This window comes from Eurosta solidaginis, chromosome 3, assembly GCF_040869045.1.
Source record: "Eurosta solidaginis isolate ZX-2024a chromosome 3, ASM4086904v1, whole genome shotgun sequence".
Classification (NCBI taxonomy): Eukaryota; Metazoa; Arthropoda; class Insecta; order Diptera; family Tephritidae; genus Eurosta; species Eurosta solidaginis.
In genome coordinates, this window is record NC_090321.1 from 191,863,970 (window position 1) to 191,936,058 (window position 72,089).

The following is a 72,089-nucleotide window of genomic DNA, read 5'->3' on the forward strand; positions in this document are numbered from 1 at the left end:
GTCAGCTTGCTGTTCTTCCATCTCGCTTAATGAATCGTACTGCGACTTGTCACTGAATGACTCCTGGCTTTTTGTAATTTTCCTTTTTGTAATCTCGTAAACATTTAAATTTTAATACGCGATATAGAGAACAAATTTCTTTAAACAAATGTAGACAAAATGCCCACAAAGAAAACTAACCAAATAAAAAGTTATTGATCAATTTATTCAATTTGATGTTCTCTTCTATGAAATTTTTCCACGAATGGACATTTCGTTTCATAGAATGTTCGTTTCAATTGATACATATGTATAATTTGAATTTCATTTATGTGTTGGTACATGTATTGTAAGTATATAAAGATTAATTGCAAGTATTCGAAGTTAACATATAAATTGAGAGGATTTGAATATACATTTTATTATTTGATCAAAGAGAAAATTCGAATAAGAATACTCAAATTTGTGCAGGGTTGTATTTCATTTTTACATTTGGGGATTAATAGTATTGCGAAAACACATGTATTCTTATGCTGGCTGGCAACGGACAAAAAATTATCCTGGTAACATAGCAATTGGTGGTTACCATAGCAATCGGCGCGATCGGCAGTAGTCGTGCTCACACGTACTTGTTGTCGGCTTTGCGTTGATGAAAATCAAAATTTTTAGATTTTTTCGCTTGACAGCTGGGGGTCAATTCCCTAACTGTGAAAAACTGAAAAATGTACACTCATTGAAAACTCATTTGCACACACAATTTACACTTTAAATTTTCATGCGATTCTGGAAATTATTGTGCACATGTTTTGCTGAATGAGCGCTGAATGTAAAAGCCTTATGTCAGTGAGAAAATATTCATCAAACGCCATGAAAACAAAAGTCATTCTGCAACGATGCGTATGAGTTTTGAATGTCACAATAGTGTACACTGGCTGCCAAAACAACTCACGAAGTTTTTATCAGTGAGTTTTTTGTTCACAGTTTTGCTTGACAGAATCAGAATTTCAAAGTTTACGCAATTTCTTGTGTACACTTGAAAACTCACTGTTAGCGAATAGAGCCCCTGTAGCGCTATTCACTAACTTTTTTAACTACATTTGGAGATGTTAAATTAGCTTAACATAAATTTTAACACTTTTTCAATTCACTAACTTTTTGTCAACTCCAAATCCGATAATTTAACGTAGTCGATTTGGCATGTGCTAGTTTAATGCAGATTTTGTGTAAGCTGTTAAAACATTGTTCACTTTCGTTTGGTTTGTGCAAAATTACATTTTATTTAAAAAAATATTTAATAACATTTTATTTAATAAAAAAGCTTCGGCACACACTTCCAACCCTTTTCCCATTATTTCAATTGCTTTGGCCATTGCAAACGTTGCCTCCGTCTGCTTTTCTTGATATTCAGCCAACTTTATTTGGTTTTCGGCCAGCATCTAGAGGATGAGAAAATTTATATTTTAAATTTGTAAGGACACTGTTGGCATTTTTAATTTAACTAAGGATTTTATATATTGTAAAATATATTGAACTTTCAATTATTTCTTACCCTCATAGTATCTGCCTGTTTCTCAGCAATCGCCAAAAACCTGTTTTGGCGCTCGGCCTCCCCGTCGTTGAATTTTGTTCTCGAGGACCTGCGAGGAGTTTGTGCAAAAGTTATTTGGGTGGTTGTGGGAGTTATAGGGCGAATTGCAGGAGTTGTAGGGGTGGTTGCAGCACATCTTTTCGTTACTGCAATGGCAGCAGAAGATGTGGTTGGCTGCTCTTCACCCTCGCCTTGGGATTGCACCTCGCTACTGGCATCTGGCTCCTGGCATCTCCTTTATCCTCCTCCATCACCAAATGCATTTCCTAAAAATTTAAAATAGAATGAATCAATAAGTTAATAATGATAATAGGTATAGCTGTATAACTATATACTGACCTCATCCATAGGCACACTGTCCCTACATATGCCTGCGCCTTCAACATATCGGTCCCCAATTAGCTCCACAATGCGCTTCTCTGTATCGGTCAAAGGCGCCACCGAGATCGGTCTATTTCCCGTTTGGGCCCGCTGGTTATTTATGTCCTTCACTCGATTGCTCATGCGATTTTTTAGATCGCGCCAGACCTGTAAAAAAGTACGAACTATTAGGGTGAACCTTATTTTTTTTTTATTTGAACTCTGGGCATCACATTCACTAAAACATATAGTATATCCCACAGGAAATATATATTATAGGAAAACTAATTTTCTAGATGTCTCGGTTCCTGCATCACCTAACTCAATTTTGTTTTCTACAAGTTGTAGTATAACTACGCCCCAAACTATGTGGTGATTTTGGAGTCCCTAGGTCACCGGGAAGTTTTAAAAACGGATTTTCAGATCCCTAAAATTTACCCCCTTTTTTCCTCAGTACTTACCGTAAGCCATTGCTCTGCACTCTTTGAGCTCCCTTTGCTAAAATAGCTGCATACAATTATTGGCGCGTACAAAAAATTGATTGTTTTTTTCGATTCCTCTTTGAACTTTTCGTAAATTTTGACATTTCACTACCAGCACTGCCACATCGAAATGATAGTTAACAAGTGTTGTTAAAACTAAGTTAGTGAATCGCATGTGTGATATAAAAAACGAATGTGTTTATGTTAAAAATCTCGTATGTAGATACGTTAAAAGTTAGTGAATAGCGCTACTGTGGTCTATTTGATCGTGGCCAACGTGATTGACAAGCATTAGTGTGTTAGTTTTACGAGAACGAGAAATGAGCAAGTTCGCGGAAAAAAAGTTTTACGTTGCAGTTTATTGAAACCTACGAATGCAAAGGTCGGATGGAAAAAAATTGCCAAAAATCAGCCAATTTTCTTAGTGGCTTAAGATTAGCATCTTATTATATTAAAATTTAATAAGCTACAAAACTGCATACTCGAAAAATTTCTAAAAATTCTTAGAAAAAAGATCAAAAATTTTTATGAAATTTCGCAAAATTTACAACCCTGCAAAAATTGTTGGATTACGTGTTCCATTTTCTTCATGTTGGAGTACTCTAACAATACTCCTTTGCATTGCGTTTGCGGACCACCATCAGCGGATCATTGCTCGTTTTTTAACGACCGTGATCATGACACGATGACGATAGAACAGAATTGCCAAAAGTAAAATATTGCATACAAATAACTGATAATAAAATTTTACTATGGCAACTCTGATAAAATGCAACCGCGCACTGGTTTTATGTATACATACTATAGTATAGAGAAATATTAGTTTCTTTATTCACGCAAATGCTAAATAACATAAAAATATTCGTAGTAAAAAATATAAAAGTTGTATTGTCCCTCTTCATTTACCTTCATTTTAAATTAAATTCACTCCGATAATTCTTTCCGACACAATTCCTCTTTAGTACTTTGGCATATGATCCTCTGTGGGTGCTCCATCGAGTACTACAGTGAAAGTACTTTGGAAAGTACTCTCACGTATGTACTCTATGGAATACTCACAAACAAAGCGAGAGTGGGATCACCTACTCCTCTCCTAGGACATCGCAATGTTAATTGGAGCACATTTTTTGTATGAATACAGATTAGTTTTGGAATACTCCTATACACCCAAAGGAGTATTCCTTACATTATTTATGGAGTACTCGCGTTTTTTGAAGGGAAGCAATAAAAAATCGCCATCTGATGACACGTTTACGTCTGCACGCTACGAATTTTCAATACAAATGGCGCTTGATGCTTTCTGCTTGTGTGGTGGCCGGGCAAGTGACAATCACCCGATACGCACACAACCACCCGTTGCTATGGTTACCAGCAGCATTTTTTGTGCCGTTGCCATCTAAAAAAGTGAAGCGCAGTGTATCGCGGCTCAGTGTGGCGTTGGCTTCACTTGGAATGGAAAGGTGAATATAATTAAGTGTTCTTGTCATTTTAAGGGCTTACAAGTAAGATATGTGTCAATTGTTCGTTCACAGCTGTGATCACCTGACCATAATTATCTCAAATTTTGTGGAGGCTATTCGGCAGCGTTCTACTACTCTGGTACAAAATAGTGTAGAAACTGTAGTGTAGTAGCTGCCAGTGTACCTATACAAGTGTGTTCACTAAGCGATAAACGTCAAAACTACAAACAGCCTCGCTCACCTGATGGAAATCTCAGGTCTAGAGTCGCATTTTTGGTCTCAACGACAACATTTTTGACTACCAATCGTATCGACTTTTTCAATCATTCGGCGCATTCGGTAATGGTATCCATTTTGAATTCGCTGTCATTCCGAATCCAGCGAGTGCCTATCAGTATGCTTGACAGATAAGTCAACACACTTGTACTTGTACACTATGGTAGCTGCAGTACTGTTTTCGCGGATAACTGTTGCAAGGGTCGAAAGACTTGACTTCCGTGTTTTGACTCTTAATGTTGATATAACTACACGTCTTTGGATACCCTATGCCACGACTTCTGTAAAATTTTCGATAGTTCTCATATAATGCACTATATATTTCATACTAAATGTGTCTGACAAAATTCACCATCACAGCAACCCATATCTGATATTTTGCGCTTTTTTCGCTAATTATTGCATCCTTGGCAGACCTATGCAAGGTGGCAGCACTGTGAGAGCTAATTTGTACTTTTTTAATAGGATTTGATACATCAACTTCCGGCGCGGTACCATGTTGACATTAGTCCACCGATTTACAAAAACAAAGTACATGGAAGGTATGTCGCCATGCTGCCACCTTGTATGGTTCCGCCATGATTGCATCCCTGCGTCGATACAGGTACCAGCAACCCCGGCAGTTTTGACACTTCCACACTGCATTGACACTTCAGAACTCATACAAGTGAAAAATTTTTATATTTTTCCATTCCCATACCTGTCAAGCAGCATTGTGGATAAGCACAAGTGTTTTGACTTCTTTCTGACAGGCACTCGCTGAAGTTAGTATAACGGTAAAATCTGGGTTGCAATTGTTGTTTCGGTTGAAAACTGTCAATCAGGGTTCTGCGCAGGACGTAAACGATTGAAACAGGGTTTATGTAATCACAAAAGTGTTGCTCTAGTTCCACAGCATTTTATTTTCATATCATGGCGAAAATTGTTCGGTTCAAGGGCGAATTAATGGTGACTTATAACCACAAAGCCATAACCAGATAAAACCTACCTTATGAAATCAATGTAATCGATTAATGGTGCCACACCATAACGCTAACCCGATTACATTGATTTCCATTAGGTGTGATCAGCTGTTTTATCTGGTTATGGCTTTATGGTTATAAGTCACCATTAAGGGCCCTTAATAAATCAGCTGATCGAACCTACCTTATGGAAAGGAAAGTAATCGATTAATGGTGCCATACCATAACGCTAACGCCATAGCTAATCAATTGGTTTTTGGTTTCTCGCCATATCCATAACCTAAAAATATTTGAGTTGGTGAATTTAATAACTTTTTTTAAATTTTTTTCATTGTTTTGGATATGTTATGACTAAGATACTTATTTTTTGTGGAATATGTTTGTAATTTTTTGCGTTTTCATCATTTTTATGAAATTTTCACGATTTTTAGGTTAAGACACCATTAATCGATCACATTGAGATGGTTATGGATATGGGTATGGTTACGACTATGGCTTTAGGGTTAAGGAATTTTAATTTGGCTTTTAATTCGGCCTTCACAGTTATACTATGTTCAAACAGAAAAATAAATTGAGGAAATTTTGATTTAAATTAAGTGGTGTTTTTAGACAATAGTAATTTGACAGCTGGTGGTGTTTTAAATTTAAAATTTATTTGTGCAAAAAAAAAAAATTTTTTAAATATGGAAAATTTTAAGGTGTGTTGTTATTTAAAGCCATATAATCAAGTTTGATTTCACCGTTGGCTTTTAAAATTTCAAATTTACTTACCATTTACGTTAGAGTTGGCAAATATCCGTGTACCTGTGATTTTGTCACAGCTACTGAAATATCACAGTACACTTCAGCGACAGCTTACAAGGAATATTCGTGACTGATTGCCTGTGACAGCATTTATTTCCCGTTACCAATCACATACTCAAACCACAAATCACTCACACAAGATTGCGCATTGCGCATGTAAACAAAAGATAAGCTGTTTTTTATGCGCAATTTTTACGTTATTTTCCTTTAACGCGCAATCTTCTGTGTGTGATTTGTGGACTCAAACATAGCTCTCATTACAGGAACAAATCGCTTCTATGCTGTGAAACATTAGAATGTGCAAGTTACTTAAGCTGCGACTGAATAACAGTAGATGTCCCAAAAATTACGCAGAGTTTGTTATTCGCAACACAATCCGCAGGGGAAAATATAAAACTGAGGTAATTCTATATGATAGCATGACACTGCTTATACGCGTCCAAAAATATCGAGAGAGGTGTGAAAAGACGCGTATTGACCTCAACAACAATAATTCGAAGGCGGAAGATGAAAATTTTAGCTCGTTCAAAAAATATTAAAGAAAACCCGGAAAATGACGATGGAGTGCTAGAAATCGGTTTGATCACCAAAAATATATCCGCTCAAAACACTTATGTTCGCGATTTTTTTGTGGGTATCACAAAATCTTCAAAATTACAACAACCTAGGGTTGCCAGACGTCCCCCATTGGGGGGACATCCCCCATTTTGACTTTTGCCCCCCTTGCTACGGAAGGTAGCATAGGTCCCCCATTTTCGCCCGCAAACGTTCACTTCTTGCTGACATTTATATACTACGGGTGGATGAAAAAATCGAGTTTTACGATGTGTTGTCATCACTAATAGGATGAACTGACACAAATCACCTACCCAGAAAATGAATGTATGTACATTTTTTGGGGAATTGAAATAGTATTTTGATATGAAAATAGTTTTGACCCATATTAAAGGCTGAATATAAACATATGTATTTTTACGCTTCCCAAGGCAGTCGGTTCTATGTACCGGAGCGACTCGGGATTTTTCCCGACCAAGGACTGTCATTTCAGTGTGACCCCATTTAATTTGTTTCGTCCCTCCCACAAATTGTCATCCTCCCAGCAGCTCCTTGCAGCAGGACTGCTACATATTCTCTTACTCCGGGAAGGTATCGAACCCAATCCGGGTCCGTCTCCTCACCCCGGTCCTGAGAAATGGTTTTGCTGCATTTGCCAGAAAAGAATCTTTTTAGGACGGTCATACTCTGTTCAGTGTGTCTCGTGCAAGGGATGGTTGCATCGGACAGGTTGTTCTGGGCTTGATCCCAAAACCCGACGTCCACGTAACTTTTATAAATCTTTTGTGGCTCCTTGCTGCTCACGCCCAAGGGCGTCCCGTAGTCTACGCCTAAGCGTATCCCCACTACCTTCCAGCAGCTTCGCTGCTCAGCAAGCCACAACAAGTACCCGCTGCTGCTCGCGCCCCACGGCGCCAACAACTCAAACAGCTGATACCACTCATAACTACTACCTTCGTAGTAGAGCTGGTAGCAATGCTGAGCATCAGCCCCTGCCCCCGTCTTCTTCTCCTCCCCTCTTTTCTGGCAGCAATCGTGCAGGTCAGGGAAACAGACTCTTAGTCCCTGCCTCCGTTTGCACCGTCTGCCAGCACAGAATATATAGGTTTGCGACATCCGCTCAATGCAGCTCCTGCCTTGGGTGGTGCCACTTTCCTAGATGTTCTGGTCTCCGCGACGGCAACCCCTCGACGGGTTTCATCGCGCCATGCTGCCAGGTCGCAAACCCAAATCATCCGGGTACCCCAATGCTTGCCCAAGGGCGCCCAGTCCCAAGGCCACAACAGCAATTGCGTCCTGGCCTTCCACAACCTAGGCGTAGTCACCCCTCACTTACCCCTAGAGTGGCGGCGTCACCCCTCATGCACTTCAGAATTCTGCAGTTCAACTGTAATGGACTAACTGGGAAGATTACGGAGATAGTCGATTTCATGAAGCGGCACAACATCCGCATTGCTGCGATTCAAGAGACTAAACTCACAGCAAGATCTGCATTGCAGACCTGCTCTGGTTATAATGTCCACAGGAAAGACCGCGAGAGCGGAAATGGAGGCGGCCTCGCGTTTATTATACACCACTCTGTGCAATATCATATATTTGATCCTGGCATCGACCGCAGTGACAATGTCTTAGAACGTCAAGGCCTATCTGTCCGGTCAGGCGATGCAAATCTAGAAATCATCAACATCTACATCCCTCCTGTCACCTGCTGCCCCAGTGGATACCGCCCTAATATCGAGGCCTTACTCACTGGCAACAATCGCATTATCTTAGGCGATTTCAATGCCCATCACGACCTATGGCATTCAAACTTGCGGGCGGACAGTAGGGGTGAGATGTTGGCGGATCAAATAGACGAAACGACGTTCTGCACAATTAACGGAGACGCCCCCACACGTATGGTAGGAAGCTGTCATAGCTCGCCAGATATCTCAATCGTGAGCGCAGAACTCGTAAACTGCGTCAACTGGCAGCCTATGGTAACATTGGCATCCGACCACCTGCCCATACTTATTTCGTTCGAGCGTACAGCCGACTTCATCGTCACCGAAAAACGCACTTTCATAAACTTCAAAAAAGGAAAGTGGGAAGAATATAAATCTGCAACAGACAGCAGCTTTGCTGCCCTCCCTATCCCGACTGATGCCCGCCAAGGGGAGCGTGCCTTCCGTAAGGTCATTGAATCCGCCTCGCCACATTTCATACCCGCCGGGAGAATTCCCGAAATCCGGCCCCACTTCCCGGCGGAGGCCGCGAGCTTAGCGAGGGAACGCGACCTTATAAGACAGCTTGATCCAGGCGACCCCCAAATAAGGGATATAAACCAACGCATCAGATTGCTTGTGGACGAACACAAGCGGGCGAAATGGGAAGAGCACCTAAGAGGTTGTAACCTCTCTACCGGTGTAGGTAAACTTTGGTCCACCGTAAAGTCCCTATCGAATCCGACTAAGCACAAAGACAAAGTTTCCATCGCCTTTGGCGATAAGGTGCTGTCGGATGCGAAAAAATGCGCGAGCGCTTTCTGCCGACAATATATAATGCATCCTACGGTCGACAAAGATAGACGGAGAGCCAATAGACGTGCACATAAACACAAACTCAGCGCGTCACCAATTACCATCACCGCTAGAGAGGTTGAGGACGCCATTGGTCGCGCTAAACCATCCAAAGCAGTGGGCCCAGACGGCATAGCCATGCCGATGCTTAAAAACCTAGGGAAAGAGGGTTTCAAATATTTAGCGCATGTCTTCAACCTGTCTCTTTCCACCTTTGTCATACCCGAGAAATGGAAAATGGCCAAGGTGGTCCCGCTACTAAAGCCTGGGAAACCAGCTAACGTAGGTGAGTCATATCGTCCGATATCTCTCCTATCGCCAGTGGCAAAGACGCTTGAAGCCATTTTGCTCCCTCATTTCCAAGCACATTTGCAGCTAGCCCCTCATCAGCATGGCTTCAGAAAACTCCATAGGATGACTGCACAATAATGGCCACAGGCCCAGGCCCAAAGATCGATGAGCTATGCAATAAAATAAACGGCTATCTCCCTGATCTCTCCAGTTTTTTCGCCTCGCGAAACCTGTCATTGTCACCGACTAAATCTTCCGCGACCTTATTTACAACATGGACGTCCCAAATGTCGACCATTTTGAACATCCACGTCGATGGCACTACGCTACCGACTGTCCTACACCCCAAAATCTTAGGTGTGACGTTTGATCAGGATCTACATTTTGGTGCGCACGCAACCGCAATTGTTCCAAGAATTCAGAGCCGTAATAAAATCCTCAAATCCCTTGCTGGCAGTACCTGGGGAAAAGACAAAGAAACGCTCTTGACCACATACAAAGCAATTAGCCAGCCGATTACGTGCTACGCGTCACCCATATGGTCGCCAAGCCTAAAAACCACCCACTGGAAGAAACTACAGGCCTGCCAAAATACTGCTCTCAGAATCGCCACGGGCTGTCTTCTTATGTCCCCAGAACACCATCTGCATAATGAGGCGAGAATACTCCCCATCAGGGAGAGAAATGAGATGCTGACCAAACAGTTTCGGTTGAATACCCAGAAACCTGGGCATCCCAACAGACATATGATTGACGAACCAGCACCGCCTAGGGGCCTAAGGAGTCATCTCCGTAAGCATTTTGAGGAAATACGGCACCTGAGAACCCAGCCGTATGAAGCGGAAAAACACAAGCAGGTCCTTGGTGAACTCCATAGACAGGCGTCGGACCTTTATGTCGGGAATTGCCCGGTGAACCCAGTACTTGAAGAAAAATATCCAGAACTCGCAGAAGAGGAACGCTTACTCCCCAGGGAAACGCGTGTCACTCTTGCTCAACTTCATTCTGGATACTGTAACAGGTTAAACTCTTACCTATCCAGAATCAACCCCGACATACAAAATGTATGCCCTGCTTGCAATGTGTCCCCACATGACACCAACCATCTCTTTAATTGTAATGTGGAACCAACGCCTCTAACACCACTTTCCTTATGGTCCACCCCTGTTGAAACGGCAAGTTTCCTTGGACTCCCGTTAGAGGATATTGATGACAATTTGTGATCGGTCGCGGCTATTAGGTGGGGCGAGCATTGCTACAACAACAACAACATATGTATTTTTATGTATAAAGAGTGTAACTTTGTTTGATCTCATGGAATTTTATTTATGAATTGTTTTTGTGTTTGTTGTATGAGTGAATAAATTAATGATTTTGTTCAATATAATAGTTTTATTAGTCCTCCGAAAAATACCCCTTATTATACCTTTCATGAAAATGAAATGGTATATTAATTTCGTCACGAAACCGAAAATTGTAAGTCCTTAAAGGAAAATAGATAGACCCACCATTAAGTATACCGAAATAATCAGGTTGAAGAGCTGAGTTGATTTAGCTATGTCCGTCTGTCTGTTTGTATGCAAACTAGTCCCTCAATTTTTGAGACATCTTGATAAAATTTGGTGAGCGGGTGTATTTGGGTGTCCGATTAGACATTTGTCGGAACCGACCGGATCGGACCACTATAGCATTTATCCTCCATACCACCGATTTTTCAGAAAAAGAGGATTTTTGTAATATCTTACCCAATTTAACAGATTGAAGCTTCAAACTTCACCATATACTTTCGTATATTGCACGTATTGTTGCCTGAAAAAATTGATGAGATCGGTCGTATATATAGTATATAACCCCCACAACCGATTGTTCAGATAAGGAACTTTTCGTAATTACTGCCCTATTTTAAGAGCTAGAGGCTTCAAATTTCAACGAATGCTTACGTATATAGCATATATTGTTGTCTGAAAAAATCATAAAGATCGGTGGTATATATAGTATATATCTCATACAACCGATTGTTCAGATAAGAAACTTTTCGCAATTTCTACCCCATTTTAACAGCTATAAGCTTCGAATTTCACCGATTGCTTACGTATATAGCATATATTGTTGGCTGAAAAAATCATAGAGATCGGTTGTATATATAGTATATATCTCATACAACCGATTGTTCAGATAAGAAACTTTTCGCAATTTCTACCCCATTTTAACAGCTATAAGCTTCAAATTTCACCAAATGCTTACGTGTATAGCATATATTGATGTCTGAAAAAATCATTGAGATCGGTGGTATACATAGTATATATCTCATACAACCGATTGTTCAGATAAGAAACTTTGCGCAATTTCTGCCCCGTTTTAACAGCTAGAAGCTTCAAATTTCACAAAATGCTTACGTATATAGCATATATTGTTGTCTGAAAAAATCATAGAGATCGGTGGTATATATATTATATACTTCATATAAACTGTCATTTTTGCCCCTTTTTTATGGCTAGAAGCTTCAAAATTCATCAAATTTCATCAAATAGTTACGTTTACGTCATATATTTTTGAAAGACGTGATTCGTAGTCATAGTTTTTACATGCAGACCACAAAAAACGTGAAGCTTTGCATCCTCACACAGATTACCTACCTATTTTTATACTCAGTTTAGCAGAGCTCACAGAGTATATTAAGTTTGATTGGATAACGGTTGGTTGTACATATATAAAGGAATCGAGATAGATATAGACTTCCATATATCAAAATAATCAGGATCGAAAAAAAATTTGATTGAGCCATGTCCGTCCGTCCGTCCGTCCGTCCGTCCGTCCGTCCGTTAACACGATAACTTGAGTAAATTTTGAGGTATCATGATGAAATTTGGTACGTAGGTTCCTGAGCACTCATCTCAGATCGCTATTTAAAATGAACGATATCGGACTATAACCACGCCCACTTTTTCGATATGGAAAATTTCGAAAAACCGAAAAAGTGCGATAATTCATTACAAAAGACCGATAAAGCGACGAAACTTGGTAGATGAGTTGAACTTATGACGCAAAATAGAAAATTAGTAAAATTTTGGACAATGGGCGTGGCACCGCCCACTTTTAAAAGAAGGTAATTTAAAACTTTTGCAAGCTGTAATTTGGCAGTCGTTGAAGATATCATGATGAAATTTGGCAGGAACGTTACTCTTATTACCATATATACGCTTAATAAAAATTAGCAAAATCGGAGAAGGACCACGCCCACTTTAAAACAAAAAATTTTTTAAAGTAAAATTTTAACAAAAAATTTAATATCTTTACAGTATATAAGTAAATTATGTCAAGATTCAACTCCAGTAATGATATGGTGCAACAAAATACAAAAATAAAAGAAAATTTAAAAATGGGCGTGGCTCCGCCCTTTTTCATTTAATTTGTCTAGGATACTTTTAATGCCATAAGTCGAACAAAAATTAGCCAATCCTTTTGAAATTTGGTAGGGGCATAGATTTTATGGCGTTAACTGTTTTCTGTGAAAATGGGCGAAATCGGTTGATGTCACACCCAGTTTTTATACACAGTCGTCCGTCTGTCCTTCCGCATGGCCGTTAACACGATAACTTGAGCAAAAATCGATATATCTTTACTAAACTCAGTTCACGTACTTATCTGAACTCACTTTATCTTGGTATGAAAAATTAACGAAATCCGACTATGACCACGCCCACTTTTTCGATATCGAAAATTACGAAAAATGAAAAAAATTCCATAATTCTATACCAAATACGAAAAAAGGGATGAAATATGTTAAGGTAATTGGATTGTTTTATTGACGCGAAATATAACTTTAGAAAAAACTTTATAAAATGGTTGTGACACCTACCATATTAAGTAGAAGAAAATGAAAAAGTTCTGCAGGGCGAAATAAAAAACCCTTAAAATCTTGGCAGGTATTACATATATAAATAAATTAGCGGTATCCAACAGATGACGTTCTGGGTCACCCTGGTCCACATTTTGGTCGATATTTGGAAAACGCCTTCACATATACAACTACCACCACTCCCTTTTAAAACTCTCATTAATACCTTTAATTTGATACCCATATCGTACAAACTCATTCTAGAGTCACCCCTGGTCCACCTTTATGGCGATATTTCGAAAAGGCGAAGACCTATAGAATAAGTCCCACGCCCTTTTAAAAATACTCATCAACACCTTTCATTTGATACCCATATCGTACAAACAAAATCTAGAGTCACCCCTGGTCCATAAAGGCCCACTCCCTCTTAAAATACTCATTAACTCCTTTCGTTTGATACCCATATTGCACAAACGAATTCTAGAGTCACCCCTGGCCCACCTTTATGGCGATATCTCGAAACGGCGTCCACCTATGGAACTAAGGATTACTCCCTTTTAAAATACTCATTAACACCTTTCATTTGATACCCATATCGTACAAACGCATTCTAGAGTCACACCTGGTCCATCTTTATGGCGATATCTCGAAAAGGCGTCACCCTATAGAACTAAGGCTCACTCCCTCTTAAAATACTCATTAACTCCTTTCGTTTGATACCCATATTGCACAAACGAATTCTAGAGTCACCCCTGGTCCACCTTTATGGCGATATCTCGAAAAGGGGTCCACCTATAGAACTAAGCCCCACGCCCTTTTAAAATAATCATTAACACCTTTCATTTGATACCCATATCATACAAACAAATTCTAAAGTCACCCCTGGTCCACCTTTATGGCGATATCTCGAAAAGGCGAACACCTATAAAACGAAGGCCCACTCCTTTTTAAAAATACTCATTAACACCTTTCATTTGATACCCATATCGTACAAACTCATTCTAGAGTCACCCCTGGTCCACCTTTATGGCGATATTTCGAAAAGGCGAAGACCTATAGAATAAGTCCCACTCCCTTTTAAAAATACTCACTAACACCTTTCGTTTGATGCCCATATTGTGCAAACAAATTCTAGGGTCACCCCTGGTCCACCTTTATGGCGATATCTCGAAACGGCGTCCACCTATGGAACTAAGGATTACTCCCTTTTAAAATGCTCATTAACACCTTTCATTTGATACCCATATCGTACAAACGCATTCTAGAGTCACCCCTGGTCCATCTTTACGGCGATATCTCGAAAAGGCGTCCATCTATAGAACTTAGGTCCACGCCCTTTTAAAATACTCATTAATACCTTTCATTTGATACCCATATCGTACAAACGCATTCTAGAGTCAACCCTGATCCACCTTTATGGCTATATCCCTAAATGGCGTCCACCTATAGAACTATGACCCACTCCCTCATAAAATACTCTTTAATGCCTTTCATTTGATACACATGTCATACAAACACATTCCAGGGTTTCCCTCGGTTCATTTTCCTACATGGTTATTTTCCCTTATGTTGTCACCATAGCTCTCAACTGAGTATGTAATGTTCGGTTACCCCCGAACTTAACCTTCCTTACTTGTTTATTTTATATTTATCTTAAAAATCGTTAAGGTATGTAGATCTGTTCACTATATATTTCTTATCTTATACATCCGATTATTCGGAGATTACGAGCGGGATAAGATTATTGTTCAGCCCCATTCATGAAAGGTATGAAGTCTTCGGCACAGCCGAAGACAGTCCCGTTTTTATTTGTTTATTTTTATTTTCTTTTATTTCAAACTGGGCCATTAGACCACCCATAATATTTGCGACCGCGTCTGCTCCGTTTTCGAAATTTGTTGCCCTGCCTCTCCATCTTTGTTTTTAATGAACTCGCTAAAAATTTTCATTTATCTGCACATTTTCTTCTTCTTGTTTTATCTGTTGTACCCCCAAATCCCCCAATTTGTTATTATCTGTCCCCCTTTCGACATTTTTGGTCTGGGAACCCTACAACAACCACATTAAAATTTTCAATTTCTTTCGCAAATATCTCTCGACAGACCCAACATTTTTATTTTCCGCCTTCGGATTATTGTTGCCGAGGTCTTTTACGCGTTTTTGACACCTCTCTCGATATTTTTGGACGCGTATTAGCAGTGTCATGCTGTCGTATAGAATCACCAAAACTCATTCCTGTTGGCGTAGTATTTGTTTTTTTTTTTCAATCACAGTCACGGTTAAAAGCCGCTGTGACTGAGAGGTCACAATCACAGATAACATTGTTCCTCAAAAAACACGGGATCGGCCAACATTAATTTACGTTGTTCGGCGTAATTTTCAACAAACTATTCAGGTATGTCGGACTCGGATTTGATTTTTGTCAGAAATGAAAACCGATATCTGTTCGAATTGGTGTCGCGAATTTCGATCTGATTTGGGGTTTTTCGCAATTAAACAAAACCGATATTCGAATCAGCTGGGTTTTGTTTCACTTTTGGTATTGTGTGTAAAATTGGTATTTGGTTGCAAATGCTAATAAAATTAATTAACTTGTGCTTTTTTCCAAAGATTAATTTGAAAAAAAAATAATGAAGAACAAGTAAGGAAGGTTAAGTTCGGGTGTAACCGAACATTACATACTCAGTTGAGAGCTATGGTGACAACATAAGGGAAAATAACCATGTAGGAAAATGAACCGAGGGAAACCCTGGAATGTGTTTGTATGACATGTGTATCAAATGAAAGGCATTAAAGAGTATTTTATGAGGGAGTGCGCCATAGTTCTCTAGGTGGACGCCATTTAGGGATATAGCCATAAAGGTGGATCAGGGTTGACTCTAGAATGCGTTTGTACGATATGGGTATCAAATGAAAGGTATTAATGAGTATTTTAAAAGGGCGTGGACCTAAGTTCTATAGATGGAGGCCTTTTCGAGATATCGCCGTAAAGATGGACCAGGGGTGACTCTAGAATGCGTTTGCACAATATGGGCATCAAACGAAAGGTGTTAATGAGTATTTTAAAAGGGAGTGGGCCTTAGTTCTATAGGTGGACGCCGTTTCGAGATATCGTCATAAAGGTGGACCAGGGGTGACTCTAGAATGCGTTTGTACGATATGGGTATCAAATGAAAGGTGTTAATGAGTATTTTAAAAGGGAGTAATCCTTAGTTCCATAGGTGGACGCCGTTTCGAGATATCACCATAAAGGTGGACCAGGGGTGACCCTAGAATTTGTTTGTACAATATGGGCATCAAACGAATGGTGTTAATGAGTAATTTAAAAGGGAGTGGGCCTTAGTTCTATAGGTGGATGCCGTTTCGAAATATCGCCATAAAAGTGGACCAGGGGTGACTCTAGAATGTGTTTGTACGATATGGATATCAAATTAAAGGTATTAATGAGGATTTTAAAAGGGAGTGGTGGTTGTTGTATAGGTGGTCGCCTTTTCGAAATATCGCCATAAAGGTGGACCAGGGGTGACTCTAGAATGCGTTTGTACGATATGGATATCAAATTAAAGGTATTAATGAGTATTTTAAAAGGGAGTAATCCTTAGTTCCATAGGTGGACGCCGTTTCGAGATATCGCCATAAAGGTGGACCAGGGGTGACCCTAGAATTTGTTTGTACAATATGGGTATCAAAAGAAAGGTGTTAATGAGTATTTTAAAAGGGAGTAATCCTTAGTTCCATAGGTGGACGCCGTTTCGAGATATCGCCATAAAGGTGGACCAGGGGTGACCCTAGAATTTGTTTGTACAATATGGGTATCAAAAGAAAGGTGTTAATGAGTATTTTAAAAGGGTGTGGGGCTTAGTTCTATAGGTGGACGCCTTTTCGAGATATCGCCATAAAGGTGGACCAGGGGTGACTCTAGAATGAGTTTGTACGATATGGGTATCAAATTAAAGGTATTAGTGAGAGTTTTAAAAAGGAGTGGTGGTAGTTGCATATGTGAAGGCGTTTTCCAGATATCGACCAAAATGTGGACTAGGGTGACCCAGAACATTATCAGTTGGATACCGCTAATTTATTTATATATGTAATACCTGGCAAGATTTTAAGGGTGTTTTATTTCGCCCTGCAGAACTTTTTCATTTTCTTCTACTTAATATGGTAGGTGTCACAACCATTTTATAAAGTTTTTTCTAAAGTTATATTTCGCGTCAATAAAACAATCCAATTACCTTACCATGTTTCATCCCTTTTTTCGTATTTGGTATAGAATTATGGCATTTTTTTAATTTTTCGCAATTTTCGATATCGAGAAAGTGTGCGTGGTCATAGTCGGATTTCGTTCATTTTTCATACCAAAGTAAAGTGGGTTCAGATAAGTACGTGAACTGAGTTTAGTAAAGATATATCGATTTTTGCTCAAGTTATCGTGTTAACGGCCATGCGGAAGGACAGACGGAAGACTGTGTATAAAAACTGGGCGTGGCATCAACCGATTTCGCCCATTTTCACAGAAAACAGTTAACGCCATAAAATATATGCCCCTACCAAATTTCAAAAGGAGTGGTTAATTTTTGTTCGATTTATGGCATTAAAAGTATCCTAGACAAATTAAATGAAAAAGGGCGGAGCCACGCCCATTTTTAAATTTTCTTTTATTTTTGTATTTTGTTGCACCATATCATTACTGGAGTTGAATCTTGACATAATTTACTTATATACTGTAAAGATATTAAATTTTTTGTTAAAATTTTACTTTAAAAAAATTTTTTTTTTAAAAGTGGGCGTGGTCCTTCTCCGATTTTGCTAATTTTTATTAAGCGTACATACAGTAATAAGAGTAACGTTCCTGCCAAATTTCATCATGATATCTTCAACGACTGCCAAATTACGGCTTGCAAAAGTTTTAAATTACCTTCTTTAAAAAGTGGGCGGTGCCACGCCCATTGTCCAAAATTTTACTAATTTTATATTTTGCGTCATAAGTTCAACTCATCTACCAAGTTTCGTCGCTTTATCTGTCTTTTGTAATGAATTATCGCACTTTTTCGATTTTTCGAAATTTTCGATATCGAAAAAGTTGGCGTGGTTATAGTCCGATATCGTTCATTTTAAATAGCGATCTGAGATGAGTGCTCAGGAACCTACATACCAAATTTCATCAAGATACCTCAAAATTTACTCAAGTTATCGTGTTAACGGACGGACGGACGGACATGGCTCAATCAAATTTTTTTTCGATCCTGATTATTTTGATATATGGAAGTCTATATCTATCTCGATTCCTTTATATATGTTCAACCAACCGTTATCCAATCAAACTTAATATACTCTGTGAGCTCTGCTCAACTGAGTATAAAAATATGATCACTGAAATTGCTTTTTTAATTATCCAAGAGAAACGGGATGCGAGAGTGAACGACGGGGCTTATCCTCTAGAACTTCCGGAGTCTGTGTAAGCGCAGAAAGCATTAAATATATATGTATGTCGGTCACTATGCTAAGTTTGACGTTTGTAAAAAGCCGTTTTGAAGCTATTCGTTGAATCAGCTATAATTGCCTAATTCAAACAACTTGTGAACATTTTGGATCTTTCAGGAAATGAATCCTTCTTCCATACATACATATTAAAGTTTTATTTTTATACCAAATTCAGAAAATTTATTCCTTGCAGATTTGTGGCCCATTATCGTTTAAGCAAAGTTGCATTTGCAATGGTGCTGAATACCATTGATAGGTATATACCTCCAACATCCATTCCTTCAATTTTGAAACTATGCGCTTTGCTTCGATTCCTAGCAGAAGGATCGTATCAACATTCTGTAGGGAACGACATTAATATAAGTTTGGGCAGAAGTACCATATCGGAAACCTTGACACGAATGTTAAGAGTTACAGAAACTAATATTTGTCGCCAATGGGTCAGTTTAAAAATGGACGAGAATGAAAAAAGACAAACGAGGGACTATTTTTACCGCAAATATAAAATTCCTGGCATCACAGGATGTATCGATGGTACCCATATTAAAATAATGAAACCTCATACCAACGAACATTTATTCTTTAACAGAAAGGGCTATATCGGACATCTAGACTGCTGGGCGATTCAGGAAATGCCATCGAACCGTTTTTGTTGACACCTTATCGCGACCCTCCGTATGCATCTGAAGAATACAAATTGAACATGGCACTTTGCTCGCGACGGAACATAATAGAACGGACTATAGGAGTTTTGAAAAGCCGATTCCGTTGCCTACAAGTGACCTTGCATTATCAACCTGAGAAAGTAGTTAAAATTATAAATGTTTGTTGCGCACTACATAACATCTGCCGGCAGTATAACGTCGAGTCAAATGAGAATGTAAATTTGCCTGTATCCCAAGATACTAATGAAGATGCTTTAATATTGCAAAACACCAATATGCAAAATGAGGGCCGAAGAATAAGAGATGAGATTGCTAACAGTCGTTAGGAAATATCGCCATCAGTGTACGTACAAAAGACTTACAACTCTTATATAGACATAACATGACTCCAAAATTCATTAATTTATTTAAATAAAAATGATTTCATATATATAAAAATTAAATGCACTATTCACGTAAGCGTACTTATCAAGTAATCCACTTATGTGGTTATATTTTGTATTATATTACAAAAACAAAACACACTAGAGAAACCCAATTTTTTAACAGATAACTTCATAAGCAGGGTGGCGTGAATAGGCGAAACGTCTTCATTGTTGTACAAACTTTAAGTTTATAGGTACTTAAATAGATACAGTTGTGTTGAAAAAAATAGTAGCGAAATCCTAATGTATAGCTTGAAAACTATCTTTGTTTTTTTAACTTAAATAATTTTTATTTAAAATATAGTGGAATAGCAAACAGAAAGCACATAAATAAAAATTTAAAGCTAACACGAAGTTCTAGAAAGTAAATCGAACTTCAAAAAAATTGCATAAAAATTTAAAATCTTTTATTCAAAACTTTTACACAATTTTCGAAAATGCAGTTTTGTAGTCCACCAAAACAAAGTGCAAGTTTACAGACGGTACAAAGTACCATTGATTTTATAGAATTTTTTTGCTGAGGGTGTTGCGTGTTTTCTTCCATATAACGCATGAACAAAATATATTTTTACATGGGAAAAAATTTGTAACAACCTTAGAAAAAAATATTCTATAAAATCAACGGTAATTTGTAGTCTGTAAACTTGTACATTATTTTCATGGGATACAAAACTATATTTTCGAAAATTGTGTAAAAGGTTTGAATAAAAAATTTAAAATTTTTATGACATTTTTTTGAACTTCGATTTACTTTCTAGAACTTCGTGTTAGCTTTAAATTTTTATTTATGTGCTTTCTATTTGGTATTCCACTATATTTTAAATTTAAAAAACTAAAATTGTTTTTAAACTATGCCATTTAGAATTTCGCTATTATACACAGCTGTATGTAAATGAAAATTATTTACATACATTAAAATAGAAAAAAATATGATGAGATGTAAACCCTGCTAGACAGAGCTGACGGAAACTCTAACACATTAACAGAATTGTTGACATCACTAATACACTCGCATAAATTTTTCCTTTTATTCGTATGGAAAACCATGGTATGTATGTGTATGCATACACGTATACAGAATGTTTACATCAGATTTCTCTTGTCGCTTCTAACAACCTGATAGAAACTTTGCTTTACGCTGTGATGTAAATTTCCATCAGCCATATCTGTCAATTGATGCCTCAAATCATTGTGAATGATGACTAAGTGTGTTATCTTATCTGTCAACTGCCTGACAGGTTGTTCAATATGGCTACTTTTCAGCGTTTTGACAGGCTGTTCAATATGGCGGCGCCTATCTTCAGCGGGTGATAGAAAGAGATACAGAATGAGACAGCGATAGTCATTTACAAATCAGGTGATCCAATCACTTTGGAATTTTGACGTTTATGCAGAATATATCACACTTAGTCATCATTCACAATTCCTCAAATGACTGATAGCTGCCCTACAAGAAACGCTGATAGTTTTACTAATACACTCACACTTGTAATTGACAATGCTGATCCTGCTATGACGTAAACATTGATACTCAAATTTATGTATGTTCCTTAGTTCGCTCACGCATGTCCGCATGTTCCCAACGACAGCCTATAATCATGAAAAAGGACTGAAACTGGGAAGGCTTCGGACACCTGGTACAGAACAAAAGAACATACAGCAGATACCATAATGCATGTGAGACAGATACATAATTCTCAACGAAATTTTATGTATGCGAGAACAGATTATCCGATTTAATCATGTTGTCACTACTGACTGTCATATGACAATCAAATGATTATCACGGTTGTTTTATTTTTTAAATTCCGCCATTTTCAACCGACGAAAACCATATAAAAAATCAGTTTAAAAAACGAAAAAGAGAGCATTTCAAACCTCCATGCTAAAAGAAAAAAAAATCGAAAATAATATTAAAAAATACGAAAAGCTGGCGGAATGTATGGGGCGCACTCAAAAAATTGATACGCGAAAAATAATAGTGATTAGTGGTGATTAATTTTTAAATGTGTTTCCGCATGAGGAAAGCGCTCTTCTGTTGTTTTGTTATTTTCTGAATTTAAATTGAACATTTTGAACTCGAATTCTTATAAAACTATTTATTTTAAACAAATAAGAAATACGTATGCTTTTATCACGTACAAAATTAAAAACGTAATGAAATAAAGTAAATAAAAAGCAAAAAGCATTGTTTCATTTTTGGCGGAATATAACAATGGTCATTTATGATAGTATAACAGTCAAACCTGATATCTACAGTAAACTATCATTTATGACACTTTTTGATAGTTAGAGTGTCAGCACTGATCCAGGAAAAGGAATGAGAGTGAGCAGTACGGCTATATACTTAATCAGTAGGCCATGTTGGTGTATAAGAAGGAGACAAAAACTAACACGTACACAGTTGTTTACATCACATTTGTGCAAGCCCCCTTAAGTTTGTGATAGAAAGTTTGTATGAGGCGCTGATCGTTAGGTTGACATTGCTGACAATCAGATGATAGTCATATGATAGTCAGTGTTCTTGTAGGGTGTCTAGCAGGGCCATATCTGTCAATTGATGCCTCAAATGACTGATAGCTGTATATCAGGGAATATAGTACGAGAAAGTAAACAAAGTTTGAGTAAGAAAAGTATCTAACATCTTTACGATTGCTCATACTCGCCCAAGGGGTCAGATATCTCCCTTTCACGTAGGATAATAAAACGTAAAATTTTAGAGCTAAAGGACACAAATTCCTGCGTTGACTTATCAACGGCTTCATGTAAGCGTTCATTTGTGTGACTTGTTTCATTTTGTATCCGACGGATACGATCCATTTTGTTAGAGACACTTTTCTTCCACTCAGTGTCCAACTCTATAAATTTGGCAAGCCGCGCATTTGTTGTGTCGGCTTTAACGTGATTTCGAGCCATCCAGCATTCGAGGCGGGAACGTTTAGAAGTTGAAGGCATTTCATCGTCGCTTGATATTAAATATTCCTCTTCAAGGCCAACGGATGTTCCGGAAACACCTTCAAAACTTTGTGTCATTCCGCAAATACGCGTTATGGGGTCCTCCACAGGGTTTAGGGCTTGTTTACTAAATGGCCCTCCACCAGTGGCGCGTTCCCCAAATTTGTTGTGTGCCAACTTTCTCTTTACCTCACTTTTCCATTTATTACTTTTTTTCAACCATTCAAATCTTTTGTGGGAGGTCCTGCGCTATTCAGTGATTCCACTAATTGGTGCCACAGAAAATCAACGAGTGTCTTATCCTTTTTTGTGAATCCCCTGGCGATGTCCGGGTACTTCTCCATGAATTCCATAAGTATTTCATTTTGAGCTCTGTTTTTATGCTTTCCCCTGAAAACAGAATTTTAGTGTTAAATATGAACTGCATTTTTCACAAAATATGATCAATATTCCTACATTTTGCAAAATGTTACAAATTTCTAATTCAAACAAATGAAAACGTTAGCATTTACTTCACCGTTTTGTTTCCGATAACAAAACCAATAATCTCGGTTTGCCCGACACCTGAAATCGATAAAAAAAATTCGAACATTAAAATCGATAAGGTCGGATTGCGGGACACCTAATGAAAAATATTGACGGATTGAAAACCGATACCGAGAATATCGGATTCTGCGACAGACCCTTCAAAAACGCGAGTACTCCAAAAATAGTGTAAGGAATACTCCTTTAGGAGTATAGGAGTGTTCCAAAACTAATCTGTATTCATACAAAAAATGTGCTCCAATTAACATTGCGATGTCCTAGGAGAGGAGTAGGTGATCCCACTCTCGCTTTGTTTGTGAGTATTCCATAGAGTACATACGTGAGAGTACATTCCAAAGTACTTTCACTGTAGTACTCCATGGAGCACCCACAGAGGATCATATGCCTAAGTACTAAAGAGGAATTGTGTTGTCGGAAAGAATTATCGTAGTGAATTTAATTTAAAATGAAAATAAATGAAGAGGGGCAATACAACTTTTATATTTTATACTACGAATATTCTTATGTTATTTAGCATTTTCGTGAATAAAGAAACTAATATTTCTCTATACTATAGTATGTACACATAAAACCAGTGCGCGGTTGCATTTTATCAGAGTTGCCTAAGTAAAATTTTATTATCAGTTATTTGTATGCAATATTTGACTTTTGGCAACTCTGTTCGATTGTCATCGTGTTGTGATCACGGTCGTTAAAAAACGAGCAATGATCGGCTGATGGTGGGCCGCAGACGCATTGCAAAGGAGTATTGTTAGAGTACTCCAACATGAAGAAAATGGAACACGTAATCCAACAATTTTTGCAGGGTTGTTGTTGCATTTACATGCAAAATTATTTATCTGGCTCAGGATTTTGCCACCGGATGATGGCTAATGTCAAGCAGTGCACGGACTTTTAAAAAGAGAATGTTGGTACACGAAAAATTAAAAGAGTGGTAGATTTTTTTCCAAGAAAATAATAGCTACAGTTTATATTTGTACAAAACAATTCATAATTTATTGTAAAACAAATAAAGCATATTTCAAAAAACTGTAAACAAAACAAGAAAATACATATAAATTTGTATATATGTACATAGTAGAGCTTACGATTTCTTCTCGAACACAAGCGAGGTTTTCGAGACCCGAGAAATCTAGAACTCGACTTCTCCACATTCTTATTTAATCGCTGTATGGACAGTATTTATACACCTGGGCACGTATTACGTGTTACGATCCGTGATCGAAACTCATTTTTTAAATCACAATAGCTCTTAAAAGGTGGATCGGATTAATGGCATATTTGTACTAGCGACAAAAAGTACTCGTTAGATCCATTCTTTAAAAAAAAAAAAGTTTGACAGTTACATAATTATCGCTTGAGCGAAAATGGTTTTCAGTCACTGATCGTAACACGTAATACGGGCCCTGGTTTTTTACTTGTGACTTTTTTGTTGATTATATTGCTTCAATGACATTTCTCGAATTACTCGTAACGCTCGCGGTATTCTCGAGTTCGACTTTCAATTCAGTAGCTGCATTGGCAATATTCTATATATTTCGGGGTTTTTTACTTGTGGTTTTGCGGACATTTTGGCTTGTGCTCCAGAAGAAATCGTAAGCTCTATATAAAACAGCCAATGAATAGATTAAATTGAATGTCCAGAAGCTTGCAAGCCTTACGAGTAATTCGAGATTCGAGAATCTCGCGAGAAGGCGAGACTCGCGAGAAATCGCTCTAATACATAGCATGGTAATTGTACCATGATACATAGCTTATGCCTATATTATACTTGTTTTTTCCTGTATTTTTAGCTTGAAATACTGACGAAAAATTACCGAAACTTCTAATTACAACAACAATTTTGCAATGTATCAAAAATACTGCCACAAAATATTTGGGCAAGTTATTGTTTACTTAAAACTGTTTTATTTTCGTTCAAAACTATTCACAAAAAACTGATGAAAAAAAAAAATAAATGTAAGGGGAGATAACCTCCGAAGAGATTTAAGGCAGAGCTTCTCTTCCAATTTGCATCGTGCTCTTATTTTTTCCTACAGATGGCAGATGAGCATTCACTGAGAGCTTTTCATGTCAAAAATACACTCGGAGTGCTTGCGAAATACTGCCGAGGGGCGACCCCGCTTAGAAAAATTTTCTTCTAATTGAAAAAACTTGGTTCTAAATTTTTTGATGTAGCTTTGCCCGGGACGTGAACCCAGGATCTCCGGTGTGGTAGGCGGAGCACGCTACCATCACACCACGGCGACCGCCGGCAGGAAAATATTTGCGCGCTCATTTACTACATTTATTTTATAAATAAATTTATTTCTTTAATAATTTGGAAAACATTTAAACAACGCGACATCAGGACGGACAAGACGACAGCTGTTTCGATTATACCTTATAAATCTCTTCAAAGCCTTTTCTCCCGGGAGTGGGATTTGAACCCGCACTCCTACGATGGTTGAAGTGTTACAAAAGCATTCAGTCACGTCAAATTTCCCAAATTATTAAATAAATTATAAAATTAAAAATTGCTTCAAATAAATGTTTTCATTCATTTAAAAGCAATGAGGGCGTCCCCGCTAAATTCATACAAATTTATTTCTTGGTTGAATTTTTGTCCAAATTTTTCAAAATTGGTTAGTTTATTTAGTGTCACCTCTTAATGTTATTTGGGTGTGCTCGGCATTCAGTATTCAGTTTATTTAATAATAAATAATAGAATTATAATGAAATTGATATACAAATAGTTTTAATGCAAATTATATTAAATGTTCTTCGTTGTCCGCTCGTCATGTTCGCCTTGTTCAACCGTTCAACACCAACTAACTAGCGATGACCTTTCTCACTCGTTGGCGATGACAAATGTATCCTGAAATTTAAGTTAGACCTCGTTGTTGTTGTTGCATCAGTGCTTCGCCCCATCCAATAGGTACGACCAATCACAAATTGCCATCAATGTCCTCTAACGGGAGTCAAAGGAAACTTGCTGTTTCAACAGGGGTGGACCATAATGAGAGGGGTGTTAGAGGCGTTGGTTCCACAATGCAGTTGAAGAGATGGTTGGTGTCTTGTGGGGACACATTGCAAGCAGGACATACATTTTTTAACCTGTTACAGTACCCAGATCGAAGTTGAGCTAGAGTGACGCGAGTTTCCCTAGGGAGTGACCGTTCCTCTTCTGCAAGTTTTGGGTAATGTTCTTTGAGTACAGGATTCACTGGGCAATTCCTGGCATAGAGGTCCGACGCCTGTTAGTGGAGTTCACTGAGGGCCGGCTCCTTAAGCCCCTGGGCGGTGTCGGCTCATCAATCAGATGTCTATTGGGATGCCCTGGTTTCTGGGTATTCAACAGGAACTGTTTGATTATAATTTCATTTCTCTCCCTAATGGGGATCATTCTCGCCTCATTATATAGATGGTGTTCTGGGGACATAAGAATACAACCCGTGGCGGTTCTGAGGGCAGTATTTTGGCAGGCCTGTAGCTTCTTCCAGTGAGTAGACTTTAGGCTTGGCGACCATATCGGGCACCATATCGGCTGGCCAATTGCTTTGTAAATGGTAATGAGCATTTCTTCATCTTTACCCCAAGTACTGCCGTCAAGAGGTTTGAGGATTTTATTGCGGCTCTGGATTTTCGGTACAATTGCGGCTGCATGCTCACCAAAATGTAGATCCTGATCAAACGTCACACCCACGATTTTGGGGTGTAAGACAGTCGGTAGCGTAGTGCCATTGACGTGGACGTTCAAAATGGTAGAGATTTAGGACGTCCATGTTGTAAATAAGGTCGCCTATATTTTCTGTCCTATTCATTTGCTATATTCTAGTTTCTAAATGTTAGAAAATTTACCAACGAGTGGAAAAAATAATATCGCTTGCAAAGGGTGAAAGCACCCTTAGCCAAAGCAAATGTCAATATTTATACTCAGTTGAGCAGAGCTCACATATTATATTAACTTTGATTGGATAACGGTTGGTTGTACAGGTATAAAGGAATCGAGATAGATATAGACTTCCATATATCAAAATCATCAGTATCGAAAAAAAATTCGATTGAGCCATGTCCGTCCGTCCGTCCGTCTGTCCATTAACACGATAACTTGAGTAAATTTTGAGGTATCTTGATGAAATTTGGTATGTAGATTCCTGGACACTCATCTCAGATCGCTATTTAAAATGAACGATATCGGACAATAACCACGCCCACTTTTTCGATATCGAAAATTTCCAAAAATCACTGCGATAATTCATTACCAAATACAGATTAAGCGATGAAACTTGGTAGGTGAGTTGAACTTATGACGCAGAATAGAAAACTAGTAAAATTTTGGACAATGGGCGTGGCACCGCCCAATTTTAAAAGAAGGTAATTTAGAAGTTTTGCAAGCTGTAATTTGGCAGTCGTTGAAGATATCATGATGAAATTTGGCAGGAACCAGGCCAGGAGTAGTACACTGGCTTTATGAGATGGTGGTCAAACCGATTCTGCTATATGGGGTGCTGGTCTGGTGGAAAGCACTGGACACAGCGAGCACCTCCAAAATGCTAGTGTCAGTGCAACGGACGGCGCTTATCGGCATCAGTGGTGCTATGAGAACAACACCTACCTTGGCACTGAATGTCATGCTGAATATACATCCAGTAGATATTGCGGGAAAGGCAGCCGCGGCCCGGTCGTTGGTCAGGCTTCGTGATATGGGTTATATGCTTTTTGATTTCGGACACTCTAGCCTTCTTACTGGTTTCGACTTTATCCCGGACAGGACGGACTATTGCATGCCGGTGGCCGCTCCCTATACAACCTTCACCCCAGTCATTCCCCGGAGGGAGGAGTGGAGAAGAGGAATTATCTGGGGCATGGGACCGGTTAACTTGTTCACGGATGGGTCGAGGTTGGACGGAAAGGTTTGCGGGGGGGTCTTTTGTCAAGAGCTAAATGTAAGCCGCAAGTTTAAGTTGGCTGATCACTGCAGTGTATTCCAAGCGGAAGTTGCTGCGATTAAGGATGCGGTGGATGAAATGCTATCCAGCGCTACTACGGTTAGGGAATTTAACATCTACTCTGATAGCCAAGCGGCTATAAAGGCCTTGAGCTCAACTACAGTGCGATCGAGGGTGGTCTGGGAGTGCCTGACCACACTTGCGATTGCATCGAATTATTTTACAATTAAGATTATCTGGGTCCCGGGCCATAGTGATATTCCGGGTAACTGTCAAGCGGATCTCTTAGCCCGAATCGGTACAACTGAACCGGATGAAGATGGCTGTAGGGATTTCGGGATTCCGCTAGCCACCTGTGGATTGCTCTTCCATAGCTGGGCCTCGAGTCAGCTCAGCAAACGTTGGGCGGACACTACGTCTTGTAGGATATCAAGATCTTTCTGGCCGAAAGTGGATGGCAGGAGGTCTGCTGAAATAATTGGGTTCACTAAGGCTCACCTATCAATGGTCATTGGGGTTTTGACAGGGCACTGTCTCATGGGTATCCATGCGGTACGTCTCAATATATTGGAAACTCCATCCTGCTGCAGCTGTATGGAGGATGATGAGGTGGAATCACCAAATCACTTTATGCTTGACTGCCCAGCTTTTGCCAGAACTAGGCGAAAGTATTTTGGTCGTGACTCACTTGGATCTCCCGAGGAGCTATCCAAGGTTGAGATCGGGATCATTCGGAACTTTATATCTACGTCACCGTTAGTTTAGTTTATTATATGTGGTATCACAACGGACCGTCATGTTGTCCAAGTGAGCTTCCTCTCATCAGGGAAGCTACCACCCAGCCTCACCTAACCTAACCTTGGCAGGAACGTTACTCTTATTACTATATGTCTGCTTAATAAAAATTAGCAAAATCGGAGAACGACCACGCCCACTTAAAAAAAAATTTTTTTTAAATTTAAATTTTAAAAGAAAAGTTAATAGCTTTACAGTATATAAGTAAATTATGTCAACATTCAACTCCAGTAATGATATGTTGCAACAAAATACAAAAATAAAAGAAAATTTCAAAATGGGCGTGCCTCCGCCCTTTTTCATTTAATTTGTCTAGGATACTTTTAATGCCATAAGTCGAACAAAAATTTACCAATCCTTGTGAAATTTGCTAGAGGCTTAGATTCTAGGACGATAACTGTTTTCTGTGAAAAAGGGCGAAATCGGTTGAAGCCACGCCCAGTTTTTATACACAGTCGACCGTCTGTCCTTCCGCTCGGCCGTTAACACGATAACTTGAGCAAAAATCGATATATCTTTACTAAACTCAGTTCACGTACTTATCTGAACTCTATGTAAAAAATGGCCGAAATCCGACTATGACCACGTCCACTTTTTCGATATCGAAAATTACGAAAAATGAAAAAAATGCCATAATTATATACCAAATACGAAAAAAGAGATGAAACATGGTAATTGTATTGGTCTATTGACGCAAAATATAACTTTAGAAAAAAACTTGGTAAAATGGGTGTGACACCTACCATATTAAGTAGAAGAAAATCAAAAAGTTTTGCAGGGCGAAATCAAAAGCCCTTGGAATCTTGGAAGGAATACTGTTCGTGGTATTACATATATAAATAAATTAGCGGTACCCGACAGATGATGTTCTGGATCACCCTGGTCCGTATTTTGGTCGATATCTCGAAAACGCCTTCACATATACAACTAAGGGCCACTCCCTTTTAAAACCCTCATTAATACCTTTGATTTGATACCTATATCGTACAAACACATTCTATTCACCCCTGGTCCACGTTTATGGCGATATCTCGAAAAGACGTTCACATATAGAACTAAGGCCCACTCCTTTTTAAAATACTTATTAACACCTTTCATTTGATACCCATATGGTACAAAAAAATTCTAGAGTCACCCCTGGCCCACCTTTATGGCGATATCTCGAAAAGGCATCCGCCTATAGAACTAAGGCCCACTCCTTTTAAAATACTCATTAACACCTTTCATTTGATACCCATATCGTACAAACAAATTCTAGAGTCACCCCTGGTCCACCTTTATGGCGATATATTGAAAAGGCGTCATCCTATAGAACTAAGGCCCACGCCCTTTTAAAATACTCATTAACACCTTTCATTTGATACCCATATCGTACAAACAAATTCTAGAGTCACCCCTGGTCCACCTTTATGGCGATATCTCGAAAAGGCGTCCACCTATAGAACTAAGGCCCACGCCCTTTTAAAATACTCATTAACACCTTTCATTTGATACCCATATTGTACAAACGCATTCTAGAGTCACCCCTGGTCCACGTTTATGGCGATATCCCGAAAAGGCGTCCACCCATAGAACTAAGGCCCACTCCCTTTTAGAACACTTATTAACACCTTTCGTTTGATACCCATGTTGTACAAACGCATTCTAGAGTCAACCCTGGCCCACTTTTATAACGATATTCCGAAAAGGCGTCCACCTATAGAACTAAGGCCCACTCCCTTTTAAAATACTCATTAGCACCTTTCATTTGATACCCATATAGTACAAACAAATTCTAGAGTCACCCCTGGTCGACCTTTATGGCGATATCTCGAAAAAGCGTCCACATATAGAACTAAGGCCCACACCCTCTTAAAATACTCATTAACACCTTTCATTTGATACTCATATCGTACAAACAAATTCTAGGGTCACCCCTGGTCCCTCTTTATGGCGATATCTCGAAAAGGCGTCCATCTATAGAACTTAGGCCCACGCCCTTTTAAAATACTCATTAATACCTTTCATTTGATACCCATATTGTACAAACGCATTCTAGAGTCACCCCTGGTCTACCTTTATGGAGATATCTCGAAAAGGCGTCCACCTATAGAACTAAGACCCATGCCCTTTTAAAATACTCATTAACACCTTTCATTTGATACCCATATCGTACAAACAAATTCTAGAGTCACTCCTGGTCCCCGTTTATGGCGATATCCCGAAAAGGCGTCCACCCATAGAACTAAGGCCCACTCCCTTTTAGAACACTTATTAACACCTTTCGTTTGATACCCATATTGTACAAACGCATTCCAGAGTCAACCCTGGCCCACTTTTATAACGATATTCCGAAAAGGCGTCCACCTATAGAACTAAGGCCCACTCCCTTTTAAAATACTCATTAACACCTTTCATTTGATACCCATATCGTACAAACAAATTCTAGAGTCAGGCTTGGTCCACCTTTATGGCGATATCCCTAAATGGCGTCCATCTATAGAACTATGGCCCACTTCCTCTTAAAATACTCTTTAATACCTTCCATTTGATACACATGTCATACAAAACACATTCCAGGGTTATCCTAGGTTCTTTTTACAACATGGTGATTTGCCCTTACTTTGTCTCCACAGCTCTCAACTGAGTATGTAATGTTCGGTTACACCCGAACTTAGCCTTCCTTACTTGTTTTCTTAGGCTTTGCTTGCAACAAAAGTTGGAAGTTGGCTACTTTTTCATGTCAGATTGCGTCAGTGTCGTTCAATCTGCCGTTCTCCTTAAAAATACGTGCAATCTACTCATAATGCATAAGATTCTGTAAGTAGACTTAGGAGTTACAATGAACTGCAAACTTAGTTTCAACTCTCATAAGCACATATGTATCTATGTATGTTTTTTAGGCTAAGAAAGTGGGAGAAATTAGTTTGTTTCAATCTATCAAAATCTGCTATTCTGAGGGGTTGAAATAAACATAAATGCCCTCGCTTTCTATTCATAAAACACTCTTGCCGGCAAAAGTTTGTGTCCTTCTTTACGAGCTCTCTTCGAGTTGAATTAAAGACCACTCGTGAGTTTCTCTAAAAAAAAAAAAAAATCTGTCGCACTTCTTAACATTTTGGAATTGTGAAAAAAAGTGCTCATTTCAAAACTAACAGTCAAAAAGGCTATCATCTGATCTAAGTGTTTCCTATGCTTACACTTAATTTTCGAAATATGGTTTCTATCTGATCATGCTTGTGATATATCAATTTCACACAGGGGTAATGAAATAATTAGCCAAGTTTCCTACATGAAAGCCCTTATTGAACTCATACAAAATAAAAATTTCTAATTATTTCATTTTATTGAATGCCTCATGGAGTCGTTTTTCTTTATGGGTGGATCGGATTTTGTTGTCAATATAACAAATGACAGTCAAAAATAAATTTTAGGCACGTATACGGATAGGTGCAATATGTATGAATAGTTGCGAATGCATTTTATTTTGGTTGTCTTTATAGTTAAACAATTTTTTAAACTGTAATATTTTTTTTGGGCTGCTGACAGATGACTTTAATGAAGCAAGTGCTCCCGTGTGAAAAGGAAAACTTAATTATTTCATTTAAAAAATTTGTGAGTCCATTAAGTTTCTGCGTGAAATTAGTGTTAGGAAATTAGGCTTTCGAATACAAATTTCAATCAATGATTTAATTACATATGAGAAAATATACCATTATCGAATTGACTTTTTACAATGGAGCTAGGTTTGGAGAAATTCTTTTTCTTTCTAAATGTTTGAGATTATTTATCCTTGGGTTTAGTTTTCTGCAGACGTTCCACCTTTTTCACAAGTTCATCGATATTTAAATCGTCCGGAACGTTGAAGACGGCCTAAAATAGAGATTTGAACAGTTTTGAATATGAATGCCTATATGTTACATAATTTGGGTGGAAATGCCATGATTTAGTATCAGTAAGTTTTCGAAAAGTAGTTTCTGCTATTTTCAAAGTATTCATATAATATATACATATACATATAATATACAAAAATTGTCTTGTGACTCATTTTGCAACGAACTGTGAATACCCATTTTGCATCTTGTAGAAGTTTTGGGGGATTAATGAAAAATTTAAATACACTTAAATGATGGGATTTTTCGCTATAGCGAATGTATATTTTTGTGGTAAAAGTCTATTTGAGGGGTCGACTGCTAATACGCTACCAAAAATATAGAGAGAGGTGTCAGAAGACGCGTATTGACCTCCACAACAATAATCGGAAGGCGTAAAAGAAACATTTTATCCCTGTCCGGATATATTTGCAGTTAAAGTCGGCGATTTTCATATGGTTGTTGTAGTACCCACAAAAAATTGTGAACATAAGTGTTTTGTGCGGATATAGTTTCCGTCTTCAAATCGGTGTTGGACCCACCCAGGCTAATTTTTTATACGCGCGGCCGGAGGCCGCCAACGCAGAAGGCGTTCTGCGCAAAAAAACTATGGATACAACCCCCGGTTTCGAAGGGACTCGTGAGTAATTTTTCATTTTTTCGTTAATATCTTTTGAACGAGTTAAATTTTTTATTTTCCGCCTTCGGATTATTGTTGTCGAGGTCAATACGCGATTTTTTGACACCTTTCTCTATATTTTTGGACGCGTATTATCAATTGACCACAAGTCTATTACCATTTTTGTTGTTCACCTGTTTTTGCTGTAAATTTGTTATTTTTTCTTCAATAATAATCTTATTCCGCTGCATTTCAGACTCGGATATGAGACGCATATTGACAGATGTTGTAAACCTAAAATGAAAAGGTTTTAATAAACTTTAGTAAAGCTTTAAAATAATTAACTCTAAGTTACTTTTCTAGCAAGTTGCATTCTGCAATCTCTTTTTGATGCTGCCTCTCCTGCTCCTTTATCTCGGCTTGTATTTTAGCAATGGTTAATTTGTTTTCTAAATGCTCCTTTAGCTTGATGTAATAAAACTCTTTTAAATATTCCAACTGTAAATCATGCAATTGTGTGACCTGGTGGAGCTCAACGCACTCATCTAACATCGATCCAACATCTTCAGGCAAATCACAGAGTTCAAGTCCTATTAGACGCAGTTGATGTTCATAATGTTCTCCTGCAATGGGGCAATTAGACTAAAAGTTTTCTTGGTGCTACCTCATTGACTTACTTAACTTTTGCAATGATTGCACCTCATCTTGCAACTGGAAATGATCTATGTATAATTGAGAAAGTTATTGATTAATATTAAGTAAATATATCCAATATTTACCCATTATCTTCGGCAAAATTTAATTTTTGTGCATTTCAATTAAACGTCAAAATTCCAAAGAAACCTACCCGAACCACGGTTACCAATTTCGTCTATTCGGGCCAAAAAAATGGCCTTCCAACCCATGGTTGCTGGTGCCTTTTTTCAATTTTGGTCCTTTTTAGGCTGTAATCAGGATTTTGGTACTTTTTTGACTTAGGAAAACCTGTTCAACACTGCCCATAAAATATTGCACACCTTCAGAAACCCTTATATAATTTTCAATTTATCTCAACGGATTTCTTACAAAAAAATGTTTGTTATAAAATATAGCAGATCAACGGCTCTTCACCTATAAGATAGTTTAGTAAAGCGTTGGAACTTGAAGCAAACCAAATTGCGTTAATTGTTGATGAAACAAGCGGCCAATCAGAAAATCTTGTTTTGGTTGGCTAGATATTTCGATCGGTTATCAAACACTTTTCGTGATAGATTTTGGACACTATTTGAGCTTAAAAAATATGTTGCAAATGCAGGTGCACCTCAAAAAAAATTTGACGGAGTTTGCAACTGATGAAGTCATTCTTGTATTGAAAACTAAATCATAGCATGACAGTTATTTGTTATATATTGAGTGCTCTTGCCACTCCCTTAATTTATGTTCAAAATTCCAAAATGTAAGTTTTGAAATGTACATTCTTCTCCAACACACATTTTATGCAAAAAATATACATTTCAAAAATCGCACTTACTGAATCCAGGCCATAGATGGGAAAATTGAAACGTGAAACTGGTAAAAGAGAAAAGAATTAAATTAAAAAAAAAAAAAAAATGGAGCACCCAGCTTTGAAATTTTTTTTTTTTAACTTTTAGACTGTTTTTGATAAAATTGATGGAACCGAGCTCTGGAGAAATTTGATTTAAAAATAAGATTTTTATGTAAATAAAACAAAGCTAGTTTGTCTTTTTGTTAAAATGAAAGTGTGTGTCACATTGTACTTTGCCACAGCCTGAAATTTAAGATTTTATAACGACTTCGACCATTCGTATGCTATATGTAAGGAAATAATTTGTATTTAGTGAGTATTTTTAAATGTAGAACAAAGAAAGGTGGTTTGACTTTTTTGCAAAACGTTTGCTTGGTTTTCCAGTGCGTGTTTTAACTCTAGTTGAATATAATAGAGTTTAACCTTACCACTCTAGTCAACATTAACGGGAAAACCCGGCTTATGGTCTATATATATATATATATATAACTTAAGCTGTTATGTCCTTATATTTGTGACACCATTTTTTTCTTTTATTCAAGTTCTGCCGGTTGTGTAAGCCGAGTCCGAACAATTTCATGAACGCCTGGTTTTTTTTTTAAATCGAGTTTAAATTCTAGTTAAGCGGCCGAAGTGGCAGCGTAAATTCTTTAATTTTTGTCGTATCGCTGTAGGCGTATCCCTAACGTAACCCCATACGATACATTGTGATCGATTAATGGTACTTTAACCTAAAAATCGTGAAAATTTCATAAAAATAAAGAAAACGCAAAAATTACAAACATATTCCACAAAAAATAAGTCTCTTAGTCGTAACGTATCCAAAACAATGAATAAAATTCATACAAATTTATTAAATTCACCAACTCAAATATTTGTAGGTTATGGATATGGCGAGAAACCAAAAACCAATTGGTTGGCTACGATACGATTACGACCTTTGAGCGTTACGATATGGCACCAAATCGATGACATTGATTCCCATAAGGTTGGTCGAATCAGCTGTTATAAGGTTACCGATACGGTCATGATACAAAAAAGGAGGTAGTTCCATTTAGTATGACGTTAGCCACTTGACTTTTGCGGGGACAATGACAATTTCACTAAAAACAAGCTACCAGATTCAAAAATGTTACGAATTTTTAAAATTTTGATGTATTTCATTCTAACGAATACGACTAAATTACTTTCATAGTTATTTTAAGTAAAAAAGAAAAAAATAGCCCCATGCCTCGGAAATATTTTAATACGAAATATCAGCCCAGAAAAGGTTTTTAATAAGTTTTTCGAGATTGTTGGTGGAAGAAATATGGAACGAAGTATGCTCAGAACATTTTGACAAAACATACACGTTTGTCAATTGTTTGCTCAAAGGAGGTCCTTATAAACCGACACCGCAATTTCTTGATAAATGGGCTACAAGTCCACATTTTTATTTTCTTTATTTATTGTATAATTCAAGCGTTGCCCTTTAGGAGGTAATTGTTAAACCATTTTTTAGGGAGAACATACCCTGTAGCTCTGCAGGTTAGCCACTAGTTATGAGAGTGTTTTTGCCCGTTGTACCAGGGGTCACCTTGGGGCAGCCCCACCTACACACATTCTGTGCCCTTTTAACATTGACATAGATGTTTAGATTTTGGAGGTACACTTTTTCTCAACATACCTTGAGAAATATCCACTGTAGGCGCATGATAAGAGGGCCAAGCTAGAACAATAGGATATTTCGTGTATTTTTTTCTGTCTAGCGGTCAAGCTGCCATAAAGATATGAGTCATTAACCAATGTATGAGTCATTATCCACTATTTTTCAATAAATTTACATGATTTACTGCATTCTCAATCAATATGAATGCACATAAATCGTGCTAAAGCATATTATTATTGCCTCAAATGACCATTGCGTTTTCATCCTGAAGAAAATTTCCAGCCAGAAAAACCAAAATTTCGCCTTAAACAGTAAAGGTATGGCAACGCTTCTGGCAAAACAACAAACATTATGAAACTTCAAAAATCCCCAAATACGTCAAAAAATTTTGAGTGGAACTACCTTTTTTCGTATCATGGATACGGTTACCGATAACCATGGTGCAACGATACAAGGTGGCAGCATGGAACAGCTGATTATACCCTTTTTTTATTTGATTTGATACATCAACTTCCGGTGCCGTACGATTTTGACATTTGTCCATCGAATTTACAAAAACAAAGTACATGGAATTTTTATTTATGTTTGTAGGTATGTCACCATGCTTCCACCTTGTATCATTCCGCTATGCCGATAACGCACCAAAGCATTGTAAATTTTACCAAGTAGCGCAACTAACAGCTGATCGGTGACAATTCGCACATTCACACGCACAGTTCTCGACTCAGTTTCAAAAACAATTTTTAGATTATTTAACTCAAATTGTAAAGTGAGACAATCCTTACGAATTTATGTATATAGAATATATAAGGCGTTTTTGTTGTTATTAAACCAATTGTTTTATTTTTATTAAAGCTTTTATCATTTTTTTTTTAACTTTGAAAAGACTCCGAACACCATTCCTTCATTATATGACATTCAACTGCCTAGTCCACTGCCTTCCACTCTATTCGCAATATAACCTCTATTTAAGTTGCCAAACTATATAGTAAACAATGCACCAAAGTCTGCAGCACATAATAAGTCATCTGCCAGTTGTGGCGCGCTTTTTTACCATCAGCTGGTAAATAAAAACAAAAAGTAATCACAAATTCGTTTAAAAATACATTAGAGCTAAGATGCCTGATGATTTAATTGCAGTAAGACGGTTTCTAAAAGAACGCCTACAGCGCGACTTCACAACGCTGCATGGACATGAGGTGGAGCGTGAAAATGTTAAACAATTACTACAACGCACTGCAGAGTTGGGTGAATCAAATTCGTTGTTACTCATTGGGCCGCGAGGTTCCGGAAAGACTACAGTGAGATTAGCTTAAAAAATTAATTAATAGCTATAATGTATAACGTAATTTTCCGCTTTTATTTTAGTTAATAAATGCAGTGCTTGCTGACCTTGTTGCTTTGTCCTATTTTCAACAAAATACAATTCTGGTGCACTTGAATGGCAACTTGCATACAGACGATAAGCTGGCATTGAAATCAATTACTGTACAAATGCAATTAGAAAATGCTGCAAATGGTAAAGCTTTTGGTTCGTTCGCTGAAAATTTAGCCTTTCTTTTGGCATGTTTAAAATCGGGAGATAAACGCTCAAAAAGCGTTATATTCATATTGGAAGAGTTCGATCTCTTTTGTGCGCACCACAATCAAACATTGCTATACAATTTGTTCGACGTGTCACAATCAGCACAAGCGCCAATATGTGTAATAGGAGCAACTTGCCGCCTAGATGTTATTGAGCTACTGGAAAAACGTGTCAAATCTAGATTTTCTCATAGGTACTAAAAAAGGTGTAGCAGGTTTTATTTCTTTAACTGGTTTTTCTTTTATTTTGCAGACAAATCTTCCTTTTTCCCTCGGCTAGTACATTTGAAAAGTATGTGGATCTTTTCGAATTATTATTAAGCATACCTAATGAAAAGAAATTGAAGCAAATAGCGGAGCGTGTATCTCATTTAAAAATGTTTAATTCGACTGAGTTAACAATTCACCGCCAACATTTTAATCCATCCAAATATAATTTTAATAGAAAATATGTCGACTCATGGAATAATCACATAGCCGTTTTAATTGATGATGACGATTCGGTAGCTGTTTCCTCTTTGCGTACATTATACGAAATGGACAAGAGCGAATCATTTTTAAAAATTTTCTTATTTCGCTTAGTTGCTCAGTTGGATACGGATATGCAGCCACATATCACATCAGAGCAGATTTCTGAAGTGGTTGCTACCTACACAATTGATTCAAGAGTTGAGCTACTCTGTGGCTTGTCCGTACTCGAAATATGTCTTGTTATTGCTATAAAACATCATTCCGAAATCTATGATCGTGACCCTTTCAATTTTGAAATTGTGTTTGCAAGATTTGCTAAGTTTGCAAAGGTCTCAACCACTATGCAAGGTATTGAACGTGCTGTCTCGCTGAAGGCGTTTGAACGTTTGCGTCACATGGAAGTAATACAACCGATTTCTAGCGGAATTGGTAAAGTACAAAAAGATTTCGAAATGCATCGTCTAGCGTTAACTTACGGACAAATAAATGATGCAATACATAAGTATCAAGCGCTGCCAACTGAGGTATCGCAATGGGCGCAAAGTTCCATAATTTAAGTAAAGCATAAACTACGATTTAAATTATTTATTTAAATTAAGAACTATTCATTGACATAAAGTAAGTTTGAATAAGATTTTCTGCATTTCCATTGAGTTTTTAGTTATAGTTCTAAGAAAAGTTTAGTTTGCATACTGCCGTGGTGAGAATACTTTGTTGCTTATCGATCCCGCCGTCATTGTGCTTAGATCTGGTCGTAAGGTTTCCTCCACTCCACCGGATGTTTGCGCCCGACTCGACAAAAGTATGAACACTTGGTGCTGCCGCAGCTCGTACATTCGTACCAGCATCCAGGACAATTTGCATAAGGACAGTCACATGGATCGACTTCATTCTGTTTCGTAGGCTCGAAATAAATTTTAGGAATGCCTCGCCTCAGCCGATTTTTATTACCAACTTTTGTATTGTCCATTTAACTCAAATAAAGAGAATGGCCTGGTAATTTGCTTAACTTCGAAAAGAAGAAAATTCGTGCTTTAATTGATAAACAATACAATCACCGTTATATCTCAACACAGGGCTGCAATCACGGCTGCCACCACTATTTTTAATACAAATTTTCGCAAAATGTACCATTTTCGATTAAAGTGAAATTTTTATTTTAATTTTGGGATATTATTGTATCTCTGGAACTATCAATAATTGAAACCCCGAATCCAAACTATGTACATATAACAGAGTGCCTCTGACGGGAAACGTTTCAAAAACTATGATTCGAGGGCATGCACTTGGAATTCCCAGATTGTTGCAGAAGAAGGTACAGTGAAGGTTGATGCCATCTTGAAGGCAAATTTTTACATCATCGCCATGAGATAAACGCAATGTGTGAGTCAAGCCAGTAGCTTTAAGGAGGTACGCGCAAGTCGCAGCCACTCCATGGCTGTTGTGGTATGAAATAGAGTATCTTGGCGCGGTCCGCATCGTGGCCATGTTGTTGTAGCAGTGCTTCGCCTTACCTAACAGCCGCGACCGATCACAAATTGTCATCAATATCCTCTAACGGGAGTCCAAGGAAACTTGCTGTTTTAATAGGGGTGGACCATAAGGAAACACCCCTTTCCACGTTGGTTCCACATTACAATTAAAGAGATGGTTGGTGTCATGTGGGGGACACATTGCAAGCAGCGCATACATTTTGCATGTCGGGGTTGATTGTATTGTATTGTATTGTATTGTATTGTATTTTATTAAACATTTTCCAGATGCATACTTATTAACCTAAGATTACAATATTACATTAAATAATTTCAAATTACTATGCAGCATAGGAAAAGTATATGGCATTTTTTATATTAAAGTTTAACATAGTTCTAAATGCCAGTCCTAGCTTTGGTATATTGTTTTGTGTGGGGTGTACAAAAATAAAAATTTCATAAAGAGTTTAAGTTATACATTAAATTAAATCATCAAAGATATGAAAGAGAATCAATACTAAATATTTGCAGCTTCCTAAGGTATGTACGGTTTATAGGGTCATCCTCAGCATCGTTTCTAATTCATAGTGATTATAACCAAAAAGATACAGCTTAACTTCTTTTCTAAATAAGTTGACATTTCTTATTACCTGTACAGTGGGAGGAAGGGAGTTGAAAAATTTGCACGACGTGTATGTGTAAAAACTTCTAAAGTGCGACGTCCTAGTATGCGGAATTTGTACCATCGGAAGTAGATTTCTTCGTAAGTTGTAGACTTCCGAAGGAAAGCTTTCCAGGTAGCCACACCGTATAAAGAATGTTTTTAAAACTTTGTAAAGATAGAGATGTCGACACGGAAATATATCTAGTTTCCTAAAATATAGCATAGAGTGAGACCTATAGTTTGCACTACAGATTCGCCTTATAACCCCCTTTTGAATTGTTACCACTGCTGACAGCTTATTAGCCGAAGCGCCGCCCCAGCATGTGATACCATATTGCAGTTTAGATTGAAATATTCCGTAGTAAACTGTTTTTAAAGTGGATATTGAACATAACTTTTTCAGACGATAAAAGTGACGAGTGGTATATAGAAAGTATTTTTTTAGAGAATTAATGTGCTCAGACCAACTCAAGCGGTTGTCTATTATAATTCCTAGGTACTTGAAATTCTCAACAACTTCAACCCTGAAGCAGCTCTCACTACAGTTTCTATTACAATCAAAAGATCTCATCGCGTCACTTTGAGTGCACGCTATATGGTGCATGTTAAAGCGAGAGCACACTGCGGAGTGAAATATGACATCATAACTTGGTTGTTCTTTGAGAACATGACTGAAATACATAAGTCTAGTTTTACTACTTACAATCAGTTTGTGTGAAGCGAACCAGGTTCGTAACAAATGTATATCATGGTTAATGTCACATATTAATTCAAAGTAATTCGGTGTACTGTACGCAATTGCAAGATCGTCTGCAAAGGCAGTGGCCTTGCCTCTCAATGGAAGCTTAAATATTGAATTAATATAGACCAAGAACAATATTGGACCAAGAACTGAGCCTTGGGGAACACCCAGATTAACAAGCTGTAAGCTACTGTAGCTACATTCTACTTTAACTTTTTGTGTTCTGCCCGATATATACGATTTAAGCCACTTATGCATAACACCGCGGAATCCTGCACTATATAATTTATCCAATAGTACACCCCTATCGACCATATCAAAAGCTTTTGTTATGTCCACAAAGAGACCAGCACAACTTCTTTTTTCATCCAGAGCTTTGTAGACGTTGGTGCAAAAATCTAGCAAAGCGTCTTCTGTTGAAAGGTCAGAACGAAAGCCAAACTGCATGGAGCTAAAAAAGCTCGCTTTATTTAGAAAATTAACAATTCTGGTTTTAACAGCCTTTTCAAAAACTTTAGATATGGCCGAAAGTAGTGAAATAGGTCTGTAATTATTAACATCTTTTTTATCCCCTTTTTTCAAGATCGGAATTACAATCGCACATTTCAAACCATCGGGAAAAATACCCTGAGTAATGCTGGTGTTGAATAAGTATATCAGTATATCAACCACATTAAAATATATCTTTTTTAAAATTAAATTGGAAATACCATCCTCACCGCATGAACTAGAGTTTTTTAAGGTTTTTATAATGCTTATAATTTCGAAACCTGTGATAGGGTCAAAAAAGAAGCTATTTCGAGCATATTGGCCCGATGGTAAATGGGTCGCAAACCGACAATTGCAGTTAGTTAATACTGTGTTCCCAACCGTTGTAAAGTGCGTGTTAAGTTTATTAGCTACTTCCACAGCATCCGTAATCGACTGACTTCCAGCTTGTAATGCTATTCGCTCATTATCTTTTTCACCGTTTCGATTAAGAAGATTATTGACAACTTCCCATTCTTTCCTAATATTACCAAGTGCTGAATTAAACTTGTTTCGAAAGAAGTGTTCCCGCGTCAGTCGTATGGCCTTATTGGTGCTATTACTTATTTTGTTGTATCTAGTGCGGAGCCTTCTATTACTAGGATACTTAGCACATTTTTTTCTTAGTTGGTTTTTGAGCTTTATTTTCTGTAGGAGATCCCGAGTAATCCAAGGCTTAAGTCTCACATTTTTTTTACGATTATTTACAGTATACGAAGAGTTGAGAATGTGCGCGTTTAAGGTATCTAAAAATATGTAAAAAGCTACTGATATGTCATTTTCAGCGAGGACATTCGACCAACTTTCGAAACATAGCTTATGGTTCAGCATAGGGAAATTAACTTTGGTATATGATTTCTGAACGCGATTTGCTTTTGGTTTGTCGAAAACAATTCCAAATATTTGCAAACCCGTCATCGTGTGATCAGTTATTTGCAAGTCAATGTTAAAACTATTACAATATCTATATGGTACGGCATTAAAGCGGCAAAAAATATGATCAATACACGTACCCGAACTTAAGCGCGTCGGCTCATTAATATAGGAAGTATAACCATTTCCAGCCATCAAGGCCAAATAATCGTCAGTTGTATTACAGTGATGCAAAAGGTCTAAATTAAAATCACCCAGTATGAAAAAGTTTGTAGTTTCTTCACACAGCACGAAACTGGAGTATTCTTGAATAAATACAGAAATAGGAACAGATTGTAGTCTGTATACCCCTAGGAAAACAAATTGTTCGCCTTTTATATTAAGAGAAAGTTGTAGCATATCAGCACTATAAAGATTTTTACTTACTGAGGTACACTCATAAGTATCGCGCACAAAGGCTCCAACACCTCCCGCACTGTATCTATCATTCGCATTGGCATAAAAATTGAAATGAGGTATGCTGTAGTCACTTACTTCATAAGAATATATCCAAATTTCCGTTAAAAATATAATATCTGGTAGGCAACCTAATGCATCGATATGACTTAAAAATAAATCAAAATTCTGCCTAAGGCTACGTATATTCTGATGCACAACTTTTATATCGTTAGAACCTACTGAGGGCGCTTTATGAAAAAAATTTTTGCTAGCGATGATTGGGTTATCATCAATCAGAACGTCAACAAACATCGAAGAAAAATAAATGAAGAAAAAAAGAACAAAGAGTATAGCTACAGAGTAGCTAATCAACAATAAATTTGATGTCTTCAAAAGTTCTGATGTTGATAACCCTCTCATTTTCTGCTCTTTTTAATAGGAAGCTCGATTTCCCTAACCATAAATATTTGTAGTGTTTCTCTTTCTTTAATTTATATGCTGCCGTAAACAAAGCTCGATTAAAACCCGTGAGTGCATCATTAATATATATTTTGCTATTGCTAGTTCCATCAAACATTCGCGCTGTCAGCTTACGTGCTTTTGTTTTTCTCGCTGCCATAACTCTCTTCTTGGTATCAGTTGAGGAGAAATGCACGCGTATAACACTGCGGGTGAGCGAAGCGTCATTTTTTTGCTTTATGCTTCTTACTACGCATTTTTCAATCTCAGATGGTGTTACTGAGATTCCCAAAGTGTCCACGATTTTCTGCATACATTCTTCCGCATTGTTGCTGTGTTCTTGTGGAATGCCAGCAATTTCAATCACGTTGTTAAGGTCTCTCTGGTCTCTCCAGTTAAGCTTGCTCTCTAACGTAGTCACCTTTTCTTTTAATGCTTTGTTTTCATCAGCAAGCATACTCAGTGTGCTAAGCATTTCAGAGTTAACACTTCTGAGGGCAACTATCTCTTCTGGATATGTAAGAGTTTAACCTGTTACAGTACCCAGATCGAAGTTGAGCAAGAATGGCACGCGTTTCCCTGGGGAGTATGCGTTCCTCTTCCGCGAGTTTTGGATACTTTTCTTTGAGTACTGGATTCACCGGGCAATTCCCGGCATAAAGGTCCGACGCCAGCTTGTGGAGTTCACCAAGGACCTGCTTGTGTTTTTTCGCTTCATACGGCTGGGTTCTCAGGTGCCGTATTTCCTCAAAATGCTTACGGAGATGACTGTTTAAGCCCCTAGGCGCTGCTGGCTCATCAATCAGATGTCTGTTGGGATGCCAAGGTTTCTGGGTATTCAACAGGAACTGTTTGGTCAGCATCTCTTTTCTCTCCCTGATGGGGAGTATTTTCGCCTCATTATGCAGATGGTGTTCTGGGGACATAAGAAGACAGCCCGTGGCGATGAGAGCAGTATTTTGGCAGGCCTGTAGCTTCTTCCAGTGGGTAATTTTTAGGCTTGGCCACCATATGGGTGACGCGTAGCACGTAATCGGCTGGCTAATTGCTTTGTATGTAGTCATGAGCGTTTCTTTATCTTTTCCCCAAGTACTGCCAGCGTGGCCATCTTCACTATACATAACACGTTTGCACCTATGAAAAAAATATATGTTGTTGTTGTGTAGAGTGGCGAAGGGTACGGAGCAGAGGGAGTAAGAGGGATCTGCCGCAGACCCGTGCCACACTAAGGATTGTCCAACGCTTAGGAGCAGTGGTCGACCCAACAGGACTGGAAAGCGAGCGCTTGGTATACCGTAGAAGTAGATCGAAGCCAGTTCAAGGGGTTTGCTGCGAGAAACCCTCGGTACTGCAGCCAGTACGAGGAGAAAGAAGCTTCGAACGGCAAAATGACGATGCAACGTTCAGAGGAAGGCGATAAGCCTGCTTTCAAGAGTGAGCTCCTAATCCTTGAGGAGAGTTCGTTTGACGTGAGGGTTCAGCACGGTTGAGAAGGTTCCTGGGTTCAGCACGGGCGGATTTGGCATTTACTACTCGCAAACGGAAGTAGGGATGCGAACTGCAGTCATTGTGATCTCGCAGCGGCGACCGTCGAGCAGAAGAACAAGCAGACGTTTATCCTGATATCCTGCTAAATGGCCCATATTTCGGAGGCACCACCGGTGAAGTGCAAGAGGCTAGTACAAGAGGAAGGGCGTAAAGGGGGCTTGGTCATAGGTGCGGATGAAAATGCGCACCAGCAATGGTCTTGATATTACATTGAGCTCTGAACGTATGATTGAATGGTTCTTGCTAAACCATCTTTCTCCGACCATGCGACTAAAATACCAAATTAATTCAAGGGGTTGTGTAGCACTACCCTTTCAAGGGATTGTTGAGGTTGACACCGTGGCGAATCCTGTTTCCTTAACAGCCGAGGCTCTGGCGACCGCAAGTTCCTCATGGATCTAGGAGGTGGGAGGGCGGAATGGCCTAGAAGGCTTCATGAGGTCATACCAAATCGTTCCCGAGATGGTCGGGCTAGTACCTTAATGGTGCTTGATACCGGAACGTACCGGATCTGCATCCGGCAAAGGATCATCATCATCGATAACATAGTTTTTCTGCGTTACATAAAAGTTACATTTATTAAAGCTTTACTTAAAATAAACGGGTTTGACTACAGTAAAATCCACACTGCGTATAACAGAGCTTGCCCTCTAAGAAGATTCACAGGAAAAGCAAAGCCGCCATGGAAAGAAATGTTTAAGCTGCCAGCGAAGCGTGCCGGGACGAGTGTAGGGATCTGTTGGGGATCTACAAGCTTGAAATTTCCAGGCCGAAGATAGTCTTGTGGAAAAATGTCTGTGCGGTTGAGCAAATTTATTGCAAGGAGAAACATAGCCCAGAGACTAGTGAAGAAAGAGTGGGGAAACGTCGCGTAATAGTAAGGAGTCCCTTGAGGTGCTTTTCGACACACATTTCCCATCGATAAATGATTCAGAAGAGCCAGCAGGTCGTGGAACGGCTTAAAACTATTCGATGGGTGCATAAAGCTGTGGTCAATGGTGTCGTTTGTAGTATCGCTGTAGTCGTATCAGCTGTTTATCGTTACGACGGTAAACCAAAACCCAATTGGTTGGCTACGATACGGTTACGACCTTAGCGGCACCAATAATCGATTGCATTGGTCGAATCAGCTGTTATAAGGTTACCGATACGGTTAGCGATAAAGCACCAATGTCTCCAGCTTGACACTGAAGCATGTACCGCACTCTTGGAGAATTGCTCGTGCAACTGCCCTATCAAAGGCGGGGAAGATCGGTCATATGTCGCTTCCCAAGGCAGTCGGTTCTATGTACCGGAGCGATTCGGGATTTTTCCCGACCAAGGACTGTTATTTGAGTGTAACCTAATTTAATTTGTTGTGTCCCTCCCACAAATTGTCATCCTCCTAGCAGCTCCTCGCAGCGGGGCTGCGCCATACTCTCTTGCTCCGGGAAGGTATCGAACCCAATCCGGGTCCGTCTCCTGACCCCGGTCCTGAGAAATGTTTTGCTGCGTTTGCCAGAAAAGAATCCTTTTAGGAACGTCATACTCTTGTCAGTGTGTCACGTGCAAGGGATGGTTGCATTGGACAGGTTGTTCTGGGCTGGATCCCAAAATCAGACGTCCTCGTAACTTTTATAAATCTTTTGTGGCTCCTTGTTGTTCACGCCCAAGGGCGTCCCGTAGTCTGCGCACCTGCTGCCCCAGTGGATACTGCCCTAATATTAGCGCCTTACTCACTGGCGATAATCGCATTATCTTAGGCGATTTCAATGCCCTTCACGATTCAAACTTGCAGGCGGACAGGGGTGAGATGTTGGCGGATCAAATAGAAGAAACGAAGTTCTGCACAATAAACGGAGACGCCCCCACTCGTATGGTAGGAAGCTGTCACAGTTCGCCAGATATATCAATCATGAGCGCAGGACTCGTAAACTGCGTCAACTGGCAGCCCATGGTAACATTGGCATCCGACCACCTGCCAATACTTATTTCGCTCGAGCGTACCGCCGACTTCATCGTCACCGAAAAATGCACTTTCAAAACTTTAAAAAAGGAAAGTGGGATGAGTACAAATCCTTCACAGACCGCCGCTTTGTAGCACCCCCTATACCGACTGATGCTCGCTAAGGGGAGCGTGCCTTCCGCAAGGTCATTGAATCCGCCTCGGCTCGCTTTATTCCCAACGGAAGAATTCCCGAAATTCGGTCTCATTTTCCGGCGGTGTCCGCAAATTTAGCGAGAGAACGTGACCTTATAAGACAGCTTGATCCCGGCGACCCCCAAATAAGGCATATAAACCAACGCATCAGATTGCTTGTGGATGAACAGCGGGCGAAATGGGAGAAGCATCTAAGTAGTTGTAACCTCTCTGACGGTGTGGGTAAGCTTTGGTCCACCGTAAAATCCCTATCGAATTCGTCCAAGCACAACCACAAAATGTTCATCGCCTTTGGCGATAAAGTGCTGTCGGATGCGAAAAAATGCGGGAGGGCTTTTTGCCGACAATATATAATGCATTCTACGGTTGACAAAGTTAGACGGAGGGCCAACAGACACGCACATAAACATAAATTCAGCGCGTCCCCAATTACCATCACCGCCAAAGAGGTTGAGGATGCCATCGGTCAAGCTAAACCATCTAAAGCAGTGGCCCCAGACGGCATAGCCATGCCGATGTTTAAAAGGGGTTACCCCCTTTATCCCCAAAATCTAAATACCCAAATCAAAATCCATAATCAAAATGCCCAACACGAAATCCGCATTTTCTGTGTGAAAAACATTCAAATTAGGTTAAAATCGCGGCGGATAGTTAGGTATGTTTATTCTATTTCCAAATTAACACTTCAATATTGATGATTTCACAAATATTTAATGGACACATTAAAGTAAATACAGTGCAACGTATTAACTTATAAATACAATTAATATAGTATTTACATAAAAAAAAAAAAAAAATCGAAATTCATTGCGTTGCAGATAAACAACGGAACATTTTTTTCTTGTTTTTACAAATTATAAATACATATGTACATATGTACATATATTTTTATGTATAAATTACATTACAAAACCCTGCCAGCAGTCGTCTATCGCCAAGAACTAGCTAATTCGATACATTTTCCAGTTATTAAGGCGATAGAAATTCATTTGACAAACAAAACTTATACTTAACGGAATTTTTTCTCCAAGAAGATATTTAGGCGATGGAGATCTGTAACGTTTTGAATTTTCCTTTTTTCACTTTCACAATTTATAAACCTCGCCTTCCAAAATGAAATAAAAATAAATAAAATTCCAATCCATGATCTGGCATTGAATCGACGACTTTTGCATTGTAGTCATATATGTAATACTCCTATATTGCTACAAAAGGCTAGGTACATTCCCAAACATCAGAGTGGCCGATATATTGCTGTTTACACGTTTTTGTTTTCAATAATCGAATGTACCTAAATTTAAATTTTTTTTTGTCACACTTATGCTGCTACAATCACAAAAATTTTATAAGCTGTCTTGTTTTGATTTCCAATTCAAAACACATTGCGATCATTTTCAATTAGCAATATAGGAGTATTACATATATGATTGTAGTTGAAGATCTAAGCCTGTGTGCCACTGATGTACATGAGAAGTTGTTGTCAAATTCACAATATAACATTAACATGGTTAGAACAGACAGAAGATATGAAAACACATACCTACTTACATAACTACATATATATAAATGCGTAATTATGTTTATATACGCGTCAGAACTTTATGATTAAATTAACATTTTTGTAATTTTGTGTTCGAGGTTTTTTGATATTTCCTCAAAAAAGGTTTGGGGATTTAACCCCAAAAAAAGTGCGGGGATTTTGTGTTGGCGATTTTGGTTATGTGATTTTAAATTTGGGGATTATGTATTTGGGATTTTTTTTAGCTGGGGATTCTGTGTTTGGTGTTTTTTTTTGTGAACTTAGGGGCACTCCCGTTTAAAAGCCTAGGAAAAGAGGGTTTCAAATATTTAGCAAATGTCTTCAACCTGTCTCTGTCCACCTTTGTCATCCCCTAAAAATGGAAAATGGCCAAGGTGGTCCCGCTACTAAATCCTGGGAAACCAGCTAACATAGGAGAGTCATATCGCCCGATATCTCTCCTATCGCCAGTAGCCAAAACGCTTGAAGCCATTTTGCTCCCCTATTTCAAAGCAAATTTGCAACTAGCCTGTCACCAGCATGGCTTTAGAAAACTTCATAGCACAACCACCGCGCTAAATCCCATTGCACCCAGATAAATTGCGGTTTAAACCAACACCCCCACCATAGAACAGTACTCGTTGCGCTAGACCTATCAAAAGCTTTTGATACGGTCAACCATGGTACATTACTGCGAGACCTGGAAGGGTGTACTCTTCCCCCATGTCTTAAAAGGTGGACCGCAAATTATGTGGCTGGCCGGCAGGCATCGGTGCAATTTAGAAAAGCAACATCAAAACCAAGAATAATTAAACAAGGGGTGAAACAGGGTGGTGTCCTATCGCCACTTTTGTTTAACTTCTACATATCAAACCTACCTTCGCCACCAGAAAGAGTTACTATCGTTTCCTACACCGATGACTGCACAATAATGGCCACAGGCCCAGGCCCACAGATCGACGATCTTTGCAACAAAATAAACGGCTACCTCCCTAATCTCTCCAGTTTTTTGACCTCGCGAAAACTGACATTATCACCGACTAAATCATCGGCGACCTTCTTTACAACATGGACGTCCCAAATATCGATCGTTTTGAACATCCACGTCAATGGCACTACGCTACCGACTGTCTTACACCCCAAAATCTTGGGTGTGACATTCGATCAGGATACATATTTTGGTGAGCATGCAGCCGCAATTGTGCCGAAAACCCAGAGCCGTAATAAAATCCTCAAATCTCTTGCTGGCAGTACTTGGAAAAAGATAAAGAAACGCTCATTACCACTTACAAAGCAATTGGCCAGCCGATTGTATGCTGCGCGTCACCGATATGGTCGCCAAGCCTAAAGACTACTCACTGGAAGAAGCTACAGACCTGCCAAAAAACTGCCCTCAGAACCGCCACGGGTTGTCTTCTTATGTCCCCAGAACACCACCTACATAATGAGGCGACAATACTCCCCACCAGGGAGAGAAATGAAATGCTAACCAAACAGTTCCTGTTGAATACCCAGAAGCCCGGGAATCCCAACAGACATCTGATTGATGAGCCAACACCGGCCAGGGGCTTAAGGACTCATCTCCGTAAGCATTACGAGGAAATACGGCACCTGAACACAGCCGTATGAAGCCAAAAAACACAAGCAGGTCCTCAGTGAACTCCACAAACAGGCGTCGGACCTCTATGTCAGGAATTGCCCGGTGAATCCTGTACTCAAAGAACAATACCCTAAATTTGCAGAAGAGGAACGCACACTCCCTAGGGAAACGCGAGTCACTCTAGCCCAACTTCGATCTGGGTACTGTAACAGGTTAAACTCTTACATATCCAGAATCAACCCCGACATGCAAAATGTATGCCCTGCTTGCAATGTGTCCCCACATGACACCAACCATCTCTTCAATTGTAATGTGGAACCAACGCCTCTAACACCCTTCTCATTATGGTCCAGCCCTGTTGAAACAGTTTTCTTGGACTCCAGTTAGAGAATATTGATGACAATTTTGATCGGTCACACCTTTTATATGGGGCGAAGCACTGCTACAACAACAACAACATCGGTCATATGTATCACAGGGACTACAGGCCCATTAGCTTATCATCACTTCAGCTCAAAAGTTTTGAGAGGCTGATAGATGTGTACATAAAGTTCAGAGAGCCTAAATAAATGTAAGATGCGATAACCCCGAAGACATTTTAGGCCGAGCTGGCAGATGAGTTTTCATTGAGAAGCTTTTTATGGCAGATATACACTCGGAGTGTTTGCCAAATCGATGCCGGGGGTGACCCCGCTTAGAAAAACTTTCTTCTAATTGGAAAATCTTGTTTCTAAAATTTTGATGCTGCTTTGGCCGGGGTGGGAACCCAGGATCTTCGGTGAAATAGGTGGAGTACGCTACCACCACACCATGGTGGCCGCAACGCAACATGCGTACATATACGTACTGCATAGGGTGGTTATAAACATTGAGAAAGATCTGGAATATAAAGAGTATGCAGTAGGAGTATTTTTAGACATTGCCGGTGCTTTCAACAATGTCGCCAAACGGGCCATAATCGATGGTCTTAACTACATTGAAGTATATCCAGTCGTAACCAGATGGACCGGTTGCATGCTAAATTCCAGGAAGATTACATCATAATGGGGGTTGTATGAGACCCCGAAATCAGTGGACAGGGACACGTCGCAGGGCGGGTGCTGTCACCTATGCTGTGGACGGTGATCGTCCACCAACTGCTGAGGCGGTTCGATGAGGGACTCGTCGGTTTACGCAGATGACGTTGCGATTTTCACAGGTGGAAATTGCCTTCCAAGAGTTAGATCTTTGACGGATCGGGTGGATATGGTATTGTTTACTAAGACGAACAAGGTCCCAAATTGGATCAGACCTAGGACTGTAATTTGTCGTGGAAGCTCAACGATTACAGAGTCTATCCCATACTTTAGAGTCCTTATTTGGTAAAAAGCCACACAAAAAAGAACCTACCTAGCAAAATAAGAGGGGGTATGCAGGCTATGAATGCTTAGCATTACGGGCTGTATTAGTATTTTAGTATTTGCCAAGAGAGTTATTTTATAACACAGGCCCTGGTTTTTTGTTAAGGTTTTCAGTTTGGGCGTTAAACAAACTTCTGGTAACATTAGGGACTCATTCAGTCTATGTGAGGTGCTCACGGACCGGCCCGTTCTACCTAACCTAACCTGCTTATTCTTGTGCCTGTTTTAAGGCGTTTAAAGATGCTTAAAGTCGATGACGGATATTGGTCCGGTTCGTTCCGGAAATGGCACCATTAAGGTACTGGCCTGAACATCGCGCGAACGTTTTGTGATGACCACGTTAAATCTTCTAGATCAGCCAACCACTTCCTTCCGTGAGGGACTTGGGGTCGCCAGAGTCTTGGCTGTTAAATAAACAAAATTCGCCACGAGAGGTTGACATTTGAGTTGGAAAAGCTGTAAACTGCTCTGGAAAGCGCTTGAAAGGGCTGCTCCCTTGAATCCTAATGATAATGGACCAGATGACCATGTGTGCCCTTTATTAACTTATCGCCTCCGTATTCAAACAGCTCTGCGGGGAATCCGTCGAAACGTACATTAAGTCGGCATGGATTAAGGTATCGGGCTTGGAATCTCCCTTGCTATCTGTCACTGAGTAGAAGTGTTCGATCCATAACTTAACGGCCTGGTAACCAAGTCTGCCTGATTGGAGTTTGTAAGGAGCATGTACCAGCTATTATGCAAAATGTGTTCGGGCGAGCGCATTTCTCCGGATTGGAATTTAAGTGTACTCTGCCCAGTCCCTAAGAAAGGCAATGCGCCCTACTCATTATATTTATCATACCTGTCCTGATTTATGGCTCGAAATCATGAGCGGTGTGGAGAGAAGATGGGATGGCTCTTGGATGATAACATCGGTGTGTATCGGAAAATGTATAATGCTTATCTGGATGAGCTTTATCCAAACATGAGCATAGTGCAACGAATGAAAGTCCGAAGACTTCGCTGGTTAGACCATGTTACCGAATGAGTGGAAGCAAGGGGACTTCGACTGAGGAAAGAGGGAAACGTAGAGAAAGACTTGATAGAATTTTTTGCTCCCAATTAGAGTCAGTTATCGCGATACAGGTAAAATCCGTCTATAGGCGGTTCAAATTTAATTGATGACGATTTTCTAGTGCCACAAATTTGTGGTCTTGGTCGATAAAGGAACATGAAAAGGTTCACACATCCAGGACACTAGAGCATTGCCGGCCGTCAATCACAACATGTTCAGTTTGATTCCTCATGCATATATGCTCGATGCATATTTTTAACGTTTGACGGTGAAGTTGATCAGCTCTTTACTTTTCTGAGATGCTATCTCGTGAGGGCTAAACATTCTAACTGTAGAGCCAAAGTCTCCTTTACTAACGAGGCGGTAGTAGCATTTGTATGCATTTTCGATATTTTGTCTACATAGAAGTGGCGATGAGCCTGCAGAAATATGCGCAGAATATGAACTAAGCAATAACAACTGTAGTCAATTGGGAAAATGTGGGATCCTCTCGAGTTTAAATTCTGGCTAAGCTAATCTGGTTGTATACCATTTCCTAACTGTTCTTGTACTGCAATCTAGGTCAAATGAATGCGATATAGCTCACATGGCAATTTAGCTAATCGATAATTTAAATTCCCTTACAATTTTGGACCCGCATATTTTGGTTGCTTGAATTGAAAAGCGATAAGTACACAAGTGGGCTAAGTATAAATTGAATTGTCGCAAAGATCAACAGCACAGTGCAGGATCGAGCTTTGTGAAACGAGTTTCCAAGTAGCGATTGAAATATTCTACATAAAAGTCTTATTCGAACTATACATTTCATTACAAGTTTTGCAAATATGCATTCACGTTTGCTGCTAAGAATCTTGCACGGCGTCCTGCTCGTACTTGCTATATCAACAAATCATAGTGAGGCTAATGAAAGTCCTGGGTTTTTTCTCAAGATCACAAAAAATATACCACGCTTAGGACGCCGTTCGGATAATTATTTTTTAAAAAATATGAAAGCAGTGCCACGTATGGGACGCAGTGCGGATGAGGTAAACGTTTTTTTTGTCCCACAGTAAAATTTGTTAGAGCTTATACAAATTTAATTTAACCTTAGTCTACCAGAATCAGTGATATTCCATCGCTCGCAAAGCGTATGCTCATGAGTCCATCTGCAGCTGCAGCCGCTGCCGAACGTCAGTACAGTCTGGTGCAACCCGTCACATCAAACACTCTCATCGAATTGTTAAATACAAACGCTGTTGCAACGGATAATATAAAATTTATACATTGGAGGGATTTTGATCGTGCTTTGCAAATGGACACCGAATTGTATGACAAACTTATTTCATTGGGTCGTAAGCCGGACCAACGTTTGAAAGAAGATCTTAATATTGATATGTCTCCGGAATATACCTCATCCCATAACAATAACAATGATAACATGTATTACAACAAAAATATCGACGATATGTATTCACCCAGCTTATATTACAACCAGTTGAAGTAGAAAAACTATGCAGGCTTTGGACCAAACTTAACCAATTTTTTCTATACTGAATTATCATTACTTTCGTTCAAAAAGGCTCCAACCAACAAATTTTTGGAAATTTGGGTTTTCACAGATTTTGGTATGATATATTATAGTACACCCTCAGTAATAGTTTTAAAATGTTAGAACCCGTCCATACCTAAGGCAGTAAAATGCACTTACTGCATTTTAGGAATTTTAATGCCAATAAATTTTCACGATTACAATTTAATATTAAATAAATAAATACTTATTTAAAATTCACAAAGTCTTAAATTTGAAAAATAAAATAAAAATTAAAATTTCTCCGATTTTACTTCTTACACTTTACTTCTTTTTTGCTATGGAAGGCGGAACAGCGTTATACCTCTTTGAAAATACCATATTCGCTTGTAGTGAATGTGATATAAATTTTTATACTCAGTTGAGCAGAGCTCACAGAGTATATTAAGTTTGATTGGATAACGGTTGGTTGTACATATATAAAGGAATCGAGATAGATATAGACTTCCATATATCAAAATAATAATAAATTTGTTTAATAATTTGGGAAAAATTTAAACAACGTGACATCAGGACGGACAAGGCGACAGCTGTTTCGAAACAGCTGTCGCCTTGTCCGTCCTGATGTCACGTTGTTTAAATTTTTCCCAAATTATTAAATAAATTATAAAATTAAAAAATTGCTTCAAATAAATGTTTTCATACATTTAAAAAAAAAAAGCAATATGGGCAATCCCCGATTATTAAAAATAATAAATTTGATTGAGCCATGTCCGTCCGTCCGTTAACACGATAACTTGAGTAAATTTTAAGGTATCTTGATGAAATTTGGTATGTAGGTTCCTGAGCACTCATCTCAGATCACTATTTAAAATGAACGATATCGAACTATAACCACGCCCACTTTTTCGATATCGAAAATTTCGAAAAACGGAAAAAGTGCGATAATTCATTACCAAATACAGATAAAGCGACGAAACTTGGTAAATGAGTTGAATTTATGACGCAGAATAGAAAATTAGTAAAATTTTGGACAATGGGCGTGGCACCGCCCACTTTTAAAAGAAGGTACTTTAAAACTTTTGCAAGCTGTAATTTGTCAGTCGTTGAAGATATCATGATGAAATTTGGCAGGGACGTTACTCCTATTACTATATGTACGCCTAATAAAAATTAGCAAAATCGGAGAAGGACCACGCCCACTTTAAAAAAAAATTTTTTAAAGTAAAATTTTAACAAACAATTTAATATCTTTACAGATTATAAGTAAATTATGTCAACATTCAACTCCAGTAATGATATGGTGCAACAAAATACAAAAATAAAAGAAAATTTCAAAATGGGGGTGGCTCCGCCCTTTTTCATTTAATTTGTCTAGGATACTTTTAACGCCATAACTCGAACAAAAATTAACCAATCGTTTTGAAATTTGGTAGGGGTATAGCTTTTATGATGTTAACTGTTTTCTGTGAAAACGAGCGAAATCGGTTGAAGCCACGCCCAGTTTTTATACACAGTCGTTCGTCTGTCCTTCCGCATGGCCGTTAACACGATAACTTGAGCAAAAATCGACATATCTTTAATGAACTTAGTTCACGTACTTACTTGAACTCACTTTATCTTGGTATGAAAAATGAACGAAATCCGACAATGACCACGCCCACTTTTTCGATATCGAAGATTACGAAAAATGAAAAAAATGCCATAATTATATACCAAATACGAAAAAAGGGATGAAACATGGTAACTGGATTGGTTTATTGACGCGAAATATAACTTTAGAAAAAACTTTATAAAATGGTTGTGACACCTACCATATTAAGTAGAAGAAAATGAAAAAGTTCTGCAGGGCGAAATAAAAAACCCTTAAAATCTTGACAGGTATTACATATATAAATAAATTAGCGGTATCCAACAGATGATGTTCTGGGTCACCCTGGTCCACATTTTGGTCGATATCTGGAAAACGCCTTCACATATACAACTACCACCACTCCGTTTTAAAACTCTCATTAATACCTTTAATTTGATACCCATATCGTACAAACACATTCTAGAGTCACCCCTGGTCCACCTTTATGGCGATAACTCGAAAAGGCGTCCACCTATAGAACTAAGTCCCACGCCCTTTTAAAATACTCATTAACACCTTTCATTTGATACCCATATCGTACAAACATATTCTAAAGTCACCTCTGGTCCACCTTTATGGCGATATCTCGAAAAAGCGAACACCTATAGAACGAAGGCCCACTCCCTTTTAAAAATACTCATTAACACCTTTCAATAGATACCCATATAGTACAAACAAAGTCTAGAGTCACCCCTGGTCCACCTTTATTGCGATACCTCGAAAAGGCGTCCACCTATAGAACTAAGGCCCCCTCCCTTTTAAAATACTCATTAACACCTTTCGTTTGATACCCATATTGCACAAACGAATTCTAGAGTCACCCCTGGTCCACCTTTATGGCGGTATCTCGAAACGGCGACCACCTATGGAACTAAGGATTACTCCCTTTTAAAATACTCATTAACACCTTTCTTTTGATACCCATATTGTACAAACAAATTCTAGGGTCACCCCTGGTCCATGGCGATATCTCGAAACGGCGTCCGCCTATGGAACTAAGGATTAAAAATAAAATAAATGTAAGGCGCGATAACCTCCGAAGAGATCTAAGGCCGAGCTTCTCTTCCAATTTGCGTCGTGCTCCTCTTGATTTTTCCCTACAAATTGGCCGGACGGGACCTACATGTTTTATGCCGACTCCGAACGGCATCTGCAAGGCAGATGAGTTTTCACTGAGAGCTTTTCATGGCAGAAATACACTCGGAGCGCTTGCCAGGCACTGCCGAGGGGCGACCCCGCTTAGAAAAATTTTCTTCTAATTGAAAAACCTTAGTTCTAAATTTTTGATGTTGCTTTGCCCGGGAGTTGAACCCAGGGCATACGGTGTGATAGGCGGAGCACGCTACCATCACACCACGGTGACCGCCAGGAACTAAGGATTACTCCCTTTTAAAATACTCATTAACACCTTTTTTTTGATATCCATATTGTACAAACAAATTCTAGGGTCACCCCTGGTCCACCTTTATGGTGATATCTCGAAAATGCGTCTACCTATACAACAACCACCACTCCCTTTTAAAACCCTAATTAATACCTTTAATTTGATACCCATATCATACAAACACATTCTAGAGTCACCCCTGGTCCACCTTTATGGCGATATTTCGAAACGGCGTCCACCTATAGAACTAAGGCCCACTCCCTTTTAAAACACTCATTAACACCTTTCGTTTGATGCCCATATTGTACAAAGAAATTCTAGGGTCACCCCTGGTCCACCTTTATGGCGATGTCTCGAAACGGCGTCCACATATGGAACTAAGGATTACTCCCTTTTAAAATACTCATTAACACCTTTCTTTTGATACCCGTATTGTACAAACAAATTCTAGGGTCACCCCTGGTCCACCTTTATGCCGATATCTCGAAACGGCGTCCACCTATGGAACTAAGGATTACTCGCTTTTAAAATACTTATTACACCTTTCATTTGATACCCATATCGTACAAACGCATTCTAGAGTCACCCCTGGTCCACCTTTATGCCGATATCTCGAAAAGGCGACCACCTATAGAACTATGGCCCACTCCCTGATAAAATACTCTTTAATACCTTTCATTTGATACACATGTCATACAAACACATTCCAGGGTTACCCTCGGTTCATTTTCCTACATGGTTATTTTCCCTTACTTTGTCTCCACAGCTCTCAACTGAGTATGTAATGTTCGGTTACACCCGAACTTAACCTTCCTTACTTGTTTTACATTCGTTGTTTAGGGCCTTTGTGAATTAAGCTAACTTTATGTAAGTAATGGAGATCAGTATTGTATATTAGGGTTGGTCGATTTATTAAACTATATCGCGCCATCGATTTTTCAATAGGATTTAGGTTCAGGAAAAAAAGTTCCACTACGCATACCCAAAAAAATAATTTTCGAGCCTGCGAAATTTCGTCGATTTTTTCGATTTCTTATGCAATTTTTTTCATTTTCAAGGCTCCAAATCATTTTTTATGTATTTTTTTTGTGTCAATTGGCGTAGTCCCAAGTGAATTCATGCGCTAAAGACGATGGTAAATGGAGTTTTTTGAAAAAAAATTCTTTTATGGAGATTTTAAAATGAAATTTCGCAGGCTTGAAAATTATTTTTTTGGGTATGCGTAGTGGAACTTTTTTTCCTGAGCCCAAATCCTATCGAAAAATCGATGGCGCGATATCGGTTAACTTTCGTCCATACAAATCGACCCACCCTGTTATATATGTACATATATATAAATTCATCTCTAATACGTTTTTCAATATTGTCGTATATGTATTGTCAATTCGGATTAAATTGTGAATTCGTCAACATCGACTTTGCTTTTGTCAATATTGACTACCGTTATAAAGCTCAGTAGGCTCTTCTAGATAATGTTAGAATTTTAAGCTCAATTGCAATAAGAAGAGTTTTGAAAAAACGTTTTGACCTTCACTGAATAGGACGTTTCGTCACTACATACATAGCTTGAGGTTTCTTAACGCCAAATAGTCCACTCGGCTCTTATGCAAGTGGCATATATTTGAACAGTGTGGCGCCTTGGGAACAAGTGCAGAATATATACATTTGTCAAAAAAAAAAAAAAATATCGGACTTTATAGAGATTTTTATGCTGATTCCAACGGTATATTTATTTTTTGGTGCAAATGAAAGGTTTGGGGGTAATTCCATGTCAAAAGGCGAAATTATGAATTTTTCAAATCAAAATATCTCCGAAACTAGTGGATGGATTTCAAAAATTAAAAAATCGAAAAATAACTTATAAAAATACCTTTCATCTGATGTTTATATATCTTTAACTTTTCTAGTCTTTATTTACCGAAAATTTGAAAAAGCTCTTTTTTGCATTCGTGAACGAGCTGTTATTACCTTATAACTCTTATGTTTATTGTTATGTTAGCCGATAACACCGGCTGCGCCATGCATAGTAATTCTGCGTAGAACACCTTTCTGCATAGCGGCCTTCGGCCGCGCTTATAAAAAATAACCCTGGGCTACGCCATGCCAAGTCCGGGTGTGTGGACTTTAACACAATTTTTAACATAATTTTAGCACAGAAATACACTGATTGGAGTTTTAGAGAGTAAAAGTTAAAATTCTGAACACATTGCCTGAATAAAGAGTTTACAAATAATTATTAAATAACAAATACAGACAGTTAACAAATTCTGCTGTGGTAAGTGGTGAATGTGACCTACTAGAAGTTTTGTGAAGCTTGCTTCACACGATTTTTCGTTCCTGCAACATCTTTACTTTTCGATAACTTTGTAGTAAGGGAGCTGCTACTGCAGTAGATGTTGATTGTCCTTTCACCTTGCCCTGCCCCCTGTACTGCCTGTATGGCGGTAATGTCAGATAAATCATGATTTCTGTGGCGGGTGATAAGCCCATCGCATAGTCCAGGTACGAGCTTCGGATCTTAGATGCCTCTTAAGACAGACATTCCTTACTGTGGGTATATTGGAGAAAACAAGTAAGGAAGGCTAAGTTCGGGTGTAACCGAACATTACATACTCAGTTGAGAGCTATGGAGACAAAATAAGGAAAATCACCATGTAGGAAAATGAACCTAGGGTAACCCTGGAATGTGGTTGTATGACATGTGTATCAAATGGAAGGTATTAAAGAGTATTTTAAGAGAGAGTAGGCCTATGGATGGACGCCATTTAGGGATATCGCCATAAAGGTGGACCAGGGCTGACTCTAGAATGTGTTTGTACGATATGGGTATCAAATGAAAGGTGATAATGAGTATTTTAAAAGGGAATGGGCTTTAGTTCTATAGGTGAACGCCTTTTCGAGAAATCCCCATAAAGGTGGACCAGGGGTGACTCTAGAATATGTTTGTACGATATGGGTATCAAATGAAAGGTGGTAATGAATATTTTAAAAGGGAGCAATCCTTAGTTCTATAGGTGGACGCCTTTTCGAGATATCGCCATAAAGGTTGACCAAGGGTGACTCTAGAATGTTTTTACGATATGGGTATCAAACGAAAGGTGTTACTGAGCATTTTAAGAGGGAGTGGGCACCAGGTCTATAGGTGGACGCCTTTTTGAGATATCGCCATTAGGGTGGGCCAGGGTGACTCTAGAATGTTTGTACGATATGGGTATCAAATGAAAGGTGATAATGAGTATTTTAAAAGGGAATGGGCTTTAGTTCTATAGGTGAACGCCTTTTCGAGAAATCCCCATAAAGGTGGACCAGGGCTGACTCTAGAATGTGTTTGTACGATATGGGTATCAAATGAAAGGTGATAATGAGTATTTTAAAAGGGAATGGGCTTTAGTTCTATAGGTGAACGCTTTTCGAGAAATCCCCATAAAGGTGGACCAGGGCTGACTCTAGAATGTGTTTGTACGATATGGGTATCAAATGAAAGGTGATAATGAGTATTTTAAAAGGGAATGGGCTTTAGTTCTATAGGTGAACGCCTTTTCGAGATATCGCCATAAAGGTGGACCAAGGGTGACTCTAGAATGTTTTTACGATATGGGTATCAAACGAAAGGTGTTACTGAGCATTTTAAGAGGGAGTGGGCACTAGGTCTATAGGTGGACGCCTTTTCGAGATATCGCCATTAGGGTGGGCCAGGGTGACTCTAGAATGTTTGTACGATATGGGTATCAAACGAAAGGTGTTACTGAGCATTTTAAGAGAAAGTGGGCATTAGGTCTATAGGTGGGCGCCTTTTCGAGATATCGCCATTAGGGTGGGCCAGGGTGACTCTAGAATGTGTTTGTACGATATGGGTATCAAATGAAAGGTGGTAATGAGTATTTTAAAAGGGAGTAATCCTCAGTTCTATAGGTATCAAAGGAAAGGTGTTACTGAGCATTTTAAGAGGGAGTGGACATTAGGTCTATAGGTGGACGCCTTTTCGAGATATCGCCATTAGGGTGGGCCAGGGGTGACTCTAGAATGTTTTTACGATATGGGTATCAAACGAAAGGTGTTACTGAGCATTTTAAGAGGGAGTGGGCATTAGGTCTATAGGTGCACGCCTTTTCGAGATATCGCCATTAGGGTGGACCAGGGTTGACTCTAGAATGTGTTTGTACGATATGGATATCAAATTAAAGGTATTGATGAGGGTTTTAAAAGCGAGTGGCCCTTAGATGTATATGTGAAGGCGTTCTCGCGATATCGACCAAATGTGGATCAGGTGATCCAGAAAATCATCTGTCGGGTACTGCTAATTTATTTATATATTCAATAACACTAACAGTATTCCTGCCAAGATTCCAAGGGTTTCATTTTCTTCTACTTAATATGGTAGGTGTCACACCCATTTTACAAAGTTTTTTCCAAAGTTATATTTTGCGTCAATAAACCAATCCAGTTACCATGTTTCATCCCTTTTTTCGTATTTGGTATAGAATTATGGCAGTTTTTTAATTTTTCGTAATTTTCGATATCGATAAAGTGGGCGTGGTTATGGTCGGATTTCGGCCATCTTTTATACCAAGCCAAAGTGAGTTCAGATAAGTACGTGGGCTAAGTTTAGTAAAGATATATCGGTTTTTGCTCAAGTTATTGTGTTAACGGCCGAGCGGAAGGACAGACGGTGGACTGTGTATAAAAACTGGGCGTGGCTTCCACCGATTTCGCCCATTTTCACAGAGAACAGTTAGCGTCATAGAATCTATGCTCCTACCAAATTTCAAAAGGATTGGTAAATTTTTGTTCGACTTATGGCATTAAAAGTATTCTAGACACACTAAATGAAAATGGGCGGAGCCACGCCCATTTTGAAATTTTCTTTTATTTTTGTATTTTGTTGCATCATATCATTACTGGAGTTGAATTTTGACTTAATTTACTTATATACAGTAAAGATATTAAATTTTTTGTTAAAATTTGAATTTAAAAAAATTTTTTTTTAAAAAGTGGGCGTGTTCTTCATCCAATTTTGCTAATTTTTATTTAGCACATATATAGTAATAGTAGTAACGTTCCTGCCAAATTTCATCATGATATCTTCAACGACTGCCAAATTACAGCTTGCAAAACTTTTAAATTACCTTCTTGTAAAATTGGGCGGTGCCACGCCCATTGTCCAAAATCTTACTAATTTTCTATTCTGCGTCATAACGTCAACCCATCTACCAAGTTTCATCGCTTTAACCGCCTTTGGCAATGAATTATCGCATTTTTTCGGTTTTTCGAAATTTTCGATATCGAAAAAGTGGGCGTGGTTATAGTCCGATATCGTTCATTTTAAATAGCGATCTGAGATGAGTGCTCAGGAACCTACATACCAAATTTCATCAAGATACCTCAAAATTTACTCAAGTTATCGTGTTAACGGACGGACGGACGGACGGACGGACGGACATGGCTCAATCAAATTTTTTCTGGATCCTGATTATTTTGATATATGGAAGTCTATATCTATCTCGATTCCTTTATATATGTACAACCAACCGTTATCCAATCAAACTTAATATACTCTGTGAGCTCTGCTCAACTGAGTATAAAAATTATGCTCTACCAAACTCTTATTAAACTCATTATTTTTTACGTAGCAAAATAATGTACGGTAATAACACCAGTACAGACAAATTTGGAGACACTCAAGAGAAGAACGTGCGATAAAAATATCAAGTAAATATTGTGTTGCCTTTGTATGGTGTTGACGTTTGGCGACAGTTGCAACTCCTCCGCCAGTATTGTACAAGCAAACAGATTTCCCGCTGTGTAAACACTTGTAAATATTATAACTTCAGGATTAAACTATTGATTGTTAAAGTCAAAGGGGTTAACACCGAAAACATGATATTTTATAGGAAACACAGCGTGAATTCATTATTTTAGGCTGGCACACTTCTCACATTTCCACCCTTTGTATTATAAAGAAACATTAAATCAACAAAGTGCAATGGGAAATTATAAATTATATGAACATGACTTAACAACTTTTGGGTGAAAACTGGAAATGCATATATGTACGTCTACAGAACTGAACAATAAAATCGCTATTTCCCTAATTAGTATATATGTAAGTACCTAATAAAATTCGCGTGTTACTTACTAGATACTGAAGCTAATGGTAGCTTGAGGAGCAAAGCGAAGTCTCATCCAATATTTTAAAGAAGATTTAACCGTTATCAAGATAAAAGTGCAGTTAATTATCGAGATAACCACAAATGAATTATTAATTTAGGAAATTTTGTTGTGATCGTAAATATTTATATGAGTAAGTGCATGTTTTAACGAACAATTTATAATAATCTACCGTTGGCTAACTATGTAGAATTTTGATCGAGTTTGCTCTCACACTTTGCTAACTGAGAGCAATATTTAGCCTGAAGACGTAGCCGAGCAGTGGAGGCGCATTTCTCTCTCGATACGTAGCGTCTCTGTGGACAACATAGGTTTCCAGTGAATTCGGAAAAATAACTGATACGATGTCGTGCTACCTTGGAAAACAAGGGCGTACGGAAGTGCTTTCGTGACGCGTTGAGGGTACAGATATACCTCCTTAAAATAAAAAAAATAAAAAAACAAATAATTGGCGCGTTTTTCTTTCGAGGATATTTGACGCGAACTTCGCTTCCAAGTTTCGTCGTACTCCTTTTAATTTTTCCTACAAATGTTATATGCTGACTCCAAACTATAGCTGCAAGGCGGAAGCATTTTCACCAAGAAGCTTTTCATAGCAGAAAAATACTTATAGAATTTGCCAAACCACTGCCGAGAGGCGAAGCTGCTTACAACGCCTTAGATGTTGACTGATTTGATGTTGGCTTGCCCGGGACTTGAACGTAGGACCTTGGGTGTGTGGTAGGCGAAGCAAAATAACAAAGCGCTGCAAAACGACGGATAACCGTTGTTGAACTGTTTTGGGCCATGTATACATTGGTGTTAGAAGCGTTGGTTCCATATTACAATGGTTTATTTTGTCGGTCTCAAGTGGGGACACAACGACTTTTACAATAGCCAGAGCGAAGTTCAGATAGTGTCTCCCTAAGTAATCTGCTTTTCTCTTCTACAAGAGTTGGATAACATATATTTATAACGGGACACCATCTGGTAAAGGTGTTTAAAAGCGTCGGTGTAAAGGCGTTTACCAGAGTCGGTGTGGATTAGACTAAGTGCTCTCTGGTGTTTTTGTATTTTTTTTTGTAGATTAAAGGGCTGTGTTGGCAAGTGCCGAACCTTATCGCAGTGTTTCCGAAGAGGATTCGGACAACAGTCTGTCGCCATCACACTGTCTTTCAAAATATAAATGTCGTCTTTCGTAAGACAATTGGCAATTATGGCGTCGTCTTTCAACTCACCACTGTCAGAAATCTAACTGCGCGTCAATCTTGTGATAGGCCTTGGAGTATTCGAGAGAAACGCTATCCGGAAGGTTTTCGGCCCCTCCCGTTAAGCCATCGAGATCTATGTACTGTCTTCCAGGCTGATAATATTCAGACTATTGCCAGCATTTCTCCATTTTCTCATGGTTTTTAAGATGCCAATTGCCTTTCGAAATTATTCTTTGTTGACTTTGTCGGTTCGAAGAGGCAGTGAAATGACTGACAAAATGTGAATGTGCTTACTCTTTGTTTTACGACAAAAGATACTGCGTCTTGGGACTTTCCTAACAATACAATGCACAAATAAATTTTTCAATTAATAAATTACTTGTCTATTTAAGCAATCTTAATGCATTAAGCTGAAATTGCTTGTTAGGGGAAATTATTTTCTATTTAATTTAGTCATTAAAAGATGCTAATAATGTTGAAGAAAATTGAAAATCAACAAGAAATGTGATGACTTTTATTGCATACTTGCAGCTCAACTTGCATTGAATCATTTCATTAGCAGAGGTGGGCAATATTCAATACAAATTCAGGTTTCGTAGAGTTAAATGAAAACACCTACGAGGCATAATCGTTCTATCGTTTGGAAGGCCTTAATGTTTTTTGTTTTTTTTTTTTTAAGTTAATATTTAAAAGCGATCACCGAACACATTGTGAATTCATACAAGTGAAAAATCTTTCTAATCCTCCATTGCCATACTCTACCTGTCAAATATTACCGGGTCCAGGCTGTTTACTGCTGTGAAAGTTTTTTTCCAAACATTCGCCACTCGTATGAATTCCCAATGGCTTTCGCACATAAAACTCGCATTGAGTTTTGACAATTTTTTTTTCGAAGGGAAGTGTGGAATATTTATAAAAAATAAATGCGAGTAAGAGGCAAAAATCAATGCCAGTTTTGAGAGACATATAGTTTCAGCAAAAAGGATAAATATAATAAGAGCCATCAGTCTGGTAATTTTTGGAAAGAGAATTAATAAATTTTTCAAATACAGTCGGAAAAATAAACGCAAATATCCCATGAAAATGTATAGAAGACATTTTATGCACATCTCTAAAAAAAAAAAAAAAACCAGCGACTACCTCTTAGAAAACATCGAGCAAATGGTTGCGAGTAACGAGTGACGTCTCTTATCATAATTTATCCTCTTGGTTTCAGATGCAAAATTCATAGAAGTTTACTCTTAAATTATTGAAAATAAAGAACGAAGAATTTTGACCAAAAAATTGATAAATATTTGATAAAAATTGTCACTGATGTTTTCGTGTTCGCCATTGTCTTACTTATATTATATACATATGTAGCTATTTATATTACAGAGATGTCGGATTTAAAATTCTAAAATTCTATAGTTATACTAGCAGACCCGGCATACGTTGTTCTGACTTAATTTGGCCTATATGCAGACATTTTAAAAAGCTTTTTCCGTCTAACTCTACCCTCCCTCCCTCTTCACTTTTTCCTAATCCTTTTATTCACTCCTCCCTCCGTCTTTTTCGCTTCATCTATCTCCATCTTCGTCTCTTTCTATCTCTTTCTCAGTCTCCTTCTCTCTGTTCTCTTCTCTCAAGTTCTTCTTATTCTTCTTCATCCCTTATTGCCTGTCCCAGAGGGTGGTATGTATTTTGTTCTAGTCCCAGTCCCATTCCGATTCTCAGTCCCAGTCCCACTCCGAGTCTCAGTCCCAGTCCGTTTCCGGTCTACTTCCCGGAAAAAACGGTCGTAAATACTAATATATGCAAATTTATATACCAAATTGCAGGCAACTCGCATAGGACGTAGGTAAATAGGTATGTTGGTATTATTAATTCGTGCCCTTATTTCGGCTTCGCATGCATATTTAGCAGTTTTGTCAGGTTGATGCGACTAAATCGAATATCACAATGAAAATTACTTTAGAGCTTTCAGCAACGGCTTTCATTAGATATCCATATTACCCACACATTCTAGGGGTACCGGGTCCATTTTTCGGCCTATATCTCTAGACCATGTACGTCGATCGTAACCAAAGCTATGTAAACCACCGCGTGAGGTATACGCAACTTGTGTGAAAGCTTGAACAAAATCGACTGACGCATCTCTTCAAACACCGGCGACCAACTAACACACATTTTAACCTTTCTTTTTATAAATATAGATTTTTATTTTTCACACTTCACTATAATATTAAAACGAAATGCAGATATTCGTTGCTTTTGAAATTCGGCTTAAAAATTGCACATGGAACAACTAAAGACTTTCTTGAGTTAAAAAAAATGTTTTAGTACCTCTAAGCCGCGGGCCCCCTCAGAAACCCCGCGCCCGGGGTATTCCACCGAGTGTAGTTAAGTACGAAATTGAAAAAATGTAGTTATGTTTTGCTCCACTTTTAGCAGAGGATATTAATTTGAAAAATGTAATATACAAACCAAAGCTCATTCTATTATTCATTTTAGGTATGGGGCTTCACATGTACTCTATAATAACCAGATCTGTAAAAATCAATAAGTATTTTACACAGTAATACTTAGTCTATTATACATATATACTTAAGTTTCCTATAGTAAGCGATGTATGAAAGAAAGAATCGGCGATTTCATACCTTGGCAGGCACGTCACTATTCACGGATATAAATTCGATACTGATTCCCTAGATCTATCTGGGAACCAGCATTAACAGCGAAAACAGTACCAGCTTAGAAATCAAACGCGGAATAACTCTTGCTAACAAGTTCTTATTTGGACTGAGTAAGCAATTGAAACGTAACATCCTGTCTTAACGAACAAAATTCACGCTCTACAGGTCGCTCTCCATAACTGTCCGGATATATTGCATGTCCAGTGTCTAGAGAAGGCAAGATGACTTTTGGAGTTTTCTAGATAAAAGTTCTTCGGAAGATTTAGGGTTCTGTCCGTGATGCCGACGGCGAATATCGCAGGAGGTATAATGATGAGCTGTATGAGCTTTACGAAGATATGACGATAGTACAGCGAATAAACACACACAAAGGCTTCGCAGGCTATGTAATAATATGCGAATGGACGAAGACGATCCGGTCAAGAAAGTATTTCAGTCGGCACCGCAGTTTGAAAGCAGAGGAAACTTCCACTGAGTTGGGAGAAGAGGAAGACTTTACCTCCCTTGCTGCTCCCAATTATCGTCGGTTACTTCGAAACAATGATAGATGGCGGGAATTGTTACAAAATGGCCAAAATCGCGGTTAAGCGCCAATTAATGATGATGAAGCGCTGCATGAACGAAGGAGTTATATCGGACTCTATGGTTTCTCTCTATGGAACATCAAGTTTTTCTCCATCTGTTTCTCTGAACAAATTGACTTGTCGGTGTTTTTTTTTGCTTCCAAATACGGTAGTTGAAACAAAGACTTTCTGGGCCGCAAAGTTCTTATCCATTTCCAAAAAATGATCTAGCCAGCGTTGCACTATGTTCATATTTGCGTAAAGCTCACACTGCCCGCAATACTTTTTCTCGACTATTCCAAGCCTCATCCGATTTTCGCTAGTCGAGGGAGAACTTTATTTCTACGCAAGCTCATTATTTTTGCCTCTTTATCAGGTCCAGAGAAGGCTGACTTAAGAAGTTCTTCCCTTTCCTTATCCTTACGGAGCAGTTGGTGTTGCTCAACGTCATCTGCCAAAGCCTTATTAGCTTTGCAGAGAACTTAAAATCAGACATAACAGCATACAATCACCCACTTCTCGCGCTGTCAGAGGCTGCTTTGAAGTCGACAAAAGTATTTTTAGCGTCTATTCTCTCATCGTGAGTTTTCTCCATAATTTGGCGTGCGGTGAAATTTTGGTCGGTGATAGATTGTTGATGTCATGTAGAGACACATTTCGTCCAAGACATATATTGCGTATATTGTGGTTGCCTCCAGATAAATATGAGTTTAATTTATTACAGGATGTAGATCGAAGTTGTGCCAAAGTGACACGCGTCTGCCTGGAAAGTCTATGTGGTTCGCCAGACACTTATCGGCATACGACTTTGCCAAATCTTTGTGGATGACTTTAAGGGCCTTTTAATGCTCTTTTGTTTCATGGTGGATGCCCAGGCTTTGTGTATTTAATAGAAACCAGTCGTTCAGCTTATTGCCGGCTTACTGTGTAATTGATGTTCTGGCAATATAAAAATACATCCCCTGGCACTTCTGAGCGCGGTGTTTTGACAGGCCTGCAGTTTCTCTGGTAAGTTTTTTTAAGCTCGGCGAAGTCCATAGGGTCATAGCGCTTTGCTATTTTTTTTATATAGCCAGGATATCGTCGTTCTCACTTCGCTTAAGTGGGTAGCGAAACATAGATCCGTTGTCACGGACTTCGGTATTTTTCGTCATTTATCTCGCTATCTACATAGCAACGACCAGAAGTATTCTCTCGCATTTTCTGCTGAGGTTCACGGGCATAATTTATATCAGCCTCATACTCACGTCGTTCAATCTCACTTTTCTTACTCTACGGTTGCACTGCCTCCTCCTCTCTCCGTCACGATAAGGCTCAAATCACTATACCCCGCTAAGTCCATACGCGGCGTGACCAAGCAGCCTGCAGCGGTATGTAATGGCTGACGAATATGATCGCACTGCTTGGTTAAATTTTTTGATCGAAGATTTATTTCAGTGAGCAGGTGGAGTAATTATAAGCGCTATGCTTCAACAACAGCTTTCCGGCGGCAGCTCTTTCGCATTGCATGTATATTTTTCTATACACAGAGGCAAGTGCGTATCTTAGCTGCTTCAAGGTAATAGTCCTAGTCAATATTTAGACCTTATCGAGTGCGCATATGCAGAAGGCTGGTATTATATCTGCTGTCGATCACGACGTACTCAATTTGGCGTCGTGTACTTTGATCCGGAGACATCGAAGCCTAAATTTTATGTAATTGATTCGTTTCGACCAACTTTGCCTTATAAATTTTTTATCACCACCTATTCTATCCCAACTATCAGATTAATGCCAATACCCCAAACCAAATCTACACCAGAACGAAATGCAATTAAAATTAAATACACGCGGTTGAGAAATAAAAATGAAAAAGTACAAATAAATCTGTCAATGCAATGATTTAATTTCCCAAATATTTGCCCATCATAAATTTTCAATTTGTAACCGTTAACAGAACGCCACAATACAATGCAACATAAATGAGCAGCGCTTATTAGTTATTATTGGTTTATGAAAAATGTGAAACTATGAAATTCGGCATTAAAAAGAAAGTCATAAAAGAAAGGTGAAAATTGGAAAACACTTAAGATTGCACGCTTAGAAATCGAATGACTTAAACTAGTTGCCTGCACCTTTAAGGATGCTCCATAGGAAATTTATGAAACGCCTCAATATTTCAAAAGCGACCTTCGAGACCTACCGCCGTCGCCACCACCATTGCAGACGACACTCTGTGTTATCTTACCGCACTGCAGTCGTAACAACAATGCAACACCTTCCAACTGCCCAACCGCTTTATCTTTCGTAAACCACAAATAGTAATATGTTTGTTGTAACAGCATGTATTTGCACCCGCCTTTGTCTTTTCATGTCATGTTGATATTAGTCAGGCATTGTTTTTTAGATTTTCAAATTTTCTACTGATCTCATTGGCATTATCGGATATTACACAACAAACCGTACAACCACTGACCAGTTCAAGGCATTTGTGACATCGTCTTTGCATGTGTCTTTCTTTGTTATTCATTCTGTCGCCGAGTTTGTTGTTGTATTTTTTGTATGTAGTACCTCTTACATTAGGGATTTTCAAAGGCCAGCTTTCTGTGGAAAAGCGAACAGTAAGAGGATTATGTACTTTGCAAATCTTCATTGCGCCAACAAAAGTAGTTTTATGTTTTGTAGTAAATTTTTTTTTATTTCATATTATTTTATTACTAGCGAATATCGCGGCTCAGCCCGCATGGAGGAAAAAAGCTAAAAAAATTCATAGAAATTTATTTTAGTTTTTTATTTGGTTCAACAATATTAGTTTTTAATGCAACACCTCTCTGTAAACTATGTTAGTTAAGTTGTCCCAAAAGACCGTAATTTCGTACGGAAAAACTTTTTTCAGCAGCATCCAAATCGGTTCAACCGTTCCCGAGATAGAAATGCATTTTTATAAACGAATATAAATAAGTGGCAACCCCATTTAACAATGTTCCTATTGGTGGCGACCCCTAGGCAGAAAGCCTAGAATGTAATACCTTATGTTGTTGCTGTTGATGTAGCAGTGCTTCGCCCATCCAATAGGTGCGACCAATCACAAATTGTCATCAATATCCTCTAACAGGAGGCCAAGGAAACTTGATGTTTCAACAGGGGTGGACCATAATGAGAGGGGTATTAAGGGCTCATTATTGATACTTAGCATAGACTTGACTTGACTTCGCGTAAACTTGGCAACTTAGCCACGATTATACTCCACTTAGCGCATACAATCTGGCATCATAATCAATAAATGTCAATTTGTATGACAAAATGTCAAAATGAAATGGAAACAAACAAATGGCATCTCAAAATGTAAACGTCACTTAGAACTTACATAGAAAATCGAAATTCAACAGACTTCTAAAGGGCCCATACTTAGCATAGACTTGACTTGACTTGAGAACTGTCACTTACAGTTCTGTTAAATGAACATTGCATTTTACTGATTACTCAAAACTTAGCACAACTTGACTTAGAAGTCTATTGAATTTGATTTTCTATGTAAGTTCTAAGTGACGTTTACATTTTGAGATGCCATTTGTTTGTTTCCATTTCGTTTTGACATTTTGTCATACAAACTGACATTTATTTAAAAATAAATTTCAAAGCTGATTATGATGCCAGATTGTATGCGCTAAGTGGAGTATAATCGTGGCTAAGTTGCCAAGTTTACGCCAAGTCAAGTCAAGTCTATGCTAAGTATCAGTAACTGGCCCTTTAGAGGCGTTGGTTCCACAATACAGTTGAAGTCTGTCCTTCCGCTCGGTCGTTAACACGATAACTTGAGCAAAAATCGATAGATCTTTACTAATCTCAGATCACGTACTTATCTGAACTCATTTGCATTGGTATAAAAAATGGACGAAAT

General features: G+C 38.6%; 3 protein-coding genes across 6 annotated transcripts; 2 read left to right on the forward strand and 1 right to left on the reverse strand.

The window, feature by feature from the left end:
- Positions 1-1,287: 1,287 nt before the first annotated feature.
- On the reverse strand, positions 1,288-34,416 carry wac (wee Augmin). 4 transcript variants are annotated; one of them, XR_010951201.1, is made up of 7 exons: positions 34,201-34,416; positions 34,099-34,143; positions 33,777-34,044; positions 33,616-33,715; positions 1,907-2,095; positions 1,529-1,833; positions 1,288-1,415 (listed from the first exon to the last, which is right to left on the reverse strand). XR_010951201.1 is itself a non-coding variant. In XM_067774362.1 (5 exons), exons 1-5 carry the CDS (start codon positions 34,202-34,204, stop codon positions 22,945-22,947), a joined length of 558 nt encoding a protein of 185 aa, XP_067630463.1. In that variant the 5' UTR covers positions 34,205-34,405; the 3' UTR covers positions 22,014-22,944. The 4 variants fall into 4 exon arrangements, 3 of the variants coding, with proteins under 3 accessions (XP_067630463.1, XP_067630465.1, XP_067630464.1); XM_067774362.1 differs by lacking the exons at positions 1,288-1,415; positions 1,529-1,833; positions 1,907-2,095 and adding an exon at positions 22,014-23,069 and having other exon boundaries at positions 33,600-33,715; positions 34,201-34,405; XM_067774364.1 differs by lacking the exons at positions 1,288-1,415; positions 1,529-1,833; positions 1,907-2,095 and adding an exon at positions 23,136-23,243 and having other exon boundaries at positions 34,201-34,398.
- Positions 34,417-37,570: 3,154 nt separating this feature from the next.
- Positions 37,571-40,581, forward strand: Orc4 (origin recognition complex subunit 4). The gene is made up of 3 exons (XM_067774365.1): positions 37,571-37,895; positions 37,963-38,372; positions 38,432-40,581. Exons 1-3 carry the CDS (start codon positions 37,713-37,715, stop codon positions 39,204-39,206), a joined length of 1,368 nt encoding a protein of 455 aa, XP_067630466.1. The 5' UTR covers positions 37,571-37,712; the 3' UTR covers positions 39,207-40,581.
- Positions 40,582-53,824: 13,243 nt separating this feature from the next.
- On the forward strand, positions 53,825-54,895 carry ETH (Ecdysis triggering hormone). The gene is made up of 2 exons (XM_067777882.1): positions 53,825-54,114; positions 54,180-54,895. The coding sequence occupies exons 1-2, from the start codon at positions 53,914-53,916 to the stop codon at positions 54,570-54,572; spliced, it is 594 nt and encodes a 197-aa protein (XP_067633983.1). The 5' UTR covers positions 53,825-53,913; the 3' UTR covers positions 54,573-54,895.
- Positions 54,896-72,089: the final 17,194 nt, after the last annotated feature.

Bases quoted from the DNA above. Each gene is read 5' to 3' on its own strand.
- wac (XM_067774362.1), bottom strand. The intron at 34,045-34,098 runs GTAAGTCAATGA...GCCCCATTGCAG, and splicing joins GCAATCATTGCAAAAGTTAA to GAGAACATTATGAACATCAA. The intron at 23,070-33,599 runs GTAATAGACTTG...TTCTGTTTTCAG, and splicing joins ACAGGTGAACAACAAAAATG to GGGAAAGCATAAAAACAGAG.
- Orc4 (XM_067774365.1), top strand. From the start codon at position 37,713: ATGCCTGATGATTTAATTGCAGTAAGACGGTTTCTAAAAGAACGCCTA. The intron at 37,896-37,962 runs GTGAGATTAGCT...CTTTTATTTTAG, and splicing joins GAGGTTCCGGAAAGACTACA to TTAATAAATGCAGTGCTTGC. The intron at 38,373-38,431 runs GTACTAAAAAAG...TTTATTTTGCAG, and splicing joins AAATCTAGATTTTCTCATAG to ACAAATCTTCCTTTTTCCCT.
- ETH (XM_067777882.1), top strand. From the start codon at position 53,914: ATGCATTCACGTTTGCTGCTAAGAATCTTGCACGGCGTCCTGCTCGTA. The intron at 54,115-54,179 runs GTAAACGTTTTT...ATTTAACCTTAG, and splicing joins TGGGACGCAGTGCGGATGAG to TCTACCAGAATCAGTGATAT.